Source organism: Cupressus sempervirens, chromosome 5 (genome assembly GCF_028749045.1).
Source record: "Cupressus sempervirens isolate cs-2001-9-10 chromosome 5, ASM2874904v1, whole genome shotgun sequence".
In the NCBI taxonomy this organism is placed as follows: Eukaryota; Viridiplantae; Streptophyta; class Pinopsida; order Cupressales; family Cupressaceae; genus Cupressus; species Cupressus sempervirens.
Window position 1 is genome coordinate 951,255,300 of NC_143122.1, and position 72,089 is coordinate 951,327,388.

Here is a 72,089-nt window from a genome sequence, read left to right on the forward strand (position 1 = left end):
CTGTATTTGGGTGCAAATTTCCACTATGTTTTTTGTTTGCCTTGGTTATTTGAGCCTTTATCATATCAGGCTTGACTTGAGCTAGGGTAGATTCTCTGATCTCCCTCTCCATCTTTAGATGACAGTGTCATTTATTCTCAACTATCTCATATTGTTCCTTTGGCATGGTGTTGTCAAGCTCTAGAGGTGTGTTTTTAAATTCTATCATCATGGCATACATAGATTCCTCTATTTTATTCTGCTCTTCCCTACTAAGCTAATTGAAATTAAGAGACTTTAAATCATTTAAATCTACATTTTTAATCTTATTACACAGTTTGTCAATTGCAGACTTAGGAGGATGGCTTACCACTTTAAATTGGCTTATGTCCTCTGATCCTGTCCTTTCTTCATCATTTTTTTTTGGCTAAGCCACATACCTTCTTCTTTTCTTGGGCTCTTTAGTAGCTTGTATAGTGGCTTTGTTTTTTTCTTTCATGCCTCTTTAGCCTTTTGGGTAGATGCCCTTGTAGTGACCCTTGTTGCTGCTGGCTAGCTGGGGCTGGTTTGGTTGGAACTGGCTTTGTGACCTTTTTAGGCTTGGGCTGAGCTATAGGCTAAGTTTTGGCCTTTCTCTTCTTCTACTTTGCAAGTGTAGGTGCTTCCTTGGCTTCTTCTCCCTCATCACCTTCTTCTTTTTCTTCCCCTAAGCCTTGGGTCAACTCATCTGGCCCTTGCCCTTGCTCTTCTTCTTCCTCACTATCTCCTTCTACTTCTACTTCTTCTTCACCTGCTTCACCTTCAATGTTTTCCCCAAACGTCTTCTTTATCTTTCTTACCATTTTTTCTTTCTTCTTGATGACAGAGGCTATTTTCAATTCAGTCTCAACTTTTGACTTAACAACATCATATGTCCCAAAGTGAGGAGCCTTCTTATCAATTTCTTCTACTAGAAATGTTGTGATTTTTTCTGAGGCTTCATCTACATCAAGTTCATATCCTAATGGCCTTAGCCATCTTACCCTCGGTATTGCTACTTGAATTTAGGTGAAATCAATATCAACCAAGAAACATATGTCATTGACATGTTTCTCAACTAACGAGACCGGTATTCTCATTCTTTTCTTCATAAAATTCTTAAAGTCTTCAAAGTAACTAGTCATCTGAGCCTCAAAGTTGTCTTCCATCTAATCAGTGAACTCATTGATTTGGGTGACTGCAGACTTGTTAGAATTCTAGTTTACCTTCTCAATTAAAGGGAAATCTTCCATCACATAAAAGAAAATGCACATAATAACTGAGAAAAATTTTCATTGAGCACCTTTTGATCTCCTTATAGCTCCTATGTTCTCATTAATTTGTTGTAACATGAGTTCTTCTAGATCATAGGTATGATCTTTCTTCACCAACTTATAAGCCATATTAACAGCTATGCAGGGTACACTGTTCAGTCTATTGGATTGATAGAATTTATGTGAAATTATCCCCATAGAAAAGTCAAGTAGGGGTTCAATAATAGTGTCAATAGTCATTCCCTTATTGTTCCATTTTGCTCCAGTATTCTTCTCAATAACCTCCTTTCTGTCGCTTCTCAAAGTCTTTGGCCAATCTAGGGTTGGGATACTAGTAAACCTATGCACTATCCTCTTAGTAATCTTGATAGGTCCTATCTCTAGCCATATACATCCATCATCAATTCAGCTCAAAACAATATGAATCTATTCAATTTTGAACATCATAAGAAAAAATAGGGTTTTGGTCAGACCCTTCTTCTCAATAATTTGGAACTTGTCCTTCAATATTCCATTTTCACATAGCTTATCATAGGTATTGAAGATTTCTAAATCACCTATGGCACCAATTTTGCAATTGTAGCACTTTCTTATATCTTGGACCATGACAGCCATGGGTGGAATGACAGATAATGCACCGGCTGGGTCATTTTTATAGGCAACCTTGGGTATTGGTCTAAATTTGGGCTATTTAACTTCATTGATAACAAGTTGAATCTCATGATCTTCCTTTGCCTTAGGTTTTCTAGAGCTAGAGGCCATTTTACTGAACTAGGGCTTCAAATGTATTAAAAACTGTAACTCTGCATAGCTTGGCACTTGATAAATACCTTTGAATCAATGAGTTCATGCTAAATTGCTATTGGAATTGATGCAAATTATTGTTAGCTTGCTACTTGATCACCTCTTCGCTCTTCTTGTCTTTGTTCCACATTTGAATGGCATGAAAATGAACAAAATTTGACCTTATACCTATCAAAGACCTAGCATTAATTGCTTCATGCATACAGCTGTAAATTTGACACTTGAAGGATTCAACATGACTCAGCTTCCATTATAATTCATTTACTTGGCTTCCACTAGAATTCTACTTCATTTAGCTTCAACTATCAGCTCGACAGCTATTAGAAACTCAGCATCCATTGGAGCTTTACTTGACATCTAAGGGTGGCTCGATTGCTTCTTCAAAATTTTGTTTGCCATCTTTTCTTATGCAGATTTCTTCCTTGCAGTACTTCTTTATTCTTTGGAACTGATGTATGATTTAACTTTGTATATTAGTCCCATACATCTATTTTTGCTTAGTTGGATGAAGTGTGATCACTTGACCTTTTGGGTGAAGTGATCCCTCCATTAAATGTGTTGCACTCATCTTTCTTCTCCCAAGTTTTATTCATTCTCCCTCTTATTTGTTCAACATCAACCTTCTCTTTTCCTTTATTGACTTCTGTCTTAGGTGTTTCTGACTTTGTTGGGCAATTCCTACTGATATGACCAGTTTTCAAGCAACTAAAACATGTAGTTTGATTTAACCATCCATTTTAACTTTCACTAAAATTTGTTCTTATGCAATTCTAAGGGATGTGTCTATACTCCTGACAATAGTCATAGCTATACTTGGTGTTGTAATCCCAGTTTTAGTGATGTGCATGATTGGTTCCTCTTGCAAGATGATTAGGTGTCCACATAGGCTTTTATTTGCATTCAAATGCTCTATGTCCATATTTTTTCAGTTGTAATAGTGACCTTCAAATCTTGGTGTCCTCATAGTCTTGGTTCTACATTCATGTGCTTGATGTCCTTGTTTTTTGCACTTGTGACAAAATCTTGTATATGTGGGCTTATCATGTTGATGTATGTTCTTGCTCCTGCACACATTAGAGATATGTCCCTTTTTACCATAGAAATGACAAGTATCTTTAGTGTTCTTACCTTTGTTACTCCTTTCTTCTATAGGCTTGGATGATTCTCCTTGTTCAGTGTTGGTGTAACCAAGTCCTGAAGTATCATTACTAGCCCTTGGTGATTTCAATAATTGATCAAAGTACTTGATAGCCTAATTGGGTTTTTTATGGCTTTCCACTATCTCTTTTTCTCTCTTCAATTCATTCTACAATTGTTTATTCTACATCTTCAAGGTAGATCTCAATGTCCTTCATGTCTAGCTCATGATGAACATTCATCATTTGACTTAAGGTGTCTAGCTGCGTGTTTGAAATCTTTTCAAACTCAATTGTCTTCTCTTCTAGTCTATTGGTAAGATTTCTCTTGTCATCTTCTATCATGACCTTGTCTTCAATGGCTCTTTTCATTTGTTTAGTCACTTCACAAAGCATTATAGCTTGTGATTCTTGTTCAAGCTTGAGTAATCTGATTTTTTCAGCTTGTGCCCTATTTTTCTCCATTAGTTCTCCTATTGTTGCATCAAATTCCTTGGAATCTCCATTGGAAAACACTTGTGTGGTATCAATCTCCTTGTAGTGTATGTCATTTTCAGCTATTGTTATCTCCTTCCTTCTTTTTAAGGATTTTCTCAACTCTTCTCTGGCTTCTACTTTGTATAGAGCTAGGTGCACATCAATCACCTAATTGTCTATGATCTTCCCAAGTTTGAAGACTTCCATCTTCAAACCTTTTCTCTAAGCTATTAGACTTATCCTTGTGAGAACCTATGCTCTAATACCAATTTTTGGAATGTTAAAAATGGGAAGAGTACTTCTGAGAGGGGGGGTGAATTAGAAGTACACCACTTTTAACCTTTTTCAATCCTTTAAACATATAACTAAAAAATAAACTGCATGTATGTGAACATATAAATGAAGATGAAGTAAATCACATGCAATAACACATAACACTAGATTTGGTAACCCAAAAATCCTCCAAGAATAAGAAGGTAAAATTGGGGTGGTGATGATACCCACAAAAATTACTGCAGCAATAAATGTTTGACCTCTTCTGATGGTCTGCCCTATTAAAGGCTTTACATTGTGTCAATAATGACCTGATTAGAGGATTTAAAAACACTTTACATGAAGTGTCACCCTATTAAAGGATTTACAATATTTTGTTAAACCCAATTAATACATAGGATTTTCAATCACCTTCTCCAAAGGTTCTCCTACCTAGCTGTTAAGCTAACCTATCACTATAGGATTTTCAACATCTAATACAATGGCAAGAAAGTATTAGAAATCTTTGACCTAATTATATACAATCTTCAAGTGCTAATTTCAGGCACTTGTTCTGCTCCTTCTAACCTTGATCCTCTGAGATCTTATATTTGATCGTGCCTCTTGTCCCTTGTACTATTCTAATCAACTGCTACTCTGTTCCTCTAAGACTTTCCTTCTTCACATTGAAATTTTACTATAATCTCCACATACACTATTTTCTACTACTCATGCAATGGAGTATTTGACCTCTGTTAGAAATAATAAAATTGAAATGAACTAAAATTAAAGAATTAAATTAATCCAAGAGAGTTTGTGATGAACATAATTACCATATTTTAAAGAGCTTTCCAAGATCAACACAAGAATGGAGGCACATATTTTTAAAGGGGAAAGCAAAGAAAACCCCTTGTGAATTATATGAATGAGGCAAATGCCTAAGAATGGAGAGAGAGAGAGAGAGAGAGAGAGAGAGAGAGAGAGATAATGAGGAGCCATAGGAGTTATTACATGAACTACATTGTGATTATGTGTTGTAGAATGAGAGAGAAGCATCTCTTATAAAGAGATGAGAAGAGGAGTTATTTGTAAATCCCAAGTGAATGATTGCCACATTCATAAGTGTGTGCATAACAAGTTTCATAATCCTCTTAAGGAGGAATAAACTATTTTCCTTAGTAAAGGAATTACAAAAAAGGACGTGTTCTCACATGTGGACTAGAGGACAAACAACATAAGGGATACCTTGGTTTATCCCATTTAATAAATACAACCAAGGAAAGATTATAAATTCTAACACCCCCCTTTAATCTTTACTTGGGGAAATTCCATCAAAGGGTATTAAACCCAAATTTTACAATGAAATGCTAAATAGCAACAACTTGGTCTTTGAGAATGTCTTCAATTATGCAAAAGGTCTCTTTTGAGTGTAGTTAGATCTTCGTAGAGTTGAGTGTATAGTTCATTAAAGTACACCAAATAATATTGTCTTGTATGTGCTTGGATGGATTACCTAAAAAACATAGACACAAGAAACAAGACAACTATCCACAAGAAGTATTTCATCTTATATGCAAATTAGAAATCCTTTTGAATAAGTATAATAAAACTCTCATAGAGAAACAATGAGGAAAATAAAACATGTTATCACAAAGCAATGGAGATGACTTGATATCAAGGTAAAGTATATGCTTAAAGTATTATCAATAAAAAAGTTTGATCATTGTTCTCATAAAAAGTATATTATACTAATATACTAATACCATAAACAAGGCCAACTAATGATACTTGCATCAACATTGCATCAATCATGTGGATATAGACATTCCACTTAATGAATCATCACACTACAAGTTAATGGGTGATCAATCCATAACATGCATGGCTCATGATCTAAGCAATAAAGTATGCAGATCATTATCACATTAATATATGAAAATAATGTTAAAGGAGAGAAATTCTAATCAAATTAGTATTATCATGATTTTTGTTAGGATACTCAAAGGAATGGATTATGAGGATTTAACAACATATTGCCTTCAAATTGGATCAAATCATCTGAATTTGGAGAGAAAAACTTCAATAATAACATCCTCTTCATTGAGGAACAAAAATGGAAGAACATGGAAGGAAACTCCATAAATGTCAACCTTTCAAAGTGGAACCAATAGAACCAAATGGAGGAAAACTCCATTAAAATATTATCCTTTCAAAGTGGAACAGATAAGATCAAATGTAGGGAAACTCCATATAAAATGAGTGCACACCAATATAGGATGGAGAGATACTCCATGGGCCAGATAAGGAAACTATGTATCAGTTATACTAAGGGGACCTACATAGTTAACCTTGAAAAATTGGCTCCCAATGCAACTAAAAAAAAGTACCTTTATATAAATCAATGGTATAAAACCATAAAGTGCCAACATGGCAATAGAACAATGCTATAAAAGCATAAAATTGCAACTTGTGCAAATCAATAGATCAAAATGAAGGCAAATGTGGAAGATAACTCAAAATCCAAAAAAAAAAGTAAGGTAAATGAAGTGATACATGGAAGAGCAATAAGTAATATATAAATCTATAGATATCAAGTAGGAACTCCATTAAGGGTGAACATGGATCTTATATAAAAGGAGTTGAAGTAAAAGACATATTAATTTTATACAAGAATGTACTCACAAATTACTAGTCATGATAGGCACAATAGTTGTATATTTATTGGGGTATATATGTGTGCACCCATATATATGAAAATAAATGTACCTAAAATAGCTGGAGAAAAGAGAATAATCTCCTTTCCATACTAGATAATATAACTTAATTTTTTGAAATATAATCTCCCATGAGAAGATTGTCTACATATGAGACATAAGTGACAAAAAACCCTTGGATATAATTAACATGAAGTCTCAACATAATATTTAGAAAAGGTAAATGATTTTAAATAAATAGATATCATCTTTATGAAAGGGAACATTTGAAAAAAAATTGATTTAACATTTAAAATATAGCGAGACAATAAAATTTATTGGAGCAGTAATTATAATACTATAGTCCTTCACATGATATTAGTGTAAGGAGTGATGAGAAAGTGATTACCTCTTTGCTATAATAGGATGGTTAAACAAAACTTTAATATAACCATTTGAATGAAATGATAAACTTATATAAAATAGGCTTTTAAAAAAAAACTAACCAAATTCAAAGAATATGATATTCAAATAAACTCCCAAATATTAGTAGAATTGTTTAAATACAAAATATATAGTTGGCCACAAATAGCCAAAAACACATTAAATCACAAATATGTATAATGTAAAATTATAATTAAGTAAAATGAACTTAATAATTTGTAAACATTTAATCAATATTGAATACATGGTAAAGATTTTTTAAAATTGTTGGTAAAAGAGTAAAAAAATAATACTAATTTGCAAAATTAAAAAATAATTTGAAGAACATAGAAAATTAGTTAAATTAAGTCATAAAAATAAATGTCGAAAAAAAACATAAATGAAATTTGAATTTTAAAAAATAATATTAAAATATAATAATAATAAGAAACTCTTTAAATTTGAATTAGAATGAGAAAATCTTAAATAAATTTAAGAATATTAAATCTCACATTATATTTTAAATTTAACAATACTATTGAATTCAAATAAACTTTAATTTATTTATTTTTAAACAAAGGTTTTACTACGAAAGTTTTAAAAGGAACTAAGCATAAAATTAAATCTTAAAGATATAAGTAAAGAAATGGAGGAGTTTAAAGTGAGAGACTTTTTCAAGACTTTCCAAACTTTTAATGTAAAATCTAAAATATCATATCATAAACTTAGAATAGTACTGAATTCATGAAAGTGTAATGCTAATGAAGAATCTTGAACTCACTTAGACAACACATTTTCCTTGCATGATAATGAAAAACCAAGAGCATGGAAAAAGATTGGATTTTTTGGTATAATGCCTATTCAAAGGTTACTAAAAACGATGAAATTAAAATATGATTGTTGACCACAAAGTAAAATGCAATTCAAATAAAATGCATAGCCAATCAAAAGAGAATTTTCAGAAGAATTTTTGGAAAAAGAACATCATATCTTGTTGATGAAAAAATTAACACTTAACAAACTTACCAATCAAAGAGAATAATTTGGAAAAAAAAATTGTCACAAATATAAAAGAACAATAAGAAATGACATTGAAGGTACGAAATAATTATAGTCCCAGAGAGTAACAATACAAGTCTAATGAAAAAAGTTAAAGCCAAACATTACTTATGCTAATTGGTCATTAAAAAATGCTCAAAACTTAAAATAAGATAAAGTAATAAAATGTTGGCAATAAATTGGCTAGCAGCTAGCAGATGATGGCAAAAACATTGTAGATAGATAACAGAGGAATGAAAGAAGGTGTTGATTGAAAGTAGAAGTAAAGAAGAGAAGTTGGTGAGAAAAAGAGTTACAATGAAGAAATATTAAAATAGTAAAGAGTAAATTATTCGTCCTGTACAACGAGCACATGCCGATTTAGTAGGAAGAGTATTTGCTTCAACCAAAGATTAGGAGGAAACAAAGCTCATGCAATGAGCAAAGAGGTGTGGCAAGAGGGTAAAGGAATGGAAGCCGTAAGACTCATGTAGAAGGAAGGAGAAATACGGCAGCACCAAGAGCTAAAACAACATCAAGAGAATGGGACAGCAAAGCTCCCACTCCAGCAAAGAGGGAACTTGCTTAGGCTAGCAAGACATATGAATATGCAGCCCTGAAAATAAAATAAAATAAAATAATAGCTCATGCAAGGAGGACAGAGAAAATAATAATAACAAAGCAAAAATAATACTCCATAGAGGCTCACATGAGAGTTAGACAAGAACAACAAACATATTAACAATAAAAATATAAGAACAACAAAAATATTAACAATAAATGGGTGTTGGTTTCTCAAGTTAAAGTGAAGCCCTTCATGTTGTCCAATGGTTATAATTACTATTTTTTGGAGGAGGTAGACGAGGAGGGAATTGATGATCGCCAGGCTGTCCAAACACCAACCTATCAGTCTTCATCTTTCTGAGCCACTGAGAAATAGGAAGATTTCCTAAGGTTTATAGTTAGGAAATACAATTGATTAACTAGTTTCAGCCTATAAATAAATTTGTAGTAACAATCAACACACTATTTGACAAAATGTCTAGTAGCTAGATTGATATGTAAATTTGTGCTTCTATAACACTCATAAATAACTAGAGCAAGTGAAAGAATATCGCATTAGAAAAAAAAGCTAGTAGGGTCAGTATTTGACCATCCAAACCAGATTTCTAGAATAAAGGACACATAACAAAATAAAAAATGTCTAAGAAAGAAAAAATAATTTTAAATGCTGATGAACATGTAGAGTTAGCCGAAACAACTGGCAATAGAATCCAGTGAAATAGTTGAGACAATCAGTAGAAGAAATGGATAAAAAAATGGCAAAGGCATTACATAATGATTGCCAAGCTAGAGTCAAAGTTTGTTACAGAAAATGATATAGAGCTAATAATAGAATATGTTGGTAATTATGATAGATGAACAGAGAGGGTGACAGAAAAGAAATGGTTGCTATAGATAAAATGAGAGACATTGTTAATAATATGACCAAAACTTATTAATAAATGATGGCTAACTATAGAGAATAAAAATAAAATATAAAAAAATAAACAAAGAATATTACTTGCAAAAAATTAACCGCATTGAATGATTAGCATGTAGGGGGAGATGATACAATAATAGATATATCACTCCCAAAAGCGTTATATGTGGCATCAAAATAAAGTAGTGCAAGACATAGTTGAGGAGGACAATGATGAGTTGAATAGTAGATTCACTCTAATTTGGATACATTTTCCTGGCCAAAAAATTGAACATCAAGCAAAATGCATTTGAAAGGTGCAAGTGAGATCTTTTACTCCAGGTGGATAAGGATAAGAATAGTTGCTACAAGTTATGGAAAGTGATAGATGTAGCATAATTTGAACATTTCCTATACATAAAAAAGTAAGGAAATTAATACACTGCCGACGTGCTAGCCGGATAACCTACACAGATAAAACAAGGGAAGAGATCACAATTGCAGTGTTTCCTTTCCATGATAACCTACATGTAATCTTTAGAGTTTAACAAGTAATGGTGTAAGGAGAGATCTGTTGGTTTTTTTTTCTCCTACGCTTTCACAGTCAGCTTTGATTTGATTGATTACATCAATCGAGTGCCATATATCTTGGTTGCTTTGATTGATCAGGTTGATCGATAGAAAATCAATGTAATATTTTGGTATTTTCCTAAAAGAAAAATATGACTTTTCTATAAGGTGAAAGAAGTGAGAAAAAAAATTTAAATAGAGTTGAATGTTATTAAAAAAAATGCAAAGTGATATGTTTAAATAAAAGAATCTAAACCTGTGAGATTTTCAATAAGTATTAGATATTAAAAATACAAAATACAGATTTTAAACCATGTAATTAATGAATTAAATAGTTTGCAAGAAGATAGAATGAGTAACCTGGAACAAAATAGGTTAGATTAAGGAAAATATAAGAAAATGAAGGAAAGCCTACATAAACTTATTAGATCCAATCTAATCCAAAGAGAATTAGTTTTAAAAAAACTTATAGATTGAATGAAGCTTGCAACACAAAAAAAAATTGGGAAATGACGCTTCAAGTTTCACTCTCAACAAAAAGTCTCCAATATGATAACCTTCACACAAACTCAAAATAAGGATTAGGTTTCTCTGGTACCATGTTAGAAATAATAAAATTGAAATGAGCTAAAATTAAAGAATTAAATTGATCCAAGAGAGTTTGTGATGAACATAATTACCATACTTTAAAGAGCTTTCCAAGATCAACACAAGAATGGAGGCACATATTTTGAAAGGGGAAAGCAAAGAAAACCCCTTGTGAATTATATGAATGATGAAAATGCCTAAGAATGGAGAGAGAGAGAGAGAGAGAGAGAGAGAGAGAGAGAGAGAGAGAGAGAGAAGCAGTAGGGCTTATTACATGAACTACATTGTGATTGTGTGTTGTAGAATGAGAGAGAAGCATCTCTTATAAAGAGATGAGAAGAGGAGTTATTTGTAACTCCCAAGTGAATGATTGCCACATTCATAAGTGTGTGCATAACAAGTGTCATAATCCTCTTAAGGAGGAATAAACTATTTTCCTTAATAAAGGAATTACAAAAAATGACTTGTCCTCACATGTGGACTAGAGGATAAATAACATAAGGGATACCTTGGTTTATCCCATTTGATTAATACAACCAAGGAAAGATTATAAATTCTAACAACCTCCTTTTAAAGATTGTGAAGACTTAGGGTTAGGTATGGATCTATGATCCATATTGAATCTCAAATTTCTGCTCATACCTTGCATTTTTCTCATTGGTTACATGCCTTCTCCATTTTTCTGATTGGTTGCATGTAGATCATATAGGGAGTGTAAAAGATTCATCCTTATCCTTTTTCTCCTTTGAAATCTCTCTATGTTAGCTCCAAAAATGGTTTACATTTGAGTTTGTGAGGGCACAAACTCATATGATGATTCTATGTTACTCGGCACATACTAGACTACTGATGATTGGCACATATACTATCCTAGATTGCTCAACACCTATTACACTCTATCTTGCTTAGAACTTATATAATTCTAGTTCACTCAACACTTATATACTACTTGGGACCTGAAGTGAATTGAAATACTAGCTCGGCACACACTATGGCTTGGCATACATAGTGTACTCAACTTCAATATAAAAGGTGATCAAGTGTGTTGACACTCAAATGTCAAAACTATCTAAGGACTAATAGATCTAGCAGTCCTAATTGCTCTTAATAAGGCAGATCATTAGAGGTGATCATTGTAAGCCTTAACAGGCCAACTTTATGCTATAGTATTGAAGTTTTGTGGGTATCATCCCCACCCTAGTTTTACTTTATATTTGGAAGCTTTCTAGGCCACCAAATTATTGTGTTCACATGTCATGAATGTTTATATTTTCATGAATTAAATGATTATTGGATTATTGCAATTAGGATCTGAATAGAATAAAGTTTTATGGTTAATGATTCACCCCTCCCCTCTTAGTAACCTAGCATAGTCTTGAATATTTCCAACAATTGGTATTAGAGCTTTTTGGTTCTCAAGATAAAGCTTGAGGAAAGATCAAGGACAATGGAGATATTCAAACTTAATAAAGCAACTAATAATGAAATGCTAGATCTAGAAATGCCGCTACACAACTCAAGAAAGCTAAGAAGCAACTTTCCAAATCCCTGAAAAGAAGGAGGAACTTCCAAATCAAATGAATGATCACCAATACATTGAATAAAATATTGAAGATCTTTTTCCTTCAAGTAGTTCAGATGAGGCAAACAATGTAATCAAAGAACTCTTAAAGAATGGTTCCCTACAAGAAGAAATAAGAAAGCTCAAAAGAGAAAAAGAAATTTAGTAAGGCTATGTGAAATCTTTGAGCAAAGGAACAAGATGAAAGAAGAAATGGATGGAAGAAATGATGAGATCTAGAACTAATCCCATTAGCATGAAGATCTTACAGATCAAATCTCCAATGCAAATGAAGAAATCATGAGTGAAAGATTGAAAAATGACCTCAACACTAAAAAGAAAGTGAATGAGAGAATGATGAAATCACAAGCAAACATGAATTAGTTGAATCAACTAAATGAGCAGAATCTCTATAGACAAAAAGATAAAGCAAAAATTAGATACAAAGAAGAAGGTGAATCCTCTAAACAAGGTGCTCAAATGAATTAAAGACCCACTTGCAATCACTATGGTAAGATAGGTCATACATCAAAAAAATGTTGGAGTAATTGAAAAGAAAAATTCAATGGTAAATGTTACAATTGCAATCAGCATGGTCACAAGGCTAATGAATGTAAAGAGAAACCAAAATTTGAAGACAAATGTCACAAATGCAAGAAAGAAGGTCACAAAGCATCAAACTATAGAACCAAGTTATTCGATCCAGTAGAGCAAATTGTGAAAGCAATATTTGGTTGGGACTATAACACCTAGTGTAGATGTCATTACTATGGAGGGTATGGACACATTGGAATGAACTATGTTAAACATCATACAAGGGGGAGAGATACCACCATAAGATGTTTCACTTGTATAGAACTTGCTCATCTAGCCAAGAATTTGATGAATACAAGCATAATTGAAGATGAAAAGAAAGCAAAAATAGATAACATTAGAAAGAAAATGAAGTAGCAATGGATTCCTAAATCCATGGAGGAAGCTAGTCCAAGCAATGATGGTCATGTCACTCAGGAAGTGGGCACGACTTTGCTATTTCCAACTTAGTTCTTAAGTAAGAACTCAAACTACATTATCATGATCACATCTAAACAGTTTCAAAATTGAAAGAAAGCAAAGATCCAAATCAGTATTCAAGATACAAGGGGATCACATGAGATTAGTATCAGTTATCATCAAGTAAGGTTGGGTCATGGACTCTAACAAGCAAGGTCAAGAGTAACTAGTATGTGCACATGTTTGGTTACCAAGTTATGAAGTATTCATAGAGCGATCCGAATAGATAGTGGATGATAGTCTATTTTTCATAATGATGTCATCATAGCTACTTTCATACCAAGCATTAATGACAAATTATTATCAAAAGGAAGGAAATTGAATTCATTTTTCACCAAAATCTTAAAGTGTTATTGTGATCAAGCGAATTGCAAAAGTGATCATGTGATTTCGAGTGGAATTTGCAGTAATTTTTTTTTAAGTTTTCCATAACCTACTAAGTGGTCATGGAAGCATCAAGCAGTAGTAGCAAGGAAAAGAAAGGGTTAGAAATATTGGTCTAAGGAGTCGAATGGAAACCACCAAATCTCAAACTTGTACCAACAATTGCAAAAATCCTAAATCCAAATGGAGCACAATCACATATCCCTCCTAATGTACTACTCATTAATGATATCCAAACTCATTTTAAGTGTACAATTCAAGAAATTGGAACCCTAGAAATGGACGATTCCTTAGGTGAACTATGTGTGAATGGTGTTCTTAAACCTGAACATAAGCACTTGGAAGATAAGGGTTTAACCCACATTCCCCACTTGCCTTGAAGTTTCCAAATCAAATGGATTAGATGCATCCTAAGCCGAGTTCACGGTGGTCAATTATGGCTTGAACAACCAGTTTTGATCACTAAGAAGATGATTTATCACATGTAGACCAAAGCTTGAAGATGATTGAAACTATTATTAACTTAAAATATACTACATTGGTAGCATAATTTGTATATTGTACATATCTCAAGCTAGGGAAGCCCCTCAGAGTATTTTTAAAATTTTTCTCTCCAAAGCCAAAACTACTAAAACCCTAGGGTGGGTGGAGTTAGAGAAGAAAACCCTAGCCAAGTGGGATGGAAGAGGCATGAAGATTAGTAGTGTAATAGATGCAGAACTAAAATTTGGCATACATGTGATAACTCACAAAATCTATAGTTCTAGTCATCTAAATAATGTGTCGTGTGAAGCAGTAGACTTGACATTCAAAGTCATGAAGAACAATTTGTCATATGATCTTGTAGACTTGTTATTGAAATAGTTCAACAAAAACATGGAAAGTATAAGAACATCCAAGAACAATCCTTGAAAATTCGGTTCATTGTTGAATGTCTATTTTTCAATGTTCAAAAGTTTTTCCCTTCTAAAGGTACAGTCATATGGAGAAAGTATGTGCTAGTTTTGTATCAGATTAATGAGTATATTGCATAAATGGGTGAGAATTTTGTCAGCATAATGGATAACTACTTTGATGTCTTCAAGGAGAAATTGAATAACAGATTTAGGATTCCTAGAAAATTCATTGAAGATTACAAAGATGTTTGTTTCATGGTAGACAGTGACAAAGTCTACATTCAGGCAATTAATCCAAGAGTTGTATGGGTAAAACCTCTTCCCTATGAGGTGAACATTGATGAAACAAAAGACATAATTGAAGCCTTGATAAATGAAGCTATTGATCCAAAGGCACCACACTTTGGAACATATGATGAGGCCAAGGCAAGAATAGAGCTTGAAATCAAGCTTCCATAGGCAATTAACAAAAGCAAGAGAAGAATAACAAAACTCAAATCGAGCACACCTCTTTTGTTGACCAAAGGTAAAGGAGAAGATGATGATGATGAAGTAGAGGATGAAGAAGAATCAAAAAAGGAAGAAGAGCTAGTGAAGAAGAAATGCAAGGTGATCATCACCAAGCCACCCAAGCCATCCACTGTAATGTTTACCTGGAGATCAAGAAAGAAAGGTAGTGAAGTTGTGTTTAGTAAGCCTCCTCTCACCTTCTAGTAAAGACTAAAATAAATGGAAGAAGGTGTAAGAATAACCAACTTCAAATCATTAAAGTATGAGACTAGGATAGAGGTTGAGAAGAAGCAGATTAAGGAATTGGTGCTAACCAAGATGGGTAAATGGAAGTATTCCCTTGATCAAATAGCCTCTCAGATGTCTAATGATCTATTAGAGAGATTGAAGCCAAGATGGGACTCAGCCATGTAGACAGTGAAAAATATATATGAACAAACCATGAGGCAATTGTTACTGAGCATTACCAATGTTGAGGTAAAAGAGTCTTTAATGAAAAATGAAGAAACGATGACTCTTAGATTCAATAATTGTTTAATTTTATTAAAAGATATAGAACATGTAGTCAAGAATGCTACAGGTATGTGGAATAATATTTATCACTTGCATAACAAAGTGACTTTCTAGTAGAAGTCAAGGATGATGATAGTGATGATGAGGAAGAAGGAACAAATTTTGAGACAACATAGTTTGACAATGAAGAAATAAGATAAAGAGGAAGAAGCTATTGAGGAATTAAAAGAAGATGATGAGGAGACTAATCCTATGAAGATAGCAGCAATAGTCATTTCCTTGCTTCCTCATTCTCCAAGAAAATTAGCAGCTACATTAAGTTCAAAGACAGCTTTAGTAAGTTTGATTGTGACCACAATAGATACCTCAAATTTCCAATCACTCTTTGCTCCCTCACAGTTCAGTGCATCACTAATGGAAGTTTCTACCACTTCATCTACCAAGCTATAGCCTCCCTCTTCTTCAATTCTTGAGTTAGCATCATCAGTAGTGAGTATAGCATGTTCTACAATTTTGTGTTCTTTAGCAGTAAGTACAGTTTTGAGTTCTAAAATTTTGGATTCTACAACTTTGTTTTCTACAGCTTTGGATACACTTGTAAGTATATCAATTTTGGATTTAGTAAGCATTCCACTTAGTATTCCATTTGTTGGTACTATATCAATTTTTACTACTAGTCCTACTATCTCTACTATTGTTTCAATTCTGGATTCTAAGGCAATATGTACAAAGGCAGTTGAACCCAAGGCTCAACCATGTATAAGACTTTTGAGTGGAAAGGATATATAGCAAGATATTAATCTAGACGAGGAGATTGAGATTCCAATGTGGGATTTTGATAATGCCACTTCAAATCAAATGCAAATAGTTGGTCAACTCCTCCATAAGAAAGAAAAACAAAATAAATTGAGAGAGGAAAGAGACAGAGAATATAAAATCATAGAAAGTGCTAAGAATATCTTGACTGAGGTAATAAGTGTTGAAGTTGATACTTCTCAACACATATTATTTCAATTAGAATAGGTAATTTATAAGTTCAATGAGGACTCTAGTGGTCAAGAAAAATTGATTGAGAAAGAAAAAAAGAAATTTGGTAACAAGGTGCTTGAGCACATTGCTCACAAAATTTCTATTCAGCAAGTGGAGCTTTCCTCAATTTTGACCAACCTTGAAAACTATTGCACAAATGTAACATCACTTTTTGGAAAATTATGCAATGTTACCAAGTTCACAAAGGAAACTTGACCCTAGTTCAAGCTCTTTACATCATATGAAAATCAGATTTTTGTCAGATATGTAGGCAAAATTGTTGAGAGAAGAAGCAAGGATCCAGTCTTCATTGATAGATATTAAGAATATGATCTTTTCCATCATGGACATAAATGTAGAAGCACATCGTTTATTCAAAAACATTGATCCATGGCAACAACTTCTCAATTGTAGATCACATGATAGAACTCTCTGCAGAAGTCCAAATTGCTCTACATATGTGCAAATTTCTACGAGAAAATTGGGATAAGACTTTAGCACTCATACTTAAGCTACATTCTGAGTTTCTTTCTTGTATTGGTGTCTCTTTGTAAATAAGTTTTGAATAAATCTTTGGCATGATTGTCAAAAATGGGGAGAAATAGAATATATATGAGAGATAGCATGTATATATACTTAGTATGTATATTGTATGGGGGAGAATCATGCAAAGTAAAAGAAAGGAAAGTATATACTTACAAAGACAATTTTTGAAAAATCACAAAAATAGTAGACCAGTACCGAGCTAGTATCACATTGTAATGTATGTAAGTTTTGGCTGATAAGTGTTTTTGTCACTAATGCCAAAGGGGGAGATTGTTGACATTAAGTCAAGTTTTTTATTAGTAACAACACTTATTCAGATTTTGTTTGGTTACTAAGCTCATTGAATAGTCTACAGTGTTTTCCATGTAATTTAGTAGCCACCAAGCTTTACAGTTCCTACTGGGATTCTAGTGGTTACCAAGTAAATTCACGCAGTGTGAAGTCTTATAGTTCCACCGAGCTATCAGTTCATATGAAGCAAAGTTAGTGTTAACCGAGTGATGAGATGATTAGTTTTTATCAAGTGTAGTCATGGTAAATGAGTAACTCAATTTCTACCAAGTTACATAGTATCTACCAAGTCACTAGTGTAGCCTGAGTTCGAGACTACTCTAAGATGATTAGTATGGATGGAGCTTCAACTTCTATCGGATGCATGATGATGTTGAGTAATGACAGTGGACGCCATGTATCAAAACTTCACAAAGTCAGTCTTTAGAACCTGAGTGTCTTCATTTGAGCTAACTTTGTAATATTGGTGTTAACTTGTATATTGGCCAACTTTGTAATTTTGTAAATTGGATTGATATATATATGTAATGTATTGTATCATATCCATATAGAGAAATGTATATACACAAAAATGAAAAGAGAGAGAAGCATGTGAATGTGAATCAACAGCTCGTGTATTGTAAAGCCATATCAGAAAAGGAGCAGTAGAGTCATATATATCACTTAAAGGCAATCAATACTTCAAAGAATATCTATTAGCAAATTAGTTGTAAGTCAGAGATCCACTGTTTCATTCTAAAAGGTGAACCAATTCAAAATCCTCTAGCGAGGTAGACTTAACAGTCTTTTGTCAAATCTCTTCACCAAGTGCATACTTCATTGTATGTTTGTAAACCTCTAACAAGGTAGATCTAGCAATCCTAATTACCCCTAATAGGGTAGATCATCAGAAGTGATCATTATAACCCTTAATAGGCCAACTTTGTGATATATTATTAAAGTTTTGTGGGTATCATCCCCACCCCAATTTTACTTTCTATTTGGAAGGTTTCTAGGTCACCAAATTATTGTGTTAATGTGCCATGAATTTTTATATTTTCATGAATTAAATGATTAGTAGATTATTACAATTAATATTTGAATAGGATAAATTTTTATGGTTACTGATTCACCCCTCCCCTCTCAGTAACCTGGCATAGTCTTGAATATTTCCAACAATATATGTATGCATGTATTTATGTATGTATGTATATGTATGTATCTATGTATAGGATAGTTATATTCATAATGATAAATGGAAAGACTCGAATCTTAGTAATCTTAATGTAGTTGATGGTTCTATAAATGAGGAGTTGTGGGAACTTCTAAAAGAAATCCATATTCCTTCCTTGCTTGGCAAGGATAGGGTGATTTGGGATCAAAATGCTCAGGGTAATTTTAATGTGAGTTTGAACTATTATAATATTATATTGGCTCAAAGAATTCCTCTAAAAGATGGAAGTATGTTTGGAACTCTCACTTCCTCCCTAAGATTAGTTTCATATGGTGGTCAGTTATGCACAACAAAATTCTTACAATTGATAACCTCTAAAGGTGTGGCTTCTAGGCAAGAAAAACTTTAGTGGCTAATATTCACCAATTATCTAATATCACTTGTCTAGGACCCCAAATTTGGCTAAATATTTTTCACTTTTGGAATGTCCACGTCACTTGCATTTTACCAAAATCAGGTCCCATTCTTAGGAAAATCACCAACAATAATATAAAAGTATATATATATATATATATATATATATATATATATATATATATATATAGATATTGGTGATGACTTTACCAATGGAATCTAGTTTCTCTATGTGGTAAATTAAATATTTTTGTCTATAATTTCTAAGGCTTGTCTTAATCGATGGCCAGATTTGCCAATATTTAGTAAAAATATAAGTTAGGTTATAAATTAATTACATATATTTTACAAGCATCTCTATTATGAAGAATTTTCATAATACTTTTATTCCTAGATTTGATTGGAAACACGTGTCTTTATTTTTAGGAATTTCTTTAAAACTTGGTATCCTTTTAAAAGTTTTCCTAAAAATAGGACTTAGGCCATTAATTTAGGATCATCTAATGGTTATAAATAATAGGGGTGCTATCCCCAAACCACCATTCAATAATTTGGAGAGAATTTGTAATGATAAGAGTGGGCTTAATTTAACCTTAAAGTTTAATAATTAATCAAGCTCCATATAATAATAATAATAATAATAAAACATGGTTTCTATGTATGTGTACTTTTTCTATAAGTTTCATCTATAATGAAAGATTCACCTAGATTTTATAAATTTTTCATACATTTGAAAAAAATTTGCCAATAAAATTATTATTTTTCTTGCTTAAAAACAAATTTTCATCAATAGAAATTTTTTTCCCTATCAACTAATGTTTGATTCACCAAAATTCTATACTTTTTTTTTTTCAAAGGAAGGTCGCTTAAATGTATCCCTGCCTTGAGCTTGTCAACTACTATGTTCTATGCAACTGTAAGGAGGAAACTATCACTCACCTTTTAGTTCACTAGTCTTATACTGCTACTATGTGATCGAGCTTATTCATCCATATGGGGATTTCTTGGGTCTTTGATATGGACATCCAATAGTTTATTTTATATTGTAATTTCACATCCCATCACCCCCTCATTAAAATCCACCCTATATCACTTGGAATATATGGAAAGAGCATAACAATTGCATATTTAGAGTGAAATATTGCCCTTCTAGGGGAATGTGCTCTCTCCTAGAAGTGACAATCCCCTTCTCCTCTCCTTCCCTCCTTTGTAGATGGATAAGAACTGGGTAGAGTTTTGGAATATATCTCAATTAATAGAGAAGATAAATAATACTAAATATCTTCTAAGGAAAGGTATGAAATAATAGAACCCTCAAGAAAGTTGACAAAAAATTTATCATCCCAAAAGATAGAAGGGTTTCCTTGGCAGAAACAAAAAATCTAAGGTTGGCCTACATAAATGCAAGGAAATAAAATTCACAACAAATAAAAATATAGAAATTGCAAAGGGTATAAATTTAAACATAACATGCATACCCTACCATCAACACCTTTTTAGAACACAAAAATTTGGAAGAATAGAGAAATGTAGAAAAGACTAGTTGGATCACCATTAGAAAGACCCAGAAAAAATCAAAAATAGAAAATATTCTAAGGACTATGATATTATAATGTCAGTCTTATCTCAGATGTAAAAACATAAGCACTAATTGTTATGATGGGGATTTTGAAATTATGGCATGTGAGTGGTAGAGCTGACTTGGTGCCTACCTTCGAAAATGATTATATGTTTGCAATTTTGAAATGGGTTGTCATTTCAATAAGTACTTTAATTACTCTTCATTATGGAAAGGGTATGTTTGGAGCCCAAGGCAAGATATATAGTGATATTTAATAATACCAAGCAATGGGACTTTCCAATTTTTGAAGGCCTATTATTCCTCATTTATTACATGGCTATGAAGAGGGAATGAAGTGGAGAGAGGGGAATATAGTTTATTTCTTTTTATCATAGATAACCAAGTGTTACCATAGTATTGAGGCCCTAAATATTGTAATGATTTACTAGCATTTGAGAAAACATGTTTACCTCAATTTTCTTACCATTGCCTTTGGTTTCTCTAGTCACTTAACCATGGGACAAATATCTAAAGATTTGGTGGTGGAGCTTGGTGATGACACAACCATAGAGAGTAACATTGCACATATTATTGAGCTACCAAGGATTGACGAATCCATTCAGAAGGAAAAAGTCACTTGGACATACCTATGGGAAGAGGGTTTGATTTCATTTATGGAGTGCATTGAGGGCCATGATGAAAGGATCTATGTCAATGGTATCTCATTTGAAGTTAGTGGGTAGTTCATTGTGAACTCCATAGAGTTATCTATGAAAAGGAATAATCAAAGGAAACAAGCTAGGAGTGCAAATACAACAAGTCCAAGAAAGTTTTTTTGATTAGGTGAATAACCAAAATGTTTCCTTGGTAGCTTTTCTCATGAAAAACATATCAGGCATTGGGACATAGTCTATTATGCTATTATGCCATACATTACTCTTGAAAAAAGTTTTAAGGTCACGTATTATTATCACTTTCCCATCCTCAATCACTTTAGGAATAGTTAAATTGTATCTTTCCTCACCTATTTTTATATAGATAGTATCGAGAATGTGCATAAGAAAAGGGATGAGTGTAAGAACTATACCATTTACCATGAAGCTTTAATGTTTCATCTATATGGATTTCATAAGGTCCTTAATCCTCAAGTTCAAAATTTGGTCCCCTCATCTCCTAAAATTTTGGTTACTCCCCAAACTTCTTCCCACTCTGGCCATACCCAAAAGGATAAGGGCCCCTTGTCCACTGCAAAGGAGATTAAGGTTGAGGTCCTAGATTTGGATAGCAGTATGGTTACAAGTAAAATGAAAATCCTTAAGATTGGTAGGAGATTGAGAGATAAGAATTCTTGTAGCCCACCAAGTCAAGAGACACATGTTAGATTAGATTCTACTAAAAATAGTGAGAAGAAGGGTCACCAAAGACCTAAAAGGAAGGAAACTAGGAGAAATTATGGAGAATTGGAGGTTGAGGCTATAGTAAGTGAAGATAAAGTTCATTATATACCTACTAGTGGCTAGGAAAACCCTATATCTTCCCATGTTTTAGACACTTTTAAAACTGAAGACAACACCCTCAAATCTAAGGTGACAGGTGAAATTGGTGATCAAGGGACTATCACCTCCCTTATTAGAAACTTGAACATTGATACTCAAAATCTTGAAAATATTAAGAATGCGGGGAACCAACCCAAGGAACTTGTGAGAGGAGATAATCAGAAGGGTGATAGTTCCTTGCCTTAGAAAACTTTTTAAGTTCATCCATCCATAGAGGACACTTTATCCAAGACAGATGAAACTATCACTTCTATAATCAAGAAGAATGATGACCTAGAGGAGAAGTCTGACAATATGGAATTTTTTTAATCTATTTTATGCATTCAATGACCACTACCCTCCATCATCTGCAAGCTAGTAAGGAGGAGATCAACGGTGTTAAAGACATGGAGATTTCTTACTCACTTTATGGATTTCTCACGAATGACTAGTTGTAGCTTCTACTAGAGATCTTAGATAAAGATAAGGAGACTTAGCTCTTGGTTCCTTGTTGCTTTGTTTTTTATATTCTAATGTTAAGTATTTACTGTATTGTCCATGAGGTTCATTTTGTTAATACTTTTTGGACTTGGTTTATGCCTAGATGGTCTAATAATTAGGAAGTATAGTAGATATAGATATTCTTTTGTCTTTGTGCCAACCCCCATTTTGACTTCTTTTAATATCAAAAACACAAACCAACAACCAAATAAATAAAATTAAGTGAAACAAAAGTTAGAATGGAAAAGAGTTATTTGGAGAAAGTTGATAAAAATAATTTATTATAATTAAATAAATTTAAATTTCTTAAATTTTAGAATATAATGAAATGGTGATAAATAAATATTTATTTATTTATTTATTCTTAGGAAGAAAAGTTAGGACAAAGACCTAAATAATTTATCTAATTCTTTAGTCAAAGAATTAGAACAATATAACTTCAAGGATAACTATTAACATGAATAAAGTTAAGAAAATTATTAATTATTAATTAAATAAGAAGTCACCTTTTAAATTTTGAATAAATATGACAATTAATTGTAACCTATAATGAATATTAAAATGAAATTGAATTAGATATATCAGATGTATCAGTGCTTACAATTTTTTGACTTGATATGAACTCGTGTGTTCTCCCCCTTAACTCTTGAAAATTAATCTTCTACTTTATGTTATTAATTCTTTATATATAAATTTTCTCTCAAATCAAAAACATAAAATATTAATTGTATTAATTAAAAACTATTTTATAAATTTGTACACAAATTTCCTAAAGCAATCGTTTTGATACCAAAGATGTAACCAATAAAAGTTTGAATAAAATCATAATTCATACATTATAGTGGTTTTCATTGATTTGTACAACTTTTTCACATTAGCGGAAGATATGAAAACAAGATTCAAAGACAAGTCCATATAGAACTAAATATACCTAAACTAAAGTTGGTCATCACATAGGCAGGCATTGGGCCTTCAGCATGTCAAATGATTGTATGGTATCACACAATTCAAAATTGTATACTAACAAGGCTTGTTGGGAAAGCAATTGAGAGCCCCAGCATTCTTGGTCAATTTAGGTACTAAATTGACAATAGAAACCTGAAAGTCTTGTCTATGATCATAACTCGGACGTGCATTTCCCAAACCTGATTGTGTGAAATATGATCCTTGTAAAAACATGTCATGTATTGATCTCCATACACATGATGAACCACAACCATGTTGTTGTGTCACTTGTTTCTTCGTATAATCATTTGGACCCACAAACCAATTGCCTTCACTCAAGATGGTTGGATGTGAGGTTCCTCCGATTGCATATATTCCCCAAGGCTCATAGTAGTTATTTGCAACATGTGCGTATCCTAGTCTACACCTACATTATCATTGAAAAAAGGATTAGAGGCAAGGCAAAATCTCACTATGAATGAGAAGTATGATTTTAATTATGAGTAGTCCAATATTTAATTTTTGAGCTAGTACTAACATTATAACATAAGAGCACATTATTTGATGAGAATTAGTATATCACATAGAGAATCACTATGTCATAGTTTATTGAATTCTTTAAATAAAAATAGTTTGAAAAATATGATTTTAATTGTGAGGTAGTCCAATATTTAATTTTTGAATTGGCACTAACATTATAACATAAGAATACATTATTTGATATCGTTGAGAAAAGAATCACTATATTATAGTTTATTGAATTCTTGAAAGTAAAATAGTTAGAAAAGTGAAAGTTTTACTTTAAAAAAATTATAAAGTTGATAAATTTATATATTTTGAAATCATTAATTTTATTTATGTTATAGTTTATTGAATTCTTGAAAGAAAATTAGTTACAAAAGTGGAAGCTTCACTTAAAAAAATTATAAAGTTGATATATATATATATTGAAATCACTAATCTTGTTTGATTTATATATTATTTATAATTTTGTTTATTTTTAAGTGTTTTAATTAGTGACAGTGTTATTATACAATATATAATATAATTCAATAAAAAAAAAAGATTTTATTTTTATGTCAAATTTTAGAAGTTCTAAAATTTGCTTACATTGTAGGTAGTTCCTATAATATACAATTAAAAAGAGGATTTGATTCATATTTTCTTCATTAGATATAATTAGAATAAGGTAATAAATAATACACTTTTTTGAAAAAATCTAACAAAAATATCATACATGAGACTATCTTTTATAAGTTCAAATAAATTTTTATTTTCTCTTCACCATCTATAATTAATATGTATATGTTTCTATTTTTGATTTAAACCAAAGAAAAATTATAAGGATGTATTTTTATTAATTGTGATAGATAGATAAAGAGTTTGTGAGGTTTACTTATGTTAAGCATGCTAATATTATTTACATCAAATATGTCAATTAATAGATTCCTTTCAAAATATTTTCATTTCTCATACTCTATCCAAGGTATTCAACTTGCTGAATTAGGGGATGTGATGGATTGAATTTTGAATCTTTTAATCCTATGTAATTTATAGCTACTCATTAGATGGGTTGGTTAATACAGAGTATTTATCATGTTGATATTGTTGAGGCTTGTCTTCTTTTTCTTATATTCATTTAGCATGCTTCTTTTCTACATATGGCTAGTCTTGTAGCCTTACTCTTTTGTACATCAAGGAAACAATATTATTATCTATAATATATTAATAGTAATAGATTAAAGTATAATAATAAAATATATTATCATTTCTTATGTGCAAATAGATATAATAAAAATGTTATAAAAATAATATTTTAATATAAATATTCTTTTAAAAATATATCATTCTATATATATATATATATATATATATATATATATATATATATATATATATATATATATATATATATATATATATATATATATATATATATATATATATATCACAAAATAATCTAATAAAATATTATATGGTTATTTTGGTTAACAATTTTTTTTAAAATAGAAAAAATGTTTAATATTTTACAAAATATTATACATTTTTTTTTACACAGTATATTCTTAAATATAACACATACATTTTTCTTAAAAAAATCAATTCAATTGATAGATAATTTACCTTGGCATCCTTTGCATGAGATCTGGTCCAAAATGGTTGAATGCCACTGTAACCCTCATATTTGTATCAGGGGTGTATGAGTCACTATTGCCCAATAACATTACCTGTCACATTGTGTAGGTATAAGGAATGTAAAATAATCAATTTTTTGTGTAGATAAAAATATCTATACAAAATTTTATTGATTTATGAAATAAACTATTCTAGTTTTTTATTGTTGAGGATTTTTTATGACACCCTTGTTTTTATTTTCTGTTTGTAGTAGGAGACAATATAGGTGTAGGAGTATTTTTTTATAATTATAACAAATAACATAATATAAATAATTCTAAGTTGTGAAACAACATATTTATGACCATATTATATTTTATTTAAAACATTAAAAAATAAAAAAACAATATAATATTTGGATAACAATAACCCTAGCTTATTATGTTATATTGACTCTTCAAAATAAACTATAATGTGTGCACTTGCTCTCTATCATTTTTCTTTAAAAAATTATCTTTAAAATAAAGATAGATAGAATAATACACTAATGTCCTTACTATTGCATTTCTAAATTAACACTCATAATAAAAAGACTTAAACATTTGTATATTTTGTAATTGTTTAAACTTATAATATTTTGATTCTTTCAAAATATCAATGTCGTACACAGATTCATATTACAAACCAAAAAAATGTCAAAACTACACCATGACAACATATATTTAACACATGATGAAGTCTACTTTGTATAAATAATACAGTCTTCTCACATTCATAATAAGTGTTCATATGCCAAATATACTTATTTAAAATTATTACATTGAACATTCTCTCAATTATAAAATATCGAAAGAAAGAAATCCCAATCAAGAATAATAAAACTATATTAAAATTATGCATAACTATTCTGATTTAATGAATCGTTTAGCACTTATATAAACCACATTGAAGGACATAAGATTGATTAAATGTAAAATGTGATCACAAAGTGTCCTATAAAACACCAACTCATCAAACTATTCCTTACATTAAACCCTAAAAATAGGGATGAAGAAGATGCAATTAAAAAAGAGCAAACCCTTAAAAAAATTGATGTAGTGAAACGCTTACCTCATTATGATTAAAGAAGCGGTTATTGGAAATAGTAACTGCTGTTGAGCCAAGCGTCACATCTACGAGACCATCACTGCAATGAGAAATGGTATTATGATCAATCCAAATGTCTGTAGAACTTATAACAGATATACCATCGCCATCCATTGGATTATCTGTCACCACTCCTCTGAACTCGTCTATCAACACATTCCCAGATCCAGTAGCTTGACAATCATGAATAGTCAACCCATGGATGATAATATTCCTGGCATTGTAAAGCGTAATGCAGGCCCCATCACCAATGGTGACTCTTGCACCTCTTCCATCGATAGTCTTGTGGCTTGCGAAGAACAATGGCATGTGAAGCACAATCTTCATATCCCTCGCAAAAACTATCCACAGTGGTCGATCTCTAGTAACTCCATATCTGAGAGTCCCGGGCAAGGGATTTACAGCATTATCATCATCTCTAGTGACTGTGTAAATCTCACCTCCTTCGCCTCCCTTCGCATAACTTCCAAAGCCTTTCGCACAGTTTGAGAGGTTCATCCTGTGATTTGCCCAATATGGGTCTCTCCTCCAGCACGTATCAACGGCATTGTAGTTGTTGTTTCTCTCCAAGGGTCTTGATTTAGACAAGACAAATTGCAAGACAGTTATGAGCAGGGTGAATACGTTGCGCGTTACAGCCATGTTGTGATTGTAATGGAGTTGTATATCACTTAAACTTGTCAATGTAAGCTTCATCTGTATCAAGTGTTTGTGGACACTAGGTCATACATATAGTCTGGGACATCAGATTGTTATTTGTTATGCTCAATATAGAATATATGTATGGGACGTCGATGCCTGTTATTTGGTGGTTATGAAGATTTAATAGCAGGGTTTTGTGTGTCACAGATATGCGTGGAGGTTGCCTGCTATCACTGAGCTTCCAATCGCGGATCCTCTGTGTGTATTTTAAGGAGAAAGATTGGATTGTAGTGCAACGTCCTGATTGTCACTGAGTATGATTGAGTGGTTAAGAATATAATAGGGAGTGGCTAATTTTTGCAATGAATCTCCAATTTGGGTAAATTAACGCAGAATTTAATTGGAAGTGTATACACGTGGAATCTTCGGTTCCATAAAAATTTGTCCTTGTAGGTTATGTTATAATTGTGTGGTTGTATAGTTATCTGTGTCTCTTTATGGATTAATAAGCTTTTGGTGTAATGTTTATTTTGGATTAATAAGTTTTTGGTGTAATGTTTGTTTGTCTTTGGAGGTAATGCTATAACTAAGTGGTTGAATAGTTTTCTATGTTTCTTTGTGGATTAATAAGATTTGGATTTAATGTTATTTTATCAGCTTATATCGCAAGACTTGGGCAGCCTTCTATAAACTTTTTAATCATGTACTAATTTAATATTGAATAATTTAATATAATCAATAATTTTATTTTAGAAACATAAAATTGTGATAGTTTACTATTTTATAGAAAGAGTTAATATAGTACTAGATATATATAGTATATATTAATATTTTTAAGTATTATATTGTCATATTTTACTATGTGATATATTATAAGTTTAGTATAATAGTAATATATTATTTAATTATCATCATATATTATAAATCTATAGAACTAATTATTATATGTAAATTATTGTTAGAGATATATATAATTTTATAATTTTATAAAATATAGTTTCTATTTTAATAAAAAATTATCATTTATAAATTGTGTATCAAAATTTTAATCATATATTATTGTTCAAATATAACTATAGTATATATTATGTAACTCTTAACATATATTAAAATTTACAAATTGTGCATCAAAATTTTAGTCCAAAAATATGAAATATGGATAGCCTTCCAAAAAAATTTAATTTTATACTAAAAAAATCATAAATAAATTTTAGAACTTAAGAAATATGTAAATTACCTATAAATAATTATTTTTGATTGGTCCATATTTATTGAGTTAATTGAGTTATCAATTGAAGTGATTGCAATAATAGTTTTTTACAAACTATTAGAATTATTAGCCTCTCTAGTAAGGTAGGAGGCTTAAGTTTTCAGTGTGCTTTTATCTATTAGTTTAGGTCTTGGGAATTGTACAAAAATAAACTAACCTAGGTTTCTTCTAAGATGTCCTATTAAATAGAATTTAAGATCTTTTATTTCTCTTGTTTTTTTGGCTAAAATCATTTTTGGTCGATGGTCATGTCTATGTGCCTTAAATATTGACTACCATCTTGAGTTCATTTTGATGATCTCTCTTATAGTCTAACAACTTCTAATTTTTATTTTTTCAGTTCATTTAGTGGTGAGAGAAATCACAAAAGAGGAGAGAGGGATCAATGAAAGTTGGTATAAGAATTTGCAAAGGTCTAATTATGTAGATCTTCAAGTGTTTAAGTACCTATGAGACCCTTTTTGCTTGGTACTTTTAAAATCTTGCATTTAATGCTACAACTAAGAATTGGTAAAAAATTCTAACTACTCCCTCTCACAAACATAATAGTTATGAGCATAAGTTTTTCTTTTGGAATCTATTATACAGTCTAATGATAAAGATTTGAAATCTCTCAAACTAAAGTGATGATAATTTAAATAGGTTTTTTTGGTCATTTCATGTCACTATTAAGGTTTTCATCAAATTTTTTGTTTACACCAAATTTACAAGATTATGACCCAAAAAAATTATATATAATTTGTAGATATTTTGATGTTCAATTTTTTTCGTATAAAATTGTGCATTAACGTAATTGTTCATTTAAAGTTGTTTGAATCTTGATTTTGGTAGTAGAAATGTTATTTCTAAGGGCTTCTGCTCTGATATATTTCTCACCCTTTAATAATACAGTTTGTTGATTCTATATAATGCAACCAAAAGGAAAATTGGGTTTTATTTGATTGTCACTATTTCATTATTTTCAATGTGGGTGTTTAAGAGTTTGTCTACATTGCATTTCATTAAGGAGATTTGTATATTATTTTTGAAAACCTCATTTTTGCCCTCATTATTTTGTATCATTCTATGCTATCATCTAAGTTTAGGGTTGAAATTAAGGACTGTAGTTTATTTTACTCTTAGTTGGATAGTAATGACTCATATTTTTATTGCATTCATTCAATTTTAAAATCTATTGATAAGTTGATGAATGCAATTTCAAAGACTTCCAAGAAGGGATGCTAGAAGTTAAAGAAGTGGTAGAACATGTTTGGAAGAATTACTTCTCCAAAACAATAATCAAGAATTTTCAAAGCACAATTCTAACAATTTTGATGTCATTGTGTTTCTCAAAAGTAGTAGTAGGAATACATGATTTGTGGGATGCTCGTCATTTTTTCTCAATGGAATACCATGCTCATAGAAGTCTATGGTGGCTATTGAAAAAGATTGGGTTTGAATATATTACTCATAAAGGCTCTTTAGTTTTGTTTTATTTTTTCAATATTTTGATTTCCTAAATGAGCCTGCCTAGATATCCAAACATATTTTCCATGTTTATATGCTTTTCATTGTAATGTCATACCCATATGAAATTTAAGGGCATCTTGGGTTGCTATGTACTAGTTTCTAGGCCTAGTGTGGAGTTATTGCTAAATAAGGAAACTATTGAAGATCCACACTACCATTCTTGTTTTCACATGTCAAATTATTTTTAAATTCTTAATTAATTAAGGTTTTTCATTTTCTCTTTGGTTGTACTAATTTCACTGACATGTTGTAACTAGCTCTTATCAAATTATTGACAATTAATGTAGCATTTGACACATCTATAATTGATTAATTTTAGCCCATATATTGTTACTGTTCAATATTGGCCTAGTTACAAGCTAACTATATAGATTTCTCATAGGTTGTATTTTTTTCTATTACTCAACAGAAGTTATTCTTAGCATTTTCCAAATGGTTGCAGTCAAGGTCTTCTAGCACTGGTCAAATAGTTGCAATCAAGAGAGCCAAAAGAATACATATTAGAATACCCATGAATTTTATAATGGAGATGTTATCAGAGATTCATCCGAACAGGATTTTCATGTTGATGGATTTTGTAAGGAAGTAGGTGAGCATAGGCTCACTATTTTTTTTCTCTAATTTTTAGCTTGAAAAGTCTAGTTCATAAATTTTTGTTTGTAGCCAAACCCACACTTGATAGTGTATCTATTAGCTTACTCTTTGTAGTGTACCTTCTAGTTTACTTCATTATAAGAGAAGAAAAAATATGATAATAGGAACACACTAGAATTTATTATCATATTATTTACAATACTACTAAACTAATTCATCAAAAATTTGATTGTATCATGCTTTTTTCTTACTTTCACTCAATATTACAGTTTTTTATTCTTGAAATAGATTGAAAATAGGACATTTTTCTTTCCACTTTCAAATGGATAGAAAATATATTACCCAGTATTTCCCCTTTTTTTAAGGTTTACAATGAAAGTTTAATCTTGGCCAAATATTGACTTACCATTACTATCATAGATAAGGTGGATATGAATTGTGACATGATAGATGATGCTTTATCAAAAATGTATCCATAGCACAAGTGTGGTAAGAGTCATTACATTAGATCAAAGGTTAGCTAGGTTTGGAAAACTAACCAATTTTAGAGACTTCATTTCATGAGGAATTTCAAGTTAAAAAACATCAATTTAGGAAATGTTGTTCCAAGCCAAACCCACTCAAGACATTGTAGGTGTCATTTTTACTTTATTTTCTAAGAAAAATATTATGATTGTCAAACAATTATAGTATATATTACCATATTAGTTCCAACAATATTGAACCTCTTATATCTTTTTATTGGAAAGATTAATGATGATGTTGATGTCATATTGGTTGCAACAATATTCAACCACTTATATTATTTGGAAAGAATAATGATAATATTGATCTTATGCAAGTCACTTTATTGTAATCTTAAACTTTTAAGAAATTTACATGACAATAGTTTTCTAAAAGATGCTCATCTAACAATGATCATCCTATATCTTGATTTAATCATCACTACCATTATACATTGTGAGTTTCTTTTTTATTGTAAGCCGATAATAAATTATCTAAATTTGACCTAGGTTTAAGGTATGTCGTATTCTATGTCTTATTTCTCAATTGCGACATTCAATATCTCTTTAATGTTAGCTTTAGAGATTTGGGTTATAATTTCTAGTCTAGGTAGGATTTTCTGGGAGCATATAAGTTACAATTCTCTTGAATAAGATAATATTTGGATTATGTGAAAAATAGTATATTTAATTTCTTAGTTGACAATAAATATTTTCCATGATTCATATTTGAAATCAAGCTACAGTATTAATCTTATTCTCATTATTATTAATTGATTTTTTATGTCCAACATAAAAACCCAATGGTAAACCGAGTCCTCTATGACAACTATATCTTTAGCTTTACAAGAAATTCTCTTGCACATTAGTCTTTGGCACATTGTCATTTTTATTTAAATTTTAGCGGTAAGTTTACTCTAACTTTTTTAAACACTAAAACATTCTTTTCCAAATATCTTTTACAATTGAAACAAGTGTTGAGACCTTACACTGTTACAAATTATATTTACCTTTAGATTTAATATTCATACTCTTGGTGATTTCCATACCGCATGCTATAGAAATAACATCCTCCCATCATGTGTAGAGGATGACCGTAGACTCATAAATTTTAATGGCATTCCCCAATGGAGTTATCATATGAGGAAACAACATTGAAAACTTCAAAGATGCCAATTTTAATTATAACATATCCACCTTCATATCTAAAGTACTATTTTCCTCCAAAAATAGACACCTCACTTAGATATGCCTTGTTCATCAAACCATAAACACCTCACTTTTCTTCTGAATAAATTTATTTTCTCCATGGATCTCAAGAGTGTTGTGATTATAATTCTTTCTCCCAAACATGAGTGAGATAATTTTTGATAGAAAGTAATCTTTCGAGTCATTTTCCAAGATCTTGTGAAAGAAACTATTGGAATATTTATTATTTTCTGTTGTCTCTAGAGCCCTGCGTCCACCTACTCATCAGAAGATACTTCAGCTATAAAAGTTAGAGAAATTAAATGAGGTAGGTCGATTTGTTTGAAAATAAGAAGGAGAATTTGAGTTGATAGCAAGAGATAAAAAGGGGGGAATGTTCCTTCATTCTATAAGTTAGATCTAGACATTCAAAAAGTAAGAAGAGAGTTTAGCAAAACAACAAAGGTAGAAAGTTCGATTCGATCCAACAACAACACATGTGGATGACTATCTAAGGTATTTGTTAAAGTAATGTTTTTTCTTGTATGAGTAGTAATTGCTCCAAGTTTATTGTATGTAGCCATATGTTACTATAAGTTTGATTTTTAGATATTTTGTTCTTCTAGGGTTTATATTTTATTCTCTAGATTTGTATCACTTTGATTTGGTCAATTAAAAGAAAGAAATCATACTTTCCATTTCCAATCTATTGTGTTTAGATCTTGTCTCCATTGATACATTCTGTAGTGCGTGATTTGGCAAAATGAAGGAGAAGCCATTCACACATTTTCTAGAATGATGTTCTTTCTCCCCATGTTACTTGGCTTCTATTTGCGTTGAGTGACTCAACTTGCATTAACTAAGGAACCCAATCTCCTTTCCTAAGTCCCCTATTATCGAGCTCGCTTTGGTGACCAAATAGCTTGGTTCTCTTTACTGCCAAGAAACTCAATCACTATAGGTGTCGAGCAACTCTTCATTTTTGTCACTTGGCACATTCCCTTGCCGAGAAGCTCAATGCAATTTTTGGAGTTTTCACATGGTATCAAACCTATAAAACCCCACATCCTCATGAGATTGGGCATAGCTTCTGGGATTTTGATATTGTTGTGTAGGAGACATGGCTATAGATGTAGAAAATACATGTTAGTAGTCACCTTCCTTTAATGGTTATAGTCACCTTCCTTTAATGGACAAAAATATGACACTTGGGCAAAGAAGATGAGAATCATTATGGTTGCAAATGACTTGTAGGAGTTTTTGGTAAATGGGTTCAATGATGCAACTGACCCAATAAAATATACTGCCCTCACCAACCATCAAAAGACTCAGCTAAATGAGTGAAGAAGAAGGGTTGCAAAGCATTGAGCTTGATTTAGGCAGCCATGATAGAAACATTTTTTCCCAACATAGTAGTAGCTCATTATTCAAAGGAAGCATCGGATATCCTTGAGACAAGTTTCAAAGGAACTGATAAAATCCATGTAGTAAAGGTACATATGATTCAAAGGGAGTTTAAGAACCTTCAAATGAAGGATAATGAGTCTATTGCAGACTTTAGCTCAAGGATCTTTGGTTTGATAAACTAGTTGAAATCAAATGGAGAAGATTATGAGGAGCAAAGAATAGTGGAGAAGATATTGAGGAGGATGCCTCCAAAGTATGATAATCTTGTGATGACCATCGAAGAGGCAAAGGACCTCACCACTTTGAAAATGGATGAGTTTATGGGTAATCTTCAAACCCATGAGCACTGGATTAACAGATCAACTACATCTTCCCAAGAGAAAGTTTTCAAAGTTCAGTCCAATACAAGTTGAAGGGAGAGAGGAAGAAATGGTTCTGATAGAGGCTCTAGAGGCAGATGTCACGGCAACTCTAGAAAAAGAAATGTTGGAGGAGAAAACTCAAGATGAGTAGGCAATCAAGAGGAAGCAAGCAGCTCTCAAAATAACTCTAGAGGAAGTAAGAAGAATTTAACTATAACAAGAGTAATGTAGAATGTTATTATTGCCAAAATTTGGGCATTATGTAAGTGAATGCTAGAAAAAGAAATTTGATTAGTCAAGGAAGAATGCAAATGTGGCTAATGTGAATGTTGGTGAAGTAAACAAACCCATAGCCTTCATCATGTGTAGCATTGGTGAAGAAGGTGACCCTAAAGTATGGTATTTAGACAATGGTTACAGCAACCACATGAGTGTTAATGAAAGTCTATTTTCATTTATTGATAAGAATTCCAAATCTAAAATTAGAATGGGAAATAATGGAATCATTCCTATTGTGAGCAAAGGATCTATAATTATGTGCACCAAGCAAGGTGAGAAGAGAGAAATCCAAAATGTTTATTTTGCCCCGAGCATGAAGCACAATTTGATGAGTGTTGGAAAACTCATTCAAAATGGTTACAAGGTATTGATGGAAAATGACAAGTTTGTCATTCTTGAGAAAGATGGAAGTAAGAATGTTCTAGGAGCAGTCCAAATGACTAGGAATTTGATGTTCCCCTTGAGAATAGATACTTGTTTCTCTTCTCAAATTGTTGTTGCACCTCCCAAGCATGCATGTATAGCAGTACATCAGCAATCAACTTTTAAAAGCATGATTGAAGACCCCTCCAAGCTATGGCACCTCTAGTATGGACATCTTGGTTTTTCTAGTTTAAATTTATTATTCAAGAAAATAATGGTAGATGGTTTGTCTAATATTGTAGAATCCTGTGACAAGTGTGAGGCTTGTATTCTAGTTATTCTAGAATGGAAAGGGTACCATAAGAGCTAGTGCATTCTGATTTAGTTGGCCCTATGCAAACCACTTCTATTGGAGGGGGAGTACTTATTTAATGACATACATAGATGATTTCAGTCATAGGACGTCATGTATTTTATGAAAATACAATTTGAAGCATTTGATAATTTTTTTGAATTTAAAGCCCAAGTTGAAAAGGAATGTGGACATTATGTAAAATTCCTAGGGTCAGATAGGGGGGAGTATACCTCTAATTATTTTGTAAATTTTTATAGGAAAAATGACATCAAGAAGGAGCTTACAACCAATTATACTCCATAGCAAAATGGAGTGGTTGAGAGGAAGAATAGAACCATTATTGAAATGGCAAGGAGCATGATGAAAGAAAAGGGCTCCCAATTGAATATTGGGGAGGGGATATAGCAACAATAGTATACTTGATAAATAGGTTTCCAAAAAAGGCAGTCTATGACAAGATTCTACTCAAGGCATGGGAAAGACATAGATGGACAGTTAAGCACTTGACAATGTTTGGGTGTGTAGCATATGCAGACATACCAAAGGAGAAAAGGAAAAGGTTGGATGAAAAGGGTGCAAAATGTATCTTTATTAGTTATAGTTTAGAATCAAAGGCCTACCGACTATATAATCCAATCACCAAGAAGATCATCATTTCAAGAGATGTGGACTTTCTTGAAAATTAGTCATGGGATGGCTCAATGGATGAATCTTCAAGCAATTCAAGAAAAGTGTTGACTATTGATGAAGAAGATGAAGTTGATAATTGGCAAGATGAAGGAGCAAAAGATATATAGATAGCTCTAGACAAAGACAAAAAGGCAAGAAAACTCAAACATGTAGAGCATCAACTCCTAGTAGTTCTAGAAAGCTCCAAATTGGTATGCAAAATAGTAGCAGCAGCAGTACTAAAAATTCTAATCTCACTCTTGCCTCCCTATTGCCAAGAAATATCAAGAGTCTAAGGGATATTTACTAAGGTGAAAGGTGTGATGAAGACTATAATGAGTGTTAATTTTGCACTATTTTCTCATAGTGATTGAATCTATTTTGAAGAATCCATGGAAGAAAAGAAATGGTGTAATGTCATGGATGAGTAAATAAATGCTATAGAAAGAAATGAAACATGGGAGTTAGCTGATTTGCCTCCCAAGAAACAAGTAATTGGAGTTAAATGGGTCTATAAGACCGAGTTCAATGATAAAGGAAAAATAGAAAGGTATAGAGTATGATTGATGATCAAGGGGTATAAGTAGTAGCATGGCAGAGATTGTGATGAGACTTATGCCCCAATTTTTTTGAATGGAAACCAGGTGTCCTATCATAGAAATTGCAGCCCAACACAAATGGAAGGTATATCAAATGGATGTGAAGTCCACTTTCTTGAATGTAGTGTTGAAAGAGGAGGTGTATGTGGAGCAACAACCTGGTTATGAAGTTATAGGTAATGAACACAATGTGTAAATTGAAGAGCACTCTTTATGGGCCCAAGCAAGCTCCATGAGCATGGTATAGTAGGATTGACTCATATTTGATGGGCCATGGCTTTAGCAAAAGTGATAGTGAGCCTACTCTCTACATAAAGGCAATAATTGGTAAGGTTTTAATTGTTTTCTTGTATGTAGATGACTTAATTTTCATTAGAAATGATAATTTCCTAATTGGTGATTTCAAAGAGGCCATGAAGAGTGAATTTGAAATGGAAAACTTAAGTCTTTTGAAATACTTTCTAGGAATAGAAGTAAAACAAATGCATTATGAAATATTTATCTCTCAAGAAAAATATGCAAATTAGATCTTGGAGTGATTCAAAATGTAAAATAGGAAGGCAGCCCTAACACTAGTAGCCATAGGTCTAAAGTTGACCAAGGAAAATTGTAGTAGCAATGTGAATCCAACATTGTATAAAAGTATGGTTGGAAGCTTGATGTATTTGATAGTAACTCGGCTTAATATGATGCATGTAGTAAGTATAATCTTGAGATCCATGGAAACTCCAAAGGATTCCCATTAGCAAGCAAGAAAGTGGATTCTAAGGTATGTGAATGGTACAAAGGGATTTGGCATTTTGTATACTATTGATAATGAATTTAGGCTAATTGGTTGCACTGATAGTGATTGGGCTAGAAGTCTAGATGATAGGAAGAGTACTTCCAATTATATGTTTCATATGGGTCTAGGTGCAATTTCATGGGCATCCAAGAAGTAATAAATTGTTGCTCAATACATAGAAGAGGTTGAATACATAACAGTGAATGTAGCAACATGTCAAGCTATTTGGCTAAGAAGAATCATAGAAAATCTAAATGAAAAATAAGAGGATGGAACCACAATATTTTGTGATAACATTCCCTCAATTGCATTGAAAAAGAATCTAGTTTTCCATAGGGGAAGCAAGCACATTGAGATCACATATCATTTCATAAGAGAGCTAGTAGAAAATGGAGAAATCAAAATGGAATATTGTAAGTCTGAGTAGTAGCTAGTAGATATTTTCACTAAGACATTGGGGATAGCAAGTTTTGTGCACTTAAGAGGAAGTTTAGGCATAGTTGCTTTGGATAAACATTGATCTTAGTATTGTTGGCTTAGGAAAAAGGGGGAGTGTTGGAATATTTATTATTTTCTATTGTGCATAGAGTCCTACGTCCACCTACTTGTTTGAAGACATTGTAGCTATAAATGTCATAGACATTAAATGAGGTAGGTCAATTTGAATTCAAAAATGAGGAAGAATTTGAGTTGACAGCAAGAGAAAAAAAGGGAGGAATGGTCCTTCATTCTATTGGAATTACAATAGGAAAGGTAAAATTCTGGGGGTGGGGTGGGGGGGAGGAGGGGGGTGGTGAATCAATGCTTCAAACTTTGACCAATAAAATATTCACCAGACATCCATCTCACATATTCAATAAGCAAACTAAAATACCATGTAAAGCATGTACATATAAATCATGTAAACAAGTAAGCATTCACACATAGAACACAAGATATGATTACCTAAAAACCCTCTAATGAGAAGGTAAAATTGGGTGGGGATGACACCCACTAATCTTCACTACTATAGTAATAAAGTGTATCCAATGAAGTTTACAATGTTTGATCATGAAACATGATCTACCCTATGAAAGGTCTACCCTATTAAAGGATTACAAAGTGATGCAATAGAGAAGTGTGATGTGGCCCAACCAAGTTCACAAAGTGAAAATGTGCAAGGGAAAGGCTATGTTCCCCAAAACCCACAAACAAAAAGTAACCACTCTTCAACTCTTACACCCTCTCGATGGCTATGTTTGATGTATTTCACTGATCTAATATGGATTCAAGAGGTTTCAAGTGGTTTCAAACCCCCAACCAAATCCTAGTACTCAAATCCTCCAATATTGCCTAGTAGGCCTAATTGCCCCCAACAAGGTCTCCAGTGAGAAAGATTGAAGTTTTCTCCAAACTTTTCCAAAGAAATTCTCAAAAAAAAAGGTTTTTAGATACCCATTTTGGCCTTCTTCAACATATGTCAAACTTAGTATAGGTTGTTTGGGACCAACAACTAGATCCCCAAACTTGGCACCCTTTTAAAGGATAAAATAGGGTGATTTTACAAAGAAAGTATATAATTACCATACATCCAAAGCTTCAGGCTTTCAAATGTCCTCCAAAATGATCCCAATCAAAGAAAAATAAAATCAATTTGACTCCCCAACCTCTGCAAATAAGAAACCCCCAATTTGGCTTCCTACAAACCCTCAAATCTAGGGCTTTATCAATGTGTGACCTCCCAAGAAAATACCAACCAAATGAAGGTTGATTAACCATTTCAAAGGTATATGTAGATTATATTTACCATAAAATACCCCTCTTCAATGGATAGATCTTTGGCTGCTACACTATAGGCATGCATTTCATGCACCTACAACCACCAAAAACCCATTAGAAGCCTCCATTCATGAAAACTCCTGCCGAATCATTGTTAGAATGATTATTTATATTAGAATACAGGTTCAATACATGGGAATCAGATTTTTACATCCATGGAATAATCAAATGCTTCCAAAGTGCCCAAAACTTGCACAATTTTTTGCAAAAGTTGCTCAAAATCAACACTTTTGGTAAAATGAAAGCCTATTTGTCTCAATGCAATAGAAATGGTTTAGATATCATTCTAATAGGTCAAAAAAATCAAAACAGCAATTAGAAACCAATCCAAACAAAGATTTAATGCAAAAATGCTCAAAAATGGAGTTTTTATTGCATTTCAATTGCCAAATCCATACACTACTGATGGAATCCATATAATGCCTTCAATCTAATGATCCTATGCCTTTACTAGGCTATATAGGATGAAATGAAACTTCCCCAACCATATTTAATTGGTTGGAATGCATAAAAAGGGTTAAAACACTCAAATACTAATTTTCCCTCCTAATTCAAAATATAGCCGTAAAGACTTTAAATTTGAATTTAAAACCTTATTAAAATGTTTTATCTCATAATTTATTTTTTTCTACCACTTATTAATTATTATAATAACCACCTAGGACCTATTTGATCCATCTAATGAATCTAAATTCCTTGTTGGCACTATTGGCCACCCTTACATCATTTTTATGCCTAAATCCTTTATCTGGATCTTTAGGACTTTCAAAGTTAACATTAAATTAATCATTACATTTAGCCATTATAGGCTTCAAGACATTCCAATCCACTTTCAAGGATACCATAGATCCTTTGCTCTTTTTTTCTTCCAAGGTGTGCCTAGATGTTTGCCTAGATGCTCTTACACCACAAAGACTATTAGGTCTTACCTTGTTAAAGGATTTCAATACCCTATTAAAAGTGTTTCTTGTTAAAGGACTTAAACTCACAATTAAATAATCACCTTGTTAGAGGATTTCAATACATCCTATTAGGTCTACTCTATTAAGAGATTTAACTGATTCACTTGTTATAATGTATCAACATTGATCCTATGGTTAGCACTTCGTTGCTTGATGACATATCACCTCTAAAATAATGTACATTTGATCCTTCTTTATCAGATGTCTCTCTGTTGTCCACTATTTCCTTCCTTTGTTCTCCTTTAACTAATTCTAAAATGCAATTTTAGATCACAATGCCTGGTCACCATGAATGTCCTAGTTTGTACATGCAAAACTCTCCTTGATCATTCATACATTCCCTTTTGCTCTCTTATTGAAATTTAGGGTTTTTCCCCCTTAAGAAGACCTACGTGACTTAGGGTTAGGTATGAATCAATAGTTGTGATTCATCCATTTTTCCACTTTAACCTTCCCTTTACCTGATTAGATGCATGTAATGCATAGGGATTCCAACTTAAGATTCATCCAAGTATCACCAAAATATCATAATTTAATCTAGAATTTGATTCAAAAATGGTTTACATAGTAGTTTGTGCCAATGCAAACAATTATTACAAAACTGTGTTGCTCAGCATCTATAGTCCTGATGCTCGGCATATATTAATTTCAATACTGTGACTTGACATATGATTGACTTGGCATGCACTACTTTCTCAACTCCTAAATCACTCATCATACAATGTCTGCTCGACACATGAGTGACTCGGCACTCACAATTGACTTGACATGATCTAACTTATACATGTTGTGTTCGACATATACTACTTTTTTGGCATGAACTAAGTAAATGACTTAAGTGTATAAACACTCACTTATCAAAATCAATCTAAGATCAACAATCTCCCCATTTGACATGAGTTTCAAAAACACTTGGTCATGCATTAATACTTTTATTCTTACAAGCATAACATAACTATTCAACTTCTATACAAAATTTCAAAATATCAAAATTTTGCACTAACTTATACGTCAAAAAACTTATAACTCCCCCTAAGTTGTTTGATCTATTTTGTACTCAAAATCTTACTCCTACTAAGTAGATGTGCCTCAACTGATACTCTTTCACTTTCTTGTTGTTCTTTGCTTGCTCTTCCATGCTCTTACTCCCCCATAGCTCTGTCTCCCCCTTTTAGAAGCTGATGTCAATGGGTTATACACTAATAGTTTGCTTGTCCAAGAAATATTTATGGACCTCAAGAATAATCTACCTCCAAAGACTTAATTTGGATGGCCAACTCGAAAGAAGGGTGAACTAGGCCATCTAATGTAGAAATATTGGGGTCTTTCTTAATAAGATTTTTTTCATAGCCTAACTCCTTGTGCAAAATCTCCATGTGAGGAGTCAATAAAGCCTAGATGCTTATCAGTTTGTCCCTTATGTTGGCTTCATCTACATATAGTGTTGCTAACTAACTCTAGGTTTGCAATAGGGTCCTAAAGTGTTTCTCACTTTGAGCTAGAGTCATGGGCAATTTAGCTCTAGATGACTGCATTTGACTATCCAAGCTCAAGATATCCCCAATTGCTCCCTAAGGGCCTTTTCTATGGTAATCTTGATAAAATAGTGGTGTGAAACATCCTTTGGGGTTCCTTTATGTACTATTGCAGCTCTTTTTAATAGAATGTGATACATAAAATGAGGAACATTCAATGAACAATCATCATGTCTTAGGCAACTCGAAAATTTGAAATGAATGGCATGCAAATATGAATGTCTCCCCTCACAAGTAAAATATTTCACAACATAGATTGCACATTTGTTAAATTGTTGTGGTAAAGATGTGTGGATTGTACCTTGTTTTTGGTCTATCTAAAACCTTGGGTCTATATGCACTATAAATTGAGCTCTAGCCGATACTGCATCCAATGTATCTAAAAATTGTTCTCCTTCCACTGGCAATTCCATTATATCTACTATAGTTTTAGGTGAAAATGGAACTTTTACTCCTTTGACTATAGCAAAACCATCCATCAACGTTTGAAATAATTCTAAGGTAAGTGCCTCATTCCATGCAGACAATTTGAACATGTAATCCTTCCACTCCCTAGCTTGAAATATAGGTAGGAAAACTAGGTCTCCCAACAATATTGTATGGTCAGTTGGTTCTCTTCTCAACAAGCCACCCCCATTGTTCCTCCAAAGTGATTACAGGAGTCATTTCAAAAAAATGGAAGAACTTGTAACAAGATGAGAAAACAACTAAATGTGCTTTTTCAAGTAGCTAACATTTTTAGCATTAAAGATCACTTGATTCTACACTAAGTACATACTTACCAGTTTGTAAAAATGTTCAACATAAAGATGTCACATCACATTATTCTCTTTATCATGTGGTGGCATATAAAGAATAATGAACATTTAATGATCACAAAAAAATGAATGAGATAATAATACCCCTCCCCCCAACTAAATTAGGCAATATCTCCTACAATTGCTAGTGAAAAAGGTAACTAAAAATAGAACAACACATTCAGAAAAAGTTGAAACTTGAGTATGCATATGAACCTATTGAGTTGTGTTGTCATTTGATACCATCATGCAAGTTGATGAAGGGTGAGGTGAGGTGGAAGATGAGAAAAAGTGGAGAGAGGTGGAATTATTAAAGAGAAAATACTTTCACAAAGAAAGTAGTTTATTTTAGTGAGAGAAACACTTTTAGAGAGAGGATGAAAGATGAGTGAGAAACTCATCTATAGCTACTATAGGAATTGGAGGATCACAAGTGACTAGAATTATTGCAGGAACTCTTCATGAATAGATGGTTTATGGTAAATTTTAAGTAGTGTCCATTAACAAGTAACTTGAAGTGAACTAGATCAATGGTAGAAAGATGTACTACACCATTGTTGAACATGAAATGATTTCATATGGTCCTAGCCAACGGGTTTGGAATTTTCCTAGAGTTTGCTAATAACAAGAATCATATAGGAGGGCCCAATCTCCAATGGAAAACTTCTTGTCATGAAGGAACTTATCATGGCATTTCTTTTGCTACTGTTGCATTATCTTTTTATTTTGTAGGGCAGATTTATGGTATTCACCAAGGGCATTTAGCTATAGTAACCTATCTTCTTGAGCTCTAGAAAGATCAACATCTAGCTCTAAAGAATTTTTTAGAGTCTTGTGTTCAAATTCAATAGGCATGGAAGTAGATTTACCATAGAGTAATTCAAATGGAGTAAATCCAATTGTGCTCTTCCATGTAGTCCTATAAGCCCAAATTGCTTGAGGAAGCCTGGTAACCCAATCCCTGTTATGAATAGCAACTGTTTTAGTGAGGATGGCTTCAATTTATCTATTTGTGATTTCTACCTAACCATTAGCTTGAGTATGGTATGGGGAAGATGTGCCATGATGGATCATGTACTTCTTCATGAGTTCTGTACTCAGGTTTGATGTGAATTGAGCTCCTTGATCTGTGATAGTTTCTATGGGTACTCCAAATCTAGTGAATATGAATTCATATAGAAAATCTACTACTTTGTGATCTCTTGCATGTGCCACAACTTGTGCTTCAACTCATTTAGTTTCATAATCAATACATACTAAGATATATGATTTTCTATGAGAAGAGAGCTCTATTGGACCAACAAAATCGATACCCCACTTGTACAAAGGTATGACTACCATTTGTGGCTATAGGGACATTTCATCAGTTTTAGTGGGTCTTCCCATGCATTGGCATCGATCACATCATCTTGTATACTTTGCTACATCTTTGTGTAGAGTAGGCTAGTAGTATCCAGTTGTTAAAATCTTATAGGCTATTCTTTTTTCTGCAAAATGACCCCACATGGTTCATCATGGCATGCCCATAAGATTTCGTAAGTTTCATCTTCCCTTACATACTGGTGGGTTACTTGATCTGGTCTAGTGTAGAACATCAATCAAGCTATCCATGAGAAATTGAAACTCTTTTCCACCAAGAGACGATGCTACTTTGGTGAAAAGTGTGGTGGTGTTCTTCCTATAGCAAGGTAATTTGCTATATTTGTGAACCATGGGTTATAACTTTCTATTTAAAATAAATGCTCATTAGGAAAGCTATCATCTATGGCTAGAGGATCATCAAGTACTTGAAGTCATGATAGAAAATCTACTAGTACATTGGCTTGGCCTAGTTTATCTATTATCTTCACATTAAACTCCTGCATGAGGAGTAGCTATTGTGCTAATCTACTAGAAATAGTAGGCTTATAGATCAAGTATTTTATAGTAGAGTGGTTAGTGTAGACATAAGCCTCTTAGGTTGTAATATAATGCCAAAATTTATTAAGTGCATACACAACAACAAGAAATTATTTTTCAATGACAGTATAGTTTAGCTCAACACCTTTCAAATTCTTACTAATATAGTAAATGGCATGCTCAATAGTACCTTCTTTTTGTCCAAGAACTGCCCCTAAAGTAGTGTTAGATGCATCGGTATGAATATGGAAGGGTAGCTTTCCAATCAGGTCCTCTAAGAATAGGTGTTGTTGTCAAAACATCCTTCAATTGTTGGAATGTTACTTCACATTCTTGTGTCCACTCAAATTCAGCTTGCTTCTTAAGTAAGTTATACAAAGAAGTAGTAATCTTAATAAAATCTTTAATAAACCTCCTGTAGTATCCAGCATGTCCAAGAAAGCTTTTGACATCTATTTTCTTGGTTGGCATTGGTAGATTAGTAATTACAGTAACCTTTGTAGAATCCACTTGAATTCCAAAAGAGGAAAAGTAGTGCCCAAGAACAACTCCTTCTTCCATCATGAAATAATACTTCTCACTATTAAGGGAAAGGTTGTATTCTTGACACCTTTTTAATACCTTCTCCAAGTTAGCATGGGCTTGCTCAAATGTGTCACCATAAGTGGTGAAATCATTCATATAGATTTCAACACAATTTGTAGCTATGTCATAAAATATGCGAAGTATCGCTTGCTAAAAAGTTGCAAGTGTATTGTATAAACCAAATGGTAAGTTAGAGCAAGCAAATTTTCCCCATGGATAGGCAAACATTGTCTTATCCTAATCTTTTGGAGAGATTTGGATTTGGTTATAGCCACTGAAACCATCTAGAAATGAGAAATACCTTTTTTCTACTAAGTTATCCACTACTTGATCAATGAATGGTAGAGGGAAGTGATCCTTTTTATTGGCTTTATTAACCTCTCTGTAGTCCACACATACTTCGCATTTCCCCCTTTTTTTTGGAACAATAACTAGAGGTGACACCCACTAGCTATCAAAAATAGGATAAATAAATCCAGCATTAAGAAGTTTTTGTAACTCTTCTTTGACTATATCTTTTAATGTTGGTTTTACCCTCCTCTGAGGTTGTCTTACTAGCTTACACTTCGATTTGATGAATATCTTATGTGTACAAAGACTAGGATCTAAACCCTTCATGTCATTATAATCCCATGCAAAAGCTTGTTGACTATTTTGCAACAATTTAATGATACTTGTCATCTTAGATGCAATAAGTTCATTATTAATATTCAGTTCTTTTCCTATAGCAATCACTACTTTCTTCACTTTATCCATCATTAAGACCTCTACTATTGATGAAGATTGGATTTCACGGGGTAATAATGTGTGAAGGTAATAATGTGTGAAGGTAATCAAGTGTTGTAGGAGATTGAGGTGCATCACCTCTAGGAAATACAATATACAAGGAGCTAGCAAGATTTTCAAAGGTAGACTCCTCAGCATCATATTGATTATTAAGGATTGTTGCTAATAAATCATCTTCTCCTTGGGACACAAAATATGGGTTTCTTTCTAGCATCATGAGATGTTGAAAAAAATTAGCTTCTGGGAGATTTGGTCAATATCTAGTTGAGGTTGTGTAGGAGAGTACAAGGTTAACTTCTTAGTGATGGTACCATCTGATATTGTCATTTTTCCTAAGCGACATGCAATGCATACATCTGCAGTGGCCAACCAAGGTCTTCCTAAGATTAATGGATATCCTCCAAGGGTGCCTCTTAGTGATAGCACAAAAAATTTTGAAGGAAAATCTAGGGAATCCAAGGCTAAAATGATATCTTCTATCATACCATCAAGTTTGATAGTTGAATTGTCTACTAACTAGAGTATTGTAGGAGTATCCCTTAATCCAATAATGCTAAGTCTTAAAAAGACTTCTCTAGTCATGACATTAATTGATGCTCCTAAATCAATCAAAAAATTCTAAATTTGGATGCCATTTATATGTATGGTAACAACAGGACTTTTTGGATTAGAATATTTAGGCATTAGGGCTTTGCTCAACATTTAATTAGAAAGTTATCCCAACACATGGACAGTAGGAGGATCCTTTTTCTTTCTAGAAGACTACTTGACACGTGCTTCCTTTAAAGTTTTATTATAAAGGGGAATCTCCTTAAGTGCATCCAATAAGGGAATCTATATAGTCATTTTCTTAAGTTGGTCTAGGAGATTAGTTGATGTAGGGTATGATTTGGATGGAGCTGGAAGAACTAACCTTTGTGGAAATGAATGAGTGGGTGCTTGAATAAATGGGGAAATTGGGACATCAACTGGCTAACTTACTAGATCATTTTCAATATTAGAGACCTTGGTTATAATGGGTCCTTTAGGTGTAGGCAACTTGGTTCTAGACCTGAGATGAATATCATTGATCTATAAAGAATAAGCCTACTGCTTATTGTTGGGATTTGGTGTAGGCTGACCAAGAAGTTGTGGTTGCTTCTATGGGCTAGCATTAGTTGTATAAGGTAGAGGCATTAGGGATTTTTTTTGACATGGAGGCATCAAGGCTTATTGCTGAGGTGATTGGCTAATCCCCCACTGAGGTGGTTGCTACCAATTCCCTTGATACAGAGGTTGTTGATTTAGGCCTCACTAAGGATACTAGTTTTTTGGTTGAAGACATTGAGTATTTTGCTGGGGATACTGAGGTGGTTGATGGTATGCTTGATTATATTGAGGTTGTTGGTTGGGCAAATTATTATTCCAATTCTATCCTTGAGGGATAGAATTTGGGGGAATATTGCCTTGCCACTGATTACTATTATAACCAAAATTATTTAGAGGGTCTTGAGGCATACCTTGTCTCTGAGCACACGGTCACCTTTAAGAAACATAAATCACTTCTCATGTATCCTCATCAATTTCCTTAAACTCAATGGGCATTGGTTGTGCATTTACTGCTACAATGGTCTTGCATGTGCAGTTCTTCTTTCTTTCTCTATAATGAGAGCAAAATTCAGTCAACATGGCATCAACTTCATACTTTTTCCTTCAAACCTGCACGATATCTAATTGAGTAGAAACATTGTTAATGATATCTTTCTTGAAGTCAGATAGAAAATTAGGTAACTCCATCTTTGACACTCCTAACCCACCACTGGTCTTATGTGGTAGGATCCTCAGTCCTCTACCTTTCTTCATAGTAGCTCCTGAATAGTTCTAACATATCTCCTTGATGTCATTCCAAGTTTTTTTTGTAACATCTCCTCCATCCATTAGATCAAGGGCTTCCATTCTTTCTTCTTTCACACCTCTCAGAAAAAGATGTTTTTTGGATTCTTCATTTAAGTTATGTTGTGTATTTCACCGCACATTAAACAAGAATTTGGAAACATAGTCTTCCAAAGTTTCATCCTCCTTTTGTGGCATTTTAAATATGTCATCCCCCTTCATATCTTGATCTCTACAATATTTTTTATATTTTTAAAGAAATAAATTACTCATTTCAATCTAGTTTGCTACAACATTTGCACCTAACCCCATGAATCATCAAAGAGCAGCATCCTTCAGAGTAGAGGGAAATAATTTCAACTTATGGGCATTAGTTGTGTAGTCATAACTCCTACAAAGGATGTCAAACTCAAAGAGAAAGGTTTCAAGATCTTTTGTAATAAGGCCATAAAATTTTGGAAGTGTAGAAGTAGGTATATTCTTCAAATTTTGGTTCCCTCGCTAAGGTGGAATAGGAAAAGGGAAGGTAGGCACAACCATTCTTGGAGGAAGAGGTGGTTCTTGATAGATAACAATGGCTAGTAGATTTTCTTGATATTTGGGCTCATCAAAAAGTGCATTTAAGTGGAGTGATTCTTTTGATTCAGCATCAATGTCAACAAATGGATTTTCAAAGAGATCATCTTCATCATTCTCTCTTTGGGGTTCATCTATCTCAAGTTGAGGATCATCGAATGGCTCTTCCTGATTATCACAATGAAGGAATCTCCCTAAGTGGTCTCTTCTTCTATGCATAACATGCTTCTTTACTACTAAACTCTGTTTTATAAGGAATAGAAATACAACTAGAAAGACTAGTTTGAGTTAACACCATCCCCAACCATGGCACCAAAAATGTTTTCTTAAAGAAAGGGATCAAAATCCTACAATAATGGACTGCTTAACCCAAGATTGGACATCTCAAGTGGTTCTTAACCAACTCATTTAGACTCATTTAATTTATCAACTAGGGACGTAGAATTGAAATGGTGTTTAAAAAATATATGGTTCAAACCTATCTCAACTTAAAAACTACTCTAAGGGAATTCAAATGCTTAAGCTACAAGCAATCTAAGCTAAAACTAAGAATCAAATCCATTTTAACAAAGCATGAAAATAGAGCTAGGAATTACTTCAACTGCCTATGCTACAAGAATAGTCCACTAATTCTATTATTAATGGTTGTAGGAACAACAGAGTCTACCTTAGTTCTATTAATTGAATGCAAATCCTATGCTAACTAATTAGTTCACTTCTTGTGTGGGCCTCCACAAAGAAGTGAAGTATAATAACTCAAAGATGAAAACTTAAAACATTCTTTTTATTCATAACAGTGATACAATGTACATATTGATGAACAACAAGATTGTATTTAGTACTCAACAACTTCTTCTATTGAAAAATAACTAAAAACTTCCCCCTAGAACACAAACTTCCAGTTATTTAAATACATAGACTAGGAACATAATTGCTAGATTTTAGACTAATCAGATGTCAAAGGAAATAATAGTATTGATTATTACAACTAGTTCATTAATTTTGGCACCAAAGAGAACAATAATTGAGGAGCCCACAACCCCTAAATTTCCTTCGCTTGGTGCTGGGCTAATAATGCAGGCAACTATTTTGACTCCTGCTTGGCCAAGTTGACTACACTTTTATATCTACAAAATATTAGCACCTCCAAGAAAATAACATACATCAAGACTTGTTCAAAACATGTCATCTAAATTAGTTTACCCTACGTCACATTGTTGCAAGAGAATTACCCAACCTAGCTAATGAAGAGAAAGCATCATTTTCACACTATTTTGTAATTAAATGACATATCTTTTCATAGCATACTCATTTCAATCCTGAAAAGTAATTATGCACACATTTGTCTAAATCATCATAAACATCATATTCTTGAACATCAAAGTCTTTAGAAAGTTTGAGAATTAAATTGAAAATCCAATGACAAAATAGACCATATTCTGGTCTCATCAAAGATCACAAGGGCACGACAATGAAATCATAGATCCCCACTAATCTCCACCAAGGGCATGAAAACACAATGTAGAGATCACAAAAAAAAAATGCACCAATGATAAGGGAATATCAACATTCAGATCTCTCCACCCTCTTTCATGCACAACTCTCCCCAATTAAAACAAATGGGGAATGATATATGTCTTCTTTTTTTTAATATCTAAAATAAACTTCACACTATGTTGTAACTCTAGCATAGGTGTTTGATCCTTGATATCTTTGATTTCAACATTTCAACATTCAAATTTTCAAGTTTCCTCTTCATTATACAATCCTTACCATCCTAAAAACCATTTTATTACTTCATTGAAATCAGGACTTGAACAAAGCCACTAATAGAAAACCTGTTGCCACTTTGAAAAAAATGTTGCATCCAACATTGCAACCATATGATAAATGGGAATAGCACATGGCCAAGCCATAACTTAGTTAAATTGGTCTACTTGTTGATTAGCTTGGTTGATTGCAAATCCTATAGAACTATTATCAATTTACGTATGATAGAATAAACAATCAGTCATTCCCAGCTCGCAGGACCAAATACAGTTTTTCAAGGTGATAAAATTGCATATCTAGATGCATCACTTAAATGCAACACATGAATCACATTCCCATCCTTGAAACACTCTTATAAGAAATAGCAAAGTAAATACATGTGCAATACATGATAAATCACACAACTTATAGTCTTTATATAGAGAGAGATATTTTTTTAAGGTTCTTATTACATACTAGCCACAACAAAAAAATTGATCTAGCTGTATACATATTTCAGAATCCAAATAATTAAACAATAAAACTCACTCAATCTATTTTAAGTGACTTAGCTTAAGATCCTACACAAAAATAATGTGGACCAGGAAAAATGGGTAGAGTTAGCAAGAAATTTTAGAAAAACATATCATAGTAGATGTTTTTAGAAAGAAACAAGCCATAACCTAGTGAAATTGGTATAGTTGTTAATTAGTTGGGTTGACTGCAAATTCATGTATAATTTTCATTAGATTAGGTACAATAAAATAAACAATTAGTTGTTTCTAGCTAGCAAGATCAAATACAATTTTTTAAGGTGATAAAATTGCATATGTAGATGTATGTATGTATGTGTATATATATGTATGTATGTATGTATGTATGTATGTACATATATATACATATGTATATGTATATATATATGTGTGTGTGTGTGTGTGTACATACACACATATGCATGTGTGTCTATTTATGTATGTATGTATGTATGTATAGAGTGATCTTGTGGATTTTGGAGATCAATGGAGATCTAGGATTTTGTTTTCATGCCCTTGTGATCTTTATGTATGTATCTATGTATGTATATATCTATGTATGTATATGTATATGTATATGTGTGTGTGTGTGTGTATGTATATATGTAAAGAGAGAGAGAGAGAGAGAGAGAGAGAGAGAGAGAGATCTTGGCACAACAGAAAAACAATAAAACTTGCTCAATAGGTAGCATGGCCACATATGAAATGGAAATGCCTATTGGTAAGTAGATTCCTATTTCTCTCTCTCATTTTTCATGTGTTTATTTGACTTGAACTATTATTTCTTAGGGGCCATTTTCTAATATTGGATTCATTTTATGCAAGAGGCAATGAGGACATCCCTAAATCAACCTTACATTTAATAAAAGGAATATGTTCTTCAAAATCAGCTTTTAAACATAAGGAGTGAGTTAGGACATACATAGGTTAACCTCACATTAATAGTAAACTACAACACAAAGGTTGCACTAGGGTATTACAGTACTGTAATTATAGAAAATTGTTTGATTTTCCCGAGTGGGTGTATGATGGAAAAGAGTTGTATTAGGTGAGTAAAGCTTAATAGTAGTTATAGGAATATAGCTACATCAAAAAACTTAGAAACCAAAATTGCATATTCATTAGAATGAGTAGTTCAAGGGTCTTGATCCTGTGGATATAGGTATATAGGCAACCTGGTAGGCAAAGTATGCCTCTAGTGTGCAAATGCCTTGGACATAGTTAAGTAGCATTTAACTATTTTAAGAAATTATATGATAATGCAAGAGGCTCATTCCCTTGTAGAAGCCTCAGCTACAATGACATTATTTCTAAAAAGTGCAAAGGATGTTGAAGTGGTTCCCAACCTTGAAACACTCCTATAAGAAATAACAAAGAAAATGCAGATAAAATGCATATATTACTATTAGTTATGTATATGAATGTATGTATATATGTATGTATGTATGTACAAACACACACATATATTCATATATGTGTGTATATACATATCTTGGCACAACAGAAAAATTGATCCAATTACATACATATTCTAGAATCCAAATAATAAAACATTCTTAAGTAGACATTTGTGAGCACTAGGTGTGTGAATGTGTTGGAAATATAAGAGGATTAATTAAGAGGAGAGGGCGAGGGGTGAATCAGTTACCACAAAAATAAATCCTAGATCCCTTAGATGTTAATACAAAACATAAACTCTTCTAAAATTGTTGTCACTTGGTTAATACATAGGCACTCAGTTAACACTATCAATATGCTATAACTTGGCAAGCACTGTAATAAAAACTATTACACAAAAAATATTGAACATGAAAATCCTAAGATGTGAAGTGTGATTAACCTTAATTAACTTAGTTTCATACACATAAAATAAATAGCATGAATACAAGTGACACCAAGATTTAACGTGGAAATCCAATTTGGAAAAAACCACCAGTTGTAACTAGTTATTATTTTTCACTCTTCTAAGGTGGGCTCTTTTAGGAGCCAACCCTATTAAAGGTTACAAAATACACTACTAGGTGTGACCCTAGATTTAATCACCTTGTTAGGAGTGGCCTTGTTAGAGGTCTTTAGACACTTCAATCTAGAAATGTCACCTTGTTAGAGGATTTGGAAAAAAATTATTAGCCTAACTCTATTAGGAGATTTGATACACTACTACAATGGTTAGAGAGTAACAATGATATGACCTAATTGTTGCATCAACAATTTTATATATATATATATATATATGATATCAAATTGAATTTATACTTATATTATATATATTGACCTTATACTTATACCTAGCTCAGTAAACACTAACTCTAAAATGATTTTCCTATGTTAGCCAAGTGAACTCGGTTCACACTGAAAATTTATAATCTTCCTTTGGTGACTATGTGAGCTTGGTTAACACTGGTTCCATCCAACTTTCCTTTGTTAACCAAGTGAGTTTAGTTAACATTGAAATTATGTGAGCTTTTCTTAGGTGCCTAAGTGGACTTGGCAGACACTATCTTCTAAACTTGGTAAACATTAGAATGCTCAACAAACATAGGAATCTGTCTTTACTGCTTGAGTGAGCTCGACATACACTGACTGGAAAATATATGACATTTTTTTTACCATCAAAGATAATATATAATTGATCAATTTTTTTCAACAATCTCCCTATTTGGCATTGAAGGCAACACAACATGTCATAATGCAATGAAATTTTTAGAGTAAAATAAAAGCAAGAATAATATCCTTAGTTTCATTTTGATTCTCAACCATGAGAACTCCCTCTATCAGTGAGAACTCTTTTTGCAATCAATCTCTCCCTCTGATTTTAGCTTCTCCTTCTATTAGTAGACTCCCCAAGTTTATTCTTTCTTTTTGACATCTTCAAACACTCACAAAAATTTCTCTGATATAAAAAATTCTTCTGTTTAAAAAATTTGTGTGATATGACAACAATCTTCTCCCTCTTTGACATCTTATGCCAAAGATAATATTGAGTGAATTTCAATGTAACTAATGTATTGATTCATATGAAATCTTCCCTTTCATTACTGCATTAAACTTGACTGATCATCAACATGCTTAGTTGATGCATCACTAATGCTATTTAGTGAGCTCCAAATAGGAGAATAACCCCTAGTTTACCTCTTAGATACAAAAATGTATCCTTAGGTAATGGCTACATGAATATGTCTAAAAAAAATTCTTTAGCATTCACATATTCCAATATCACCTCGTTGTCTTGCACCAAATCTCTTAGAAAATGATATTTTATTGCAATATGCTTGGTCTTGGTATGCATCACAAGATTCTTTGATATATTAATTGTATTAGTGTTATCACAAAATATAACCAATGTATCCTTGATTTCAACCTTCATACCTACCAACAGTTGTTTGAACCAAACAATATTGGAGCAATTGACTACTACTACAACATACTATGTCTCTAATGTAGACTAAGAAATGCAATTCTACTTCTTACTAGTCCAAGACACTAGTCTCTTACCAAGAAAGAATGCTCCATCGCTCATGCTCTTCCTATCATCAACACTTCATGCACAATCTACATCAGTGGAGGCTTTCAAATCTAATTTTACTCCTTTCTTGTACCATAATCTATAATCATCAGTACCCTTTAGATACCTTGTGATTCTATTTATTGTCATAATATGATTTTCTTTAGGATTAGCTGAAAATCTTGCCACCATACCAACTACAAGAGAAATATATGGCCTAGTATGTACTACATACTAAAGTTGTCCAATCATAGATCTATATGTGGTCTAATCTACCTCCTTGGAAACATCATTTTTGAAAAGCTTATGTCCATTAGACATAGGTGTTCCAAGTGGTCTTGAATCCTCCATTTCAAACTTCTTTAGTATCTGCTCAATATACTTAGATTGAGTAATGTAGATACCATCTTTCTTTTATTTAATTTGCAAGCCAACAAAGAATTTGATTTCTCCAAACATTGACATCTTAAATTCCTTACTCATTTCCTCTAAAAAGATTTACATAAATCATCATTTCTAGTAAACAATATGTCATCAACAAAGATTTCTACCAACACAATATTCTTGTCTAGTCCTTTGATGTATAGGCTACTATTATCATTTATTCTTTGAAAACCAATATTCATCAAATAATTATGAAGTATTTCATACTGACCTCTAGAAGCTTGTTTGTGTTGACATTCCAATCATGTTTGTTATTAGTGACATACACTTATTCAGATTGTGAGTTCATATTGAGCATATTGTATAATTAATAGTGTTAACCAAGAATTTTAGTTACTACTGAGTCCTATGGATAGATTTCAATTTGAACCAAGTAGTTACTATAGAGTTGAAGTTTAGCAGTGTAAACAAAGCATTTTAGTGTATGCCAAGTTTACCAGTGTAAACTGAGTTGTGCAGTGTCTTGGACTAGTGTTAACCAAGAGACTAAGTTTATACCAAGCTCGAGGTGATAGTGTTTACCAAGCTATGCAATGGTAACCAAGTGATTCAGTTTATATGATGAGTTTCATAGTATTTATCGAGTCATTACTCTAGACTAAGTTCAAGACTACTTGGAAATGATTAGTATGGACTAAGCTTCTACATCTATTGAGTGCATGATGATGTTGAGAAATGAAAATGGATGCCAAGTATCAAAACCTCACTGAGTCAGTCTTCAGAGCCTGAGTTTCTACACTTTGGCCGACTTTGTAATATTTTGTGTAAACTTGTATTATGGCCAACTTTGTAATTGTGTAATTGGATTGATATATATGTAATGTATTTTATCACATCCAAAGTACATATGGTATTGCAAAGAAAGTAATGTAATCATCATAGAAGAGTAGAAGTTTGAATTGCAAAGGCTATAGTAGTATAAGGAGCAGCAAAGATTCATCTATCACAACAAGGTGCTTTATAAACTCAAGGGGGTCTCATTTAGCAAACCAAGTTGTAGATTGAAGATTAGCTATTCTTTCATCCTAATAGGTGGATCAATCAAATCCTTTAACAAGGTAGACCTAATAGTCTTATTTAAATCTCTTTACCGAGTGCATACTTCATTGTATGTTTGTAAATCCTTTCACAAGGTAGACCTAGAAGTTCTTATTGCTCCTAATAGGGCAGATCATCAAAAGTGATCATTGTAAGCCTTAATAGGACAACTTTATACTATACTACTAAAGCTTGTGGGTATCAACCCCACCCCAATTTTACTTTCTATTTGGAAGGTTTCTAGGTCATCAAATCTTGTGTAAAGTGTTATGTATGCTTTCATGATTTCTCAATTTCTCATGGATAAAGTTAGAACAAAATTCAGATAAAGGATTAATTGCTAATAGGGATAAAAAAATAAGAAGCTACGAATTCACCCCTCCCCTCTTAATAACTTAGCTTTTCATAATTTTCTAACAATTAGTATTAGAGCATTATTGTTTTTAGTGAAAAGTTTAACAAGCTTGAGCAAAGATCAAAGGAAATGGAGGTATTCAAACTTGACAAAGCTATTGATAATGAAAAGCTAGATTTGGAATTGTCCATTGGACAACTCAAGAAAGCAAAAGAGCAACTCTCCCAATCCCTAAAAGAAGAAAAGATCTTGTAATCTAGATGAATAATTCACTCTACATTAAAGAAAGAATTGAAGACATCATTCCAATAAATTCATATGAAGTTGATGAAGAAATCAAAGAACTACTAGAAAATAATAATACTCTTTAAGAAGAAGTAAGAAAACTAAGAAGAGAGCAAGAAATTCAATCAGTAAGATTGTGTGAAGTCATGGAAGAGAAAAACAAGATAAGAGAAGAGATAGAAGGAAAGAACAATAAAATTCAACACATATCCCTTCAGCAAGAAGACCTCATTGATCAACTTACCAATGCAAATGAAGAAATCATGAACTTGAGATTAGAGAATGAAATATTGTAGAATGATCTAAACATTGAAAGGGAAACCAATGAAATAATGTTGAAATCCCAAGTAGATGTGAATCAATTGAATGAACAAAGTCACTTCAGAAAAAAAGAAAAAGCAAGAATTGGATATATAGAAAAAGGAGAATAGAGCTCAAAGGAATCAAAAACTTACTTACAATCATTGTGGTAAGATAGGTCATACTTCAAACAAATGTTAGAGCAATGGGAAGGAAAAATTCAATGGAAAATGCTACAATTTTAATTAACATGGTCATAGAGCAAATGAATGCAAAGAGAAACCAAGATTTGAAGGCAAATGTCACAAATGTAAGAAGCATGGGCACAAATCATCGGAATACAAAACCAAAATATTGAATCCAGTAGACCAAATTGTGAAAGCTATATTTGGTTGGGACTATAACACCTGGTGCAGATGTCATTACTATGGAAAATTTGGACACATTGGTATGAATTGTGTAAAACATTACATGAGGAAAAGAGGTACTACCAAAATATGTTTCATTTGCATAGAACTTGGTCATCTTGCCAAGAACTATATGAACACTGGAAAAATAGAAGATGAAAAGAAGGAAAAAGCCGATAACATTAGAAAACAAATGAGACAACAATGGGTTCCAAAGTCTACTAAGAATGTAAGCCCTAATGATCAAGTCACTCAAGAATTCGATGACTCCACCATTTTAACTTGATTTCTCAAAGGAGAACTAGAACTAGGCTACCCAAGAAGACATCTAAATTAGTTCTAGTTGATAGGACAAAAGATCCATATCAGCATTCGAGACGTGAAAGGGATCACTAAATAAAAGGTATCAGTTACTACTGAGTTACCTTCCTTACCAAGTGAGGTTAGGTCACAGGCTCTACCAAGCAAGGTCAGGAGTAACTAAATCTTATCTGGTTACCGAATGATGATGGACATCACCAAGTAATCAATGGAAGCAAAGTGGATGATAGTTTGTCAAATCCATCTAACTTTTGTACCAGGCATTTATGGAAAATTTTGATAAAAAGAATGAAATCAAAGTCATTTTCACCATGAATTGCACAGAGTGAACTTCAAGAGCATTCAAGTGATTTGAGAAAAAATTCACTCAAACCCTACCGAGTGAAGATGGAAACTACCAACAACAAAGTGAAACAAGGGTCAGACATGCTAGTTCGTGGTGTAGAATGGAAGGCACCACTTCAAGCTCACTCCTGCAATCACTGAAGCCCTAGACCCAAGTGGAGTGCAGTCTCAAATCCCTTCCAAGGTATTGTTAATAAACAACATCTATTATCATTTTAAATGTGTGATTCAAGATATTGGCACCCTAGAAATGGATGAATTTTTAAAAGAGTTATGTGTTGATGGTGTTTTGAAACCTACACACCAACATCTCGAAGCTAAAGGTTTAACCCATATTCATCACATGCCCCCATGATTTCCAAGTCAAATTGATTAAGTATATTCTCAGTCATATGCACAATGGACAATTGTGGTTGGAACAACCTATTTTTATTACAAAGAAGATGATTCATAGGATCACTAGTCTCCCTATGCTGGCTAAAGCTAAAATGAAAAAAACCTTAGGATGGGTCAAAATGGAGAAGAAAACCCTAGCCAAGTGGGATGATAGGGGAATGAAAATTAGTAATATCACTGATATGGACTTGAATTTTGGCATTCATATCATTGCCCACAAGGTCTATAGTTCTAGTAGGTTGAACAATGTATCATGCAAGGTAGTAGACTTGGCATACAAAGTTGTCAAGAATAACCTATCTCTTGACCTTGCTGAGTTTCTATTGAATCAATTCAACAAAAACATGGAGAGCAGTAGGACATCAAAGAACAATCCATGTAAGTTTGGCTCTCTATTGGCATGCTCATTCTTTTATGTTCAAAAATTCTTTCCATCAAAAGGCACTATTTTTTGGAGAAAGATGTACTAGTACTCTATCAGATAAATGAATATATTGCTAAGGTGGGAGAAAATGACACTAGTATTATGGATAACTATACTTATGCTTTCAAGGAGAAAATGAATAACAGATATTGAATCCCCAAGAAACTAGTTGAAGATTATAAGGATGATGTATGTTTCATGGTGGACAGTGACAAGGTATACATTCAAGCAGTTAGGCCTAGAATTGCATGGGTAAAACCTCTAGGATATGAGGTAATTATTGATGAAACAAAGGATATTATTGAAGTTCTGATCAATGAACTAGTTGACCCCAATGCTACATATTTTGGAACATGTGATGAGGCTAAGGCTTGGATAGAACTAGAGATCAAGCTCCCTTAGGCAGTTAGCAATGGCAAGAAGAGAATTGCAAAATTGAAAACAAGTTCTACTCTTTTTTTAACCCATGGAAAACGTGAAGATGAAGAAGCAAAGGATGAAGAATTAGAGGAAGAGGAACCACTAAAGCAAAAGGGCAAGGTAATCATTACCAAGCCTTCCAAGACATCCACTGTGGTATTCACCAAAAGATCCTCTAAGAAGAAGGCAAACAAAGAAGGGGGAGACATAATTTTCAAGAGACCTCCACCCACATTTGAAGAATGGATGAAGGAATTGGAATCGGGTTTTGGGATAACAAATTTGAAAGCATTAAAATATGAGACCAGGATAGCTGATGAGAAAAGGTAAATTAAAGATATTAAAATATCTAAAATGGGCAAATGGAAATACTCTCCTGACTAGCTCACTCAACAAATTCCAAATGCTTCGATGGATAAAATCAAGCCAAGATGGAAACATGCAAAGCAAACTGCTAAGGATATTCATGAGAAAACCCTGAGGCAACTAATGCCAAATCTAAATGACAAGGAAAATTAAGGAATCTTTAAAGAAAAATGAAGAAAAATTAAATTTAAGATTCAATACTTTTCTAATTTTGTTGAATGAAATAGAACATGTTGTGAAAAATGCAACTAATACATGGAAGAATGTATATCTTCTTCATAAACCAAGTGATTTTATAGTCAGCATAAGTGATAAAGATGAAGATGATGTTTAGGAAAAGGATGAAGAGAAAAATGATGAAGAGGTAACACATTTTGATAACATTGATGATGAAGAGGAACAAGAGCAAGAGGCTATCGAGGAAGGAACATAAGATGTTGAGGAAACTAACCCAGTCAATATTACTACAATAGTTATTGTCTCACTTCCTCACTCTCCAAACAAAATAGTGACAACATCAAGCACGGAGACAACCTCAATAGGATTGGTTGTGACTAGAAATGAAAACACAAACATCCAATCAATCTTTGCTCTAGTACAGCTTAGTACATCATTGATTGTAGTGTCAACTACTTCATCTATCAAGCTGCAAACTCTTCCCTCTTCAACAATTTTGAATACAATAATTTTGGATACATCAATTTTGGCTTTAACATGTACTTCTCCTAGGATTTCTACAATAAATGCAATATTAATTTTTGCAACAAGGCCCACTATTTCTATTATTGTTTCCATTCCAAGTTCACAAGAAATAAGTGCTAGGAAAGTAGAGACTAAGCTTCAACCGAGCACAAAATATTTGGGTAAAGGTAAATGAAAGGAGGAGGATGTTGATCTCGATGATGAAATTGTGCTTCCAAATTGGGATATTTCAAATCTCACTCCTGATCAAATGCAAACCTTTGGAGAATTACTCCAAAATAAAGTCAAGAAATAGAGACTAAGAGAAGAAAGAGATAAAGAATTCAAAATCATTGAGGATGCTAAGAATATTTTGGTAGAGGCTATAGGTATAGAGATTGATTCTTCTTAGCCAATTTTGTTTTGGTTAGCAGAAGCAGTCCAAAAGTGTAATGAAGATCAAGATGGACAAGATAAATTATTACAGAAAGCATAATAAAAGTTTGAGAATAAGGTCTTAGGACTTATTGCTCAAAATATTTCCATTTACCTTGTAGAGTTATCTACTATTTTGAGTTCTCTTGAAAATTCTTGTACAAATGTAACCTTACTTTTTAGAAAATTATGTGATATTCCAAGTTTTACAAAGGAAATAAAAGACATTGTCTAAAATTGATCAAGACCTTAAGGTGAGTGCTCAACAATTACAGCTTGACCCATGTTCAAGCTCTGTCCATTTCAAAAGGATCAAATTTTTGACAAACATACAGGCAGAATTTCTTAAAGAAGAGGCCATAATCAGCTCTACATTGGTAGATATTCAAAATATGATACTCCCTAACATGAATGCATTGTAAAAGCATATTTCTTATTCAAAAACTCTCATCCATGACAATAATTTCTCTATTGTAGACCATATGATTGAACTTTTAGTAGAAGTGTAGGTGCCATTGTACACAAACAAGGTCTTACAAGAGAATTGGGAAAACACTTTGGCAATCATACTAAAGGTACATTCAGATTTCTTGTCTCATATTGACATTACTATGTAAATACATATAGTATAAATCTTTGGCATTAATGTCAAAAAATGGGGAGAAGATATTGGAGAAAATATTGTATAAGATGATATAAAAAGGAGAAAGATGTAAAAAGATAGGAGGAGAAAATTGTAAGAAAAGTGCAAAGCAAATGTATATTGTATGTATAGTATATTGTGTGTTTTTCTCACTAATTCCAAAGGGGGGGATTAATGACATTCTAGTCATGTTTGTTATTAGTGAAATACACTTATTTAGATTGTGATTTCATACAGAGCATATTGTACAATTAATAGTGTTAACCAAGTATTTTAGTTGCTACTGAGTCTTATGGACAGAATTCAATTTGAACCGACTAGTTACTATAGAATTGAAGTTTAGCAGTGTAAATTCAGCATTTTAGCATATGCCAAGTTTACTAGTGTAAACTGAGTTGTGTAGTGTTTATCAAGTTTGCAGTTGATTTGATGTGATTCTAGTGTTGACTGAGCTACTCAATGTTAACCAAGAGACTCATTTTATACCAATTTTGAGGTGATAATGTTTATCAAGCTATGCAACAGTAACAAAGTGATTCAGTATATATGATGAGTTTCATAGTATTCACTAAGTCACCACTATAGACCGAGTTCAAGACTACTTGGAAGTGATTACTATGGACCAATCTTCTACGTCTATCAAGTGCATGATGATGTCAAGTAGTTATAGTGGATGCCAAGTATTATAACCTCACCAAGTTAGTCTTCAAAGCCTGAGTTTCTACAATTTGACTGACTTTGTAATATTTTTTATAAACTTGTATTGTGATTGAATTTTTAATTGTGTAATTGGATTGATATATATGTAATGTATTGTATCATATCCAAAGTACATACGATATCAAAAAGGAAGTAATGTAATCATCATAGAAGAGAAAATGTGCAAATTACAAAGGCTAGAATAGTATAAGGAGAAACAAAGATTCATCTATCATAGCAAGGTGATTTGTACACTTAGGGGAATCTCATTCAGCAAACCAAGTTGTAGATCAGAGATCAACTACTATTTCATCTTAATAGGTAGATCAGTCAAATCCTTTAACAAAGTAGGCCTAAAAATCTTATGTAAATCTCTTAACCAAGTGCATACTTTATTGTATGTTTGTGAATCCTTTCACAAGGTGGACCTAGCAGTCCTTATTACTCCTAATAGGGTAGATCATCAAAACTGATCATTCTAAGCCTTAACAAGGAAACTTTATACTATAGTACTAAAGCTTGTGGGTATCAACCCCATCCCAATTTTACTTTCTATTTGGAAGGTTTCTGGATCACTAAATCTTGTGTTAAAGTGTTATGTATGCTTTCATTTTTTCTTAGTTTCTCATGGATAAAGTTAAATTAGAATTCATATAAATAATTAATTACAAATTGGGATAAAAATTTTAGAAGTTACTGATTCACCCCTCCCCTCTAAATAGCTTATTTTTTCATAATATTTCCAATAGTTTGAGACCATATAATGTTTTGTATAGTTTATAAACCATATCCTTTTTGCTAGGATCTACAAAACCTTCAAGTTTATCTATGTAGACTTCTTCTTCTAGAATTCCATTCAAGAATATAGATTCCACATCCATCTGATACACTTAAATCCTTTATGTGCACTGTAAGCAAGTAGAGTCCTAACACCTTCTAATCTTGCAACAAGAGAAAAAGTTTCACCATAATCAATACCTTCCTCTTGAGAATAACCTTTGCATACTAACTTTGCTTTGTTTCTTGGAACTTCTCCATCTTCATGCATCTTATTTCTGAACACCCACTTTGTGTCAATTATATTCTTATCTTTGGGTCTAGGAATAAGAGTCCAAGCCTTATTTTTTTCTATATGTTCTATCTCTTCATTCATTGCTTCAATCCAACTTTTATTATCCAAAGCATCTTTTATTATTCCAAGTTCAAATTTAGTAAGCCAACATGTACCTTTTAGTTTGTTCCTTATCATTGTACCTTCTAATTTGTCTCCAATGATTTTCTCAAATGTATGGTGCCTTATAACATATCTTACAAGTATAGGTACTTTGGATTTAGAGCGTGTTCCAGTTTTGTCACCATGATCTTCTGCACCATGCTCGTGTCTCACTATCTATGACTTTGGTCCTTTAGACTCAGACTTGGGTTGTATAGGTTGCAACTCAATAGCTTCTGACTACGACTCAGGTCCTTCAAACCATGACTCAAGTTGCACTAGCTAAAACTTGGGTGCTTGTGGATATTTTGGGGACTCAAGAGGTGAAGTAAGCTGGCTTCCAATTGGATTTGGCAATATATTAAGTTCAAAGTAAATAAACTTTTTGTAGTCTCCAGGTTCTTTGTTGCTCTCTTCTTCACTTTTTTCTACAAGATTGCTAATCTTCACATGTACACTTTCTATGATCTTATGAGTAGTTAAATTCAAACATTTGTATGCTTTAATTCTACTATAGTATCCTAGGAATATGCCTTCATCACTTTGGACATCAAATTTACCTTTCCTAGTCTCCTTCAAAATATAACATTTGCTACCAGATTCTTTCAATTAAGTAACTTACATTAGGTTTATAGCCATAACATAGAGACTTTCTTTACTTTTACTCTATTCAAGGTATGAATTGATGTATTGATTTCTTCCTTCCAGTATTTTATTACAACATTCTTTTATATCATGAGGGTCCTTGTACAATCCATGATTGATATGTTCCTTCTTTCTACTATACCATTTTGCTAAGGTGTACCAGGGGTTGATATTTGTCTATTGATTCATTTTTTAGTGTAGCATTCATTGAATACATTAGAGATTAATTTGCCTCCTCTATTTGACCTTAAACACTTTAGCTTCTTTCCTATTTCTTTCTCAACTCTAGCCAGATAATACTTGAATTTTTTAAAAGCTTTAGACTTATCTTTAAGATACATTATTGTCATCATCTTAGAATAATCCTCAACAGATAAAATAAAATACTTATCTCTACTATAGCTCTCTATGCCAATAGGTCCACAAAGGTCTGTATGAACTAGCTCCAAGACTTCTTTAGAATGATAGTTCTTGCTCTTGAAACTTGTCTTGCCCATCTTACAAATTTGACAATTTTTGCACATGCCCATGTTAGGTTTCCTCAAATTATGAATACCTCTCACTCTTTTATTTTTTCTTAGCTTGATCAAGTTATCAAAGTTCAAATGACACAATCTTTTATGCCATAGCCAACTTTCTTCTACTTGAGCAATGAAACATGAACTTTTGCTTAGATCTAGGTAGAATAAGTTACCTTTTATTTGATTACTAGACCCAATCAAATTTTATTTTCCATCTAGCAACTTGGCCTTTCCATTCATGAATTCTACCTTGAATCCAATGTTATTTAACTATGCCAAACTCAATAGATTATGCTTTAGTCCATCAACCCAATAAGTATTGTCACATCTAAGTTCATTGGTTAGTGAAATACAATCTTTTCCTTTTATGGAACATTGTTCACTATTTCCAAATCTTACACTTCCACCATCATATTGCTCCATATGTTCAAACTTTTTTTTATCACTAGTCATATGATGAGAACAACCACTATCAATAGTCCATGTATCATTTTTGATAACATGAGAAATAAGTGTCATCTTATCTTCTTCATTATCTGATTCATCTTTTACAACAATATAAACCATTTCATCATCATCAATATTATCATAATCTTTAGCCATGAAACATGACTTCTTACCTTTATCCTTGTAGCTTTTGTAGTTTTTGAAATCCTTCTTTCCTGTGTACTTTTTGTTCTTCTATTCTTATGTGTCTTCTCTATTTGGACACCTTGCAACAATGTGACCAACTTCTTCCCAAGAAAAATAGATTAGAGGAATTTTACCTTTGTACTTTACTTTTCCTTTGAGATATCTTCATGCAATTATGGATTCAATGGCTTCAAGATTATTGTTAGAACTTTCTTCCTCTTTACTTTTAGATTGTTTTCCTTTAGACATTTTAGCTTTCTTCTTCAGTGACAACTTGGCTTCAAATGTAGACTTGAGATTGCTAGAACTAGGAACACAATTATCATAGTTATTTAGCTCAAATATTGTCAACCTTCCCACTAGAGCATCAAAATTTATCTTATTATTGGGATCACATCTCATTTATTTAATAGATGACACTCTAATTATACAGATAGGAAGAAGGGATCTAAGTACCTTTCTTACAACTATAACATCATCAATTTTCCCTCTAAATGCTTTGATTGCATTTACACTAGCTTTTACTCTCTCAACATATTTTGCAATATTTTTATCTTCCCTCATCTTCATCTAATCAAACTAGCCTCTTAAGCTTTCTTCCTTGGCTATTCTCACATTATCATCACCTCCATTGATATCTTTTAGCTTGGTCCACATCTTATGAGTAGTAGGACACCCTTCAACTTCATCAAATTCAACATAGTTAAGAGTAGATGCAATGTCAATCATCATAATGTTATAGTTCTTCTTTTCAGCAATCTCCTTTACAATCAAAGTTCTAGTAGGAACCTTATACTGGGTATTGAAATATTTCAAACCTAAATCACTGATGGTTTCTAGATGTAGCTTCATAAGTTCTTTTCATACCTTGAAGTTTTCTTTTTTCAACTTGGGAATCTCTCTTATGGAATACATCTTGATCTTTAGCTTAGGCCCTTGAAACCTTCTCTATAGGCACTAGAAGCTCTGATACCAATTGTTGGAAATATAAGAGGAGTAATTGAGAGGGGACGGATGAATTAGTTACCACTAAATCCAAAATCCCTTAGATCTCAATACAAAACATAAACTTTGCTAAAGCTATTGTCACTTGGTTAACACATAGGCACTCAGTTAACACTATCAATATACTGTAACTCAGCAAGCACTATAATAACAACTATTACTTGAAAAAAATTTAACATGCACATCCTAAGATGTTAAATGTGATTTACATTATTAACTTAGTTTCATATGCATAAATGAAATAGCATTAGCACAAGTGAAACCAAGATTTAATGTAGAAATCCAATTTGGAAAAAATAACCAATTGCAACTAGTTACTGTTTTTCACTCTTTTGAAGTAAGCCCTCTTAGGAGCCAACCCTCTTAAAGTTTACATAACACACTATTCCATATTATAGGATTTAATCACCCTATTACGAGTGGCCTTGTTAAAGGTCTTTAGACAATTCAATCTAGAAATGCCACCTTGTTAAAGGATTTGACAAATAGTTGTTAGGCTAACTCTATCAGGAAATTGTATCCACTACTACAATGGTTAGAGAGTAACAATGCTATAACCTAATTGATGACTTTAGATCTTGATTTTGGCTTGAATATTTGATCCTTCCTAATCAGATTAATCTTTGTAGCCCAACAAGGATATTTTTCTTATCCTTCCAATTTACTTCCTTTAAAAATCTTCTTATCTTCCACACATTCTCACTTCTTCAATCCTCAACTTGACCTTATACTTATATCATATGTATTATCAAGTTGGCTTGGATAAAACTTATAATAGTAATACTTCATCTCTTCAATCAACTAGAACCAACAAACAAATCCATTAAACTCAATACACTAAAACAAGAAAATCCTTTGTTAGCCAACCCAGCTTGGTAGACACTAGCTCTAAAATGATTTTCCTACGTTAACCAAGTGAACTTGGTTAACACTATAACTTTGTAATCTTCCTTTGATAATCGAGTGAGCTAGTTAACACTGGTTCCATCCAACTTTCCTTTTTTAACTGAATGTGCTTGGTTAACACTGAACTTCTATGAACTTTTCTTAGGTGCCCGAGTGAACTCAGTGGACATTATCTTCTAAACTTGGTAAACACTAGAATGCTCAGAAGACACAAGAAGCTATCTTCATCACTTGAGTGAGCTCAGCATACACTGACTAAAAAAGATATAAAACTTTGTGTAACATCAAAGACAATATACAATTGACCAATTATTTTCAATACAAGGCTCCATGCAAAAACATGTAGAAGAAAAAAGGTCATGAACATTTTCAATGACATGTTTTCCAAGAGCATACACAAGTTGCTCAAGATGATTTCCATTATTAAATTTTCACATATATTTTTCTTGTTATCATTCATTTCTTTATTAATTTTTTTATAAGAATCCATCTCATTTTGTATTAGGTGATGAAACCTATGGGTATGGTTATATGTTTAGAAAATGAGAGTACTATCATTTGGTGGTATGGGTTAGAAATAAAAGTTTCTTTATTGTCTAACTATGGAATTGATTTTGAATTGGTGGGTATGTTGTATTTCATTTGTAGATCCAATAGAACTTTTGGTAGTGTGGGTTGTAAAGCGATTTCATGTTTATGATTTGCTACTGGAGATGAGTTTCTTAATTGCAACTTTAATTTTCACATATGTGTGTGGGTTATGAAAGGATTAGAAGTTCCTGATGATCTAACAATAGACATGAGTTTTATACAAATTGAAATGGTTCATGTGTAAATTATAAATCTTTTGGTACAGTGAAGTAGAAAGAGATTTTGTTTTATGATTTGATGTGTATGTTGTAAATTATCTTGTAGATTTTGTTTTTGTGGTCTCATTACGGGTTTGACTTTCATATATGTTGGATTGCTACTAGAAATCATTTGTAGGCTTAAATATAGATATTTTAGTATTTTTTATGTGGACTACCTCTAGTAATAACTTTAATTATTACTAGCCATCACCCACAATTTGCATCCTACAAGGGAATATTTCTTGTGTTCTTCCATGAGATTCTCCCTTCTTCAACTAACAAGTGGATAGAAATGCACTAAAATTGAGGAAAGGATTTTTTTCACCACTAATGGTAGATGATTAAACTTTTTTATTTCAATCTTTCATTTCAGCATTTTAGCATTCAAGTTTTCAAGTTTTTTCTTCATTATATGTTTGGTTTATCATTAATTTCCTCCAGTTTGAATATGGTACATCTCAACTAGCTACTCTAATGATGTTGATGCAATGCAAGGAAGGAGAATCCCCAAAGGAGATGTCCAAACCCCTAGAAAATAATCACACAATGGAAACACTACAACAAGGAACAATAATGCAAGATCTGATACCAACTACAACTCTTTATTCACGAGATAACTGATTACATGCAATATGCTTAGTTGTAAGGCCTTCCGAGTTAGGAAAAAATACAAGTAGTAATTAAAATAAAAATTCTATAAGATCTATAAGATCGAACTTACAATCTTAATCCTAGCTTGTCTAGAACCACAACTAGATAAGAAAACCAAGGAGAATCTATACTTGTACTCTCAGGTCCAGCAAACAATCCTCTGGTTCTCAAGCTACAACTACTAGCTCTTCAAAGTTTGCATCTAGCCTTCATCCTCTTCGCCAAGCTAAATGCATAATAATCCCTTAAGACTCCAAGAAAAAACCCTACTTATACCCAACTAGGCCACAAGTTAGCCCAATTCATTTTAAACTAAACTAAATCCCTTACATTAAATATATGTTGAGCCACAAGTCAGCTACAACATAAATTAAATACCCAAAGTCAACTCATAGACAACTCGGCACCAACATAAACTAAGACCAAGCTGAGTATCAAAAAGACCAAGCTGGGTAGTTGTAAATTCCCAAGCAATGTTGAGCTACCAAGTACCCCAAACTACATCAAGGTCCTAGAGCATGTTGAGCTCCCAAAGCATGTTGAGCTCCTAGGCCAAAACTATGCCCAATAATGACTAAGCACCACTCCTTTGGTGATTGAGTCCACAACTTCAAGCCAAAATCCCTCCAACATATAGGATTTCAAGCCAACTAAGGATGCTTCTGTATTAGATGCAATCACCCATCTATCTCTAAATTTTGAAAGCACTTATTATCTTATAAAATCTACTACTACTTTGGAAATAATTCTACCTCCAACATTGAAATCATATGATAAATGGGAATAGAAGATGCCCAAGCCATAACCTAGTTAAATTGGTCTACTTGTTGATTAGCTGGGTTGATTTGTTGATTAGCTGGGTTGATTAAAAATTTTGTAGAATTTCCATTAGATTAGGTACAATAAAATGAACAATCAGTTGTTCCAAGCTAGCAGGATCAAATACAATTTTCCAAGGTGATAAAATTTCATATGCAAATGCATCACTTGAATGCCACACATGAAGCACATTCCCCAACTTATAATGAATGGTTGGATATAAAGGCTCCATATTCTACCCAATAATGGAAGCCATTGATGTAACCATGCATGTATTGGTATGCTATCCCTACAAGGATCCCAAGTATCTAGTCCTACTTTTAATTTGGGCATCACTATATGATCTAAAATGTTATGAAGTACTAAAGATGGTAGTAATTTCTCCCATGTCTCCACAAAATTTAGCATAGGTTTAGGGTCCCTTAGCTCCTAGGAATTTGTAGTAGCTATTCTCACTATTAGAAGAATAACTTTAGTGAAGGATTGAGTGTAAGGAGTTGGAGAAGCAAGTTCTACTTTTGTGTAAATGACATAATCACGAGGCTCATTCCCTTGTAGAAGCCACAACCTAGTTAAATATACATATATATCAATCTAGCTAATCAGCAACTAGACCCATTTAACTAGGTTATGGCTTGTTTCTTTCTAAAAATATCTATTATGGTTTGTTTTTGTAAGCTTTCTTACACACTTTGCCCATTTTTCCTAGTCTGCATTATTTTTTGTGGAGGATCTTGATGTAAGTTAATTATCACCTTAAAAAGATCTCTTTGTATATATATACATACATGCATGCATGCATGCATGTATATATGTATGTATATATGTATATGTATGTATGTATGCATGTCCCCTTGTGATCATTGCATTTTATTGTCGTGCCCTTGTGATCTATGCATCTCATTGTTGTGCCCTTGTGATCTTTTTATATGTATGTACATACATATGTATGTATGTATATAAATAGAGAGACCTTGGCATAATAGAAAAGCAATAAAACTCACTTTACAAGTAGCATGGCCATAGATGCAATGGCAATGCCTATTGGTAAGTAGATTCCTCTTTTTCTCTCTCATGTTTCACGTGTTCATTTCATTTGAACTATATAAGGAGTGAGTTAGGACATATATAGGTTAACCTTACATCAACTATAAACTACAACACAAAGGTTGCACCAAGGTATTATAGTATTGTAATTATAGAAAACTTATTAATTTGACCGAGTGGGTGTATGATGGCGAAGAGCTGTATTGAGTAAAGCTCACCAGTGGTTATAGGAATATAGCTACATCAAAAAAATTACAAACCAGAACTCAATATTCATTAGAGTGAGTAGTTCAAGGATCTTGATCCCATGGATATGGGTATGTAGGCAACCTGGTAAGCGAAGTATGCCTACAGTGTGCAGACACCTTGGACATAGTTAGGTAGCACTAAACTATTTTAAGACATTATATGTTAACTCATGAGGCTCATTCCCATGTAAAATCCTCTTCCCCAATCACCTATGATGGATAGAATATATGATTGAGCACCTCCTATATTGCCAAATTTCTCAAGTTCATCTCTGACATAATTCTAATTATGTATAAGAGGATTATATGTTTCATCATTGTTGCCAATATGTATGTTGATTCTAAATATGTACTCATGCTTTTTTTAGCACATTCTTTGACAACAATTTACCTTTCGATTTTTGTGAGAGCCTAAGATTTGGAATCACTGTAAATTAATTTGCACGGTAGTAGAATTTCTTGAATTTATTGACACAATGCTAAGTGGAAATCAAAAAAATTGTATTTCAATTCTCTGCTAGGGACATAATCGTATTTTATTCCTTAATTTTGGATGTACTAATGAGGGTTTTAGCTCAGGCCATGGAAGAGAATTTGAGTTGTGAACATAAAATTAGGAATGATTTATATCATGTTTTCTTCTTTTTTATATATCTAAAATCAACTTCACAGTATGTTGTAACTCTACCATAGGTTTTTGATCCTCGATAGCTTTCATTTTAGCATTTCAGCATTTAGGTTTTCAAATTTCCTCTTCATTATATGTTTGGTTTATCAATGATTTCCTAAAGTTCAATTATAGTGCATCTCAACTAGCTACTCCAATTATGTAATCACCCATCTATCTCCAGATTATGCAAGCACTTGTTGATTTACAGAATCTAGATGGATATTGAACAATTGATTAGCTAGATATTGAAGTTAAATTGGTCTACATACTAATTAGCTGGGTATTAAAGTTAATTTGGGCATCACTACAGAGATCTTATGGATTATGGATTATAAATAGAAAATAAAAGAAAAAATGACATTAATCATTCCCCATTTGTATGTATATAAATAGAGAGATTTGGGAACAACATAAAAACAATAAAGCTCACTCAATAGGTAGCATGGCCATAGATGTGATGGAAACACCTATTGGTAAGTAGATTCCTCTTTTTCTCTCTCATTTTTCATGTGTTTATTTAAATTGAACTATTATTTCTTAGGGGGAAATTTTCTAATATTGGATTCATTTTATATAGGAGGCAATGAGGACATTCCTAGATGAATGTATGTGATGAATTGCTCATGAGCAATGAAGATGGACTTCCTTTCAGCATAGCAAAACATGATGAGGACATTCCAGGTGCTTTAAAGATTGATCCTCTCTTAAATATTTCAAATGTTAATGGGGAATTTGGGGGAGGGGAATGAACTTCTACCTTTATGCGACTGGCCTTGATTAGTAGAGAGTATTAAACTATTCTTGAAACTAAGTGAAGCTTAACATTAACCTATGATTGTATGAAAACTAATTGTGTGAATCTCTTGGTTTTAGGAAATGTAGAAGGATGCCATATTTCAATATGCAATGTCAATTCATGTGCATACATTATTAGATAGATTTGAAAAATACAAGTTTGCATTTTTGTTAGAGGTCTTTAATTAGGTATTTAAGTTATAGATCAATAACATTGTTCATGATGGTCTATAATTTAAAAAACTTAATAGACCGATTAAATAAATGTAATCATGTTGTGTTTTATCAGATCCAACTGATGTCCACACATTTGAATGCAACTACATGTGCATTCTCGATCCAAAGTGGTAGAATCTTATTTTGGATGCAGTGGAAAAATGAAATGCACCAGGAGATGGGAAAATGATGTCACTTTTACAAGTCTGGAACCTCTTTTTGTACTTTAAAGATTGATCCTTTCTTAAATATTTTATATGTTTATGGGGAATTTAGATGTTGGGGGGAGGGAGGTGCAGGGT

General features: G+C 32.6%; 1 pseudogene; it reads right to left on the reverse strand.

Annotated features, from left to right (window-relative positions):
• Positions 1 to 23,681: 23,681 nt before the first annotated feature.
• Positions 23,682 to 27,509, reverse strand: LOC149559112 (pectate lyase 1 pseudogene; annotated as a pseudogene).
• Positions 27,510 to 72,089: the final 44,580 nt, after the last annotated feature.